Here is a 72,089-nt window from a genome sequence, read left to right as displayed (position 1 = left end):
AATGGAGCTCATTTTCCCATAAAGTTGCCTCAGGCTTATTTTTCCATCAACAAACCTCTTAGAAGCCGAGGCGAGTTGTGACGAATGAATGCAGAAGTTATTTGGAAGATTTTCTGCAAGAGGTCTTAAATATCTTCACACTTACATTACAACACAACAGTGTGACTCTGTCATCTGACAATCATTATGCTGTCACTGCTGGCTTCGGAAAACGCTTATTCCGGAGGAATTTTCTGAAGAAGTCATCAGTTTATGCTCAAAAATACTTTACATGAGGTAGCCTCTCTCCATGATTACTACATAGAAATGAATATTAATCTTTGTTGAGACACTTTTAAGTTAGTTAGGTTAAAATTTGAAAGATAAAACAAGAGCCTGAGGAGATGCTTTAAAGTGTCATTCAAGATTTATGAGTGTCTTAAATTATAGCTACTCTGACAGACACAGGTAATAGACATGTAAAGGGAGGGTGTGTGTCATGACATCATCTCATTAAACATCCTTGTACCCATTTAATAGTGCTGCACATGTGAGTTTCCATGTTTAATGCAGCCATAATGCGTACTTCTTCTTCTCTATAAATTCTGAACTGTCACCGTTGACCTGCATGATGAGACTGATTGGGAAATTACATTTCGACACTGCAGTCTCCTCTTATGGCGGTGCATGAGTGGCATAAGTTTCTGGTATAACATAAAAAGCAGATCTGATGTGGAAAATGAAACCCTGGAAAGCAGCTGCAGGGGGAGATGTTGATTGCATCCGTGTCTGGATGCATAAAATATACTCATCCGGGACATCGCTGCTATCTGGAGCCAGTAAATGTATACAAAGTATAAATTACCCTCTTCTGCTGCTGCTGCTGCTGCCAGAGCCACAGCGTCCCGAGGAGAGGTTTAGTCCTCCGAGTTACATTAATGTGACGGTTTATACATTTATCATGGAGGCATATATGATGAGATTTAAAAGAGGATCGTAAACAGTTTACTTTGATTGTTTTAGCCAAATGTTGTGGCTAAAATGACCAAAACAATAATCTGTTTTATTTTTGTATTTGCTCAACACCAGAGCCCTGTATGTAAAGTAAGTTATTTATTGATCCGAATGTATTTATAATAGTCGTTCATTTTGTTGGATCAGACCACCCTGTTTGAACAGCAGCTACTCTCCCTTTTCTATTTACCTCCATTTTTTATTTTGTTGCATATTCACATGGCTGGAACATCTCCTTAAATTCAGGTTCAATGCTCATATTTTTATTTCATCTAATTGAATGCAAATTAATTAATTTAAAAAAAAAATGTAGGCACATATTGGTGGGCGTGCAAATTGAAAAAAATACAGCAATAATAATAATAATAATAATAATACGATTTTCAAAGTAAGAAAACATTTTATATACAATATTTTCAGTGCAAAATTATTATTAACAAATTAGCATATACAAAAACAAATACATGGCCACTGCCGTGATGTTCTGAGATTTCATTTATAACGTGAAACGAGTGGTTCATAACCTAAAAATAAAATTCACAACCGCATATTTACCTCGGAGGAGGAAAAGTTCATGCACACAGAAGCTCTTGAGAAGAAAACGACAGTAAGGAGACACCGGACGAGGCCCTAAGTCCTTCTTTTACATTTAAATGGCTTGTGGTTTTAAAACTATTGCCTTAAAGGACATGACAAAAAAAGAGAGAAAGTCTAATAAAATTCATGGCTTAATTTGGGCCGTGCTCGCAGAGTCTGAGCTAAATAATGTGTTAAAATGAACAAACAAAGCTGTCTCTTTGCTCCACTTGTTCCCAGGATTTAAACCGACCTGGTTTTGGTTGCAGCTGCTGCAGTCTGGGACAGAGCTGACACCGCCTCTCCAGATGTGTCGGAACATCACTGTCGTTCTTCTGCCGGACAATAACGATAAAAACTCGTCCTTCTGAATGTTCGTCAGCCGAACCGAAGCCGGACTTCATATTAACACCTGTGAGGCCGCTGTGTCTGTGCACGCGGGCGCCGCCTCCGCGCTGCTCGCCGGCGCGCTCCCGCTCGCCGGCGCGCTCCCGCTCATGATCACGCTGGTCTTATTGTGCTCGGAAATGTCCAAATGTCCGTCAGCGTTCTCCTCCTCCTCCGCCTCGTCGGATTCACACTCGCTCCTGCCCTCGCTCTCACCCTCGGACTCGGTGGCCTCTTTGGCCTCCCTGCTGCCGGGCTCAGACACGCTCTTGTCCGCCTTCTCGTCCTTCTCCTTGTCCTTCTGGGCCTGGGCCTCTTTGGAGTGTCTCCACTTCATGCGTCTGTTCTGGAACCACACCTTCACCTGGAAACACAAGTGCAACAAGCGTTAGATTACTCTGTGTTATGCACAAGAGCAATTCAACAACATACAGCTGCATCAGTTTTACAGTTCCTGTATTTATTTTCCACAAATATTCCTGAAAGTTCCAGATACGTTTGAGCATCTTATGGATTTATTATAGAAAATGTGATTATGGAATTTGTAAGGTCACATTTTTGGAATATGAATATTTGTTTGAACCTTAATGATTAAAAATAAGTCATCCACTTGAAGGCTATATTTTATTGAAGTCCCACTACTTTTACAAAGGGAGACTCATCCAATGTGTAAATATGTTGCAAAAGTGTATTAGGACGACAAGAAATGTGTCGGTAACCAGATATAAAAATCTTTTTAAATATGATATCATTTGAGACAAAGAATGTGTTTCGATTCTCACTCGTGGCGTTCATGCCGACTGGCTGCTCGGTGACATTAACTAGCTCTGACATTTGCAGGTTAACTCCAGTAAGATGAAATGTAAACACAAATAAGTGGTGAGTTGTTGCTTAAGATATGGTGAGATTTGGCACACAGTGGGAAGCTTCTCAGCCAATCAGGTTGCACCATATGATGCTGCCCCTCTGTTAAAGGCCTACATCATCCTCTGGGCCTCTTGTTTATTTATTTCACATTCAAAGTATTTATCCTGCATGAGTCAATAAATCGATGCGAGGAACAAACATGCAGGTTGCAAAAAAATTGAGCTGCTTGTGTTTGCTTAATTAAACTCATAAATGTAGACGCACATTTCATTTCATGTCCTCAGAGCAGCAACAGCTGAGGACACTGAGATTATGTGGGGCAGACACCAGTAGGGTGGAGATGGCAGCATTTAGAGCTTTTAGTTCATTTAGGGAATTAAAAAAAGTTATTCAATATGATCACATTTAAAAAATAGTGAGAAAAGAAATTGTAACCCCCCTTTTTATTGTCTGGGCAGGGGGGAAGAAGGAAAAGAGGCTTATAACCTCAGCTGCTGTTGTTTTTTTTAATCTTGGCTACGTCCCTGTGACTTTACAGTCTCATTCTTTATTTTGGATATCCATAAATTGTTTCCTTAGAAACAACTTCTCTTGCTGTAACTATATTTAAAGAAAACACACACTACAGACAGTAAATAATATTGCTGAATAAAATGACTTGCTGTACATATCTTTAACATAGAGCAATTCTAAGCGAGTTCATGAGTAAAATTAAACAATCATAATAATCTCAGTCAATTCGAACATCCACACTGCACAAAAATGAAAGAAAATCTCTTCTCATCATTCATTCTGCTGGACTGTCTTCAAGCTATTAAAACCTTTTTTTTTTTTATGCATGTCGGGAAATAAAAGTAAGACATAAACACAGGCCGGTTCACCTCACGTCCATCTGAGTGAACACTGCGTCTTACCTGAGCGTCTGTCAGCCCCAGCATGGCAGCCAGCTGCTTTCTGTCTGGCTTGGTGACGTACTTCTGTATTTCAAATCTCTTCTCGAGTCCTTTTCTCTGCAGGTTTGAGAACACTGCCCTGGACCACGACCTTTTCCTCTTGTACGTCTGGGGCATTGTGTCTTTTGTGAGGACGGCGTATGGACCTAAAAGAGAGACGAGGAAGACACAAGGTTAAAGAAAATAATCACAATAAATAATCACTGCAGGTGCGTCACACCTCAAACAAGACATCAGACAGGCCATTTCCCCGCCTGCTACAAGTCCTACATGTGAAGTCTACCTGGGAAGGTGTCCTGAAACTGATGCTGGCCTGATTGTCTGCTGCTGCTGCAGCTGCCTAGTGAACTCATCATGGAGGACGCGTCGCTCATCCCGGGGTCTATGGAGGAGAAGTACTGGCTGGCCGGAGGCTGAACGGGGACGTGGATGCCTGACTGACGGTTCGAGCTAATGATGGATGTGAGATCTGTTACAGAGCGAGAGATGATGGGCTTCAGTCAGCAAAGGGTTATCGCAGTGAGTGACACACAGGCAACCTGAAGACTATACTGACTCGGCTCTTTGGGGGGACAAAGATGGTCTCAAGTTTAGACTATTTTGAATTGGTTTCCTTGGTGAAGTACTTCTGAACAAACTCCCAGCTGCGTTGCTGCTGTTTGAAGCTGATCCTGACCTCTGACCTCTAGGGGGCAAGAGAGGAGAGGATTTCCCCACAGGGCTCCTTAATAGGAGTCTATTTGCGCTCTAACTGCTCTGTGAACAAGTCTGCCAGTGTTATAAACTGGAGCAGGTACTGGCTGCACATGTGTACAATTATTAGCTGCTTCTTTGCTGCTTTCACTTTCTAAACTTTGATTATTTCGTTTTCTTGATGTGATCGTAAATATTCTAAGGACATAAAACACATCCCTAGTTATTACTCTCTTTGTGTTTAATATGACAGGAAGTTTCTATATAAACAACACATCTTTTTTTGGAAATGTTAATGTAATAAAATCTCTCTGCTCACCTCTTAGCGACGACTTTTCTTTGCATTTTGGATCAAAGTCTGTTGACAATATCCGATCGATTCCAAATTTGAGGTCTTTGCTCGAAGGCGGCGGCGCTTGATGGGAGTTAAACACCGTCCTGGAGACTGAGGTCAGCTGTAGTCCGTGTCTGTGGTACGGAGACGCCGGACTCAATCTGGCACCGTACACCGACGGCTCCGGCGCGACGGGAGAGGGGCGCAGCGGAGAGCTGCCGGAGTGGCCCTGCTGAGCGCGGTGATGGTGGTGTCCCATGTGCACCATGAGGGCCGACGATCCCGGGATGTTTTCCGCATCTCCAGCCTGCAAAATGTCTGCGATGCAAAACGAAGGCTTCTTCATTGTATCCACAGCGAAGCCCCCCGCGCAGTACGCGGACCAGAGGCTGAAATTCGATGCATAAAACGGGTTGAGCCCGGCCGTAAACATCCCGGAGCCTCTAACGCGTCGTATTGTTTCTCAGAAGAAGGTATGGAGGGACAGGCATGTACAGCAGCACGGGGAAAGTTTTAGGAGGAGAGATGATCGTCCTCTTTGTGCAAGTGCCAAAATCGCTCTCCCAACTCTGAAAACCGAACCCTGAACTTCCACGCTGAAGTTCCTCCGCTGACACTGATTGGTCGCTTTCTGGGCCAATGGATGTTTTGCATTTGCTCACATCACGCCCTTGCAAATGAAAATGGTGTGTAACACACACACACACACACACACACACACACACACACACACACACATGGCCAGGGGACACTTCGAGCAATTTTGATCCCGGGATGATGGATTGATCACTTAAAGAGAAGCTCCTCCTCACCCATATCACCGCACACAAAAACAGCCATTACACACACGAACTCTCATGTTCATTTGAACTCTTCTTATTGGAAATGAATGAGGGCTTAACTATACACACAGTGGATAACACATATATGAAAGACAGCCTTTGATCCGTCGGCTTTAAACACAAAAAAACGTATAATAAAAGAGAATAAAATTGGAAAAATGCCACGCAGTAACCTAAATAAATCTTATAATAGATATTCAATAATAAACTGTACATGTCCTTTGAGGCCGGGCCCAGGAGAGGCTCTATTAGCTCCAACTCATCCTGTTTTTGATGGGCTGTTATTCGTGTTAAATGAGCGGATGTGCCTGCTAGATTTGCCGCCCGAAATAGAACCTGTTTTAGTATTTTAGGATACAGCAGAAATCCTTATTTCTTCCGGAGCGCAGGGGGGGAAACTTTATAATGACTGTTAGAACTTCCCTTTTTCAATATTTGTGCAACTTTATCTCAACCTGCAAGTTGCACGGTGACGCAAATCCGTCCTCATGCTCATAATAAACAGAGGAAATCTATTCGCCTCGAAAACGAAAACACAATTAACTTCAGAGGCGATACTTCATCCGCAAGGCCCCTCAAGATTCACACGTTGGGTCTGGGCCAATACGATTTTATAATCAACGACTTAAATAGCCCTTATAAAAAAGAAATCCTGCAACGTGGCCTCGATGGCCTCGTTGACCTAAAACGACACATCGTTTTAATAATAACATCAGCGTTGATAATATTGTTTACGAGAGTGAGTTCATATACTTCTATATTTTTTTAAACTGTCAATTAAAATGAACTCTCCCTGTCTCTCTTCCCCTTCGCCCTGTCGTGCCTCGTCTGGGTCTCCTCCTCCTTCCTCAAACCCTCCGATCGCATGTTTTCTCTCGCATGTGTAGAAACAATGGCTTCTGAAGCGCCCCGCGTTCATTTCGTCTTGATTCATGCCGGGCGGAAGGGCCGATGACCCTGGCTGCCTGCTATCATGATGTTTTCGAGTGACACTTTTCCGGGTTAAAATTAGAAATGACATTTAACATTTGCCCTCCATCATGCAGTCAAAACAATCCAGGGAAGAGGATGTAGCAGCAGCGCAGCACGCCTCGAGTTATTTCAGGTGCTGATGAGCTTTTCAGTGGGAAGCGTCGAAGCAAACCGGCCTCAGATCAGCCTTTACGCACTGACTGCACTACACTGACTGAGACGCAGGGAGAGGATGGAAACCGTTCCGTTAATATTAGTCTAATAAAGATTTTAAAGAGACTGCTGCTTTGAGAAGGTCATTTCTGCTTTGACATCATGATGAGAAATAGTGCAAATTCATATGAAATGCGTGCCATGTGGCACTGAGAAGAAAATATCGAGAATTTATAGACGTAAAAAGAGCACAAGTGTTGCAATTTCCTCAATCTCTCTTTAGCACACCGTTTTGTGCCTCTGCATTTAAAATTCCTCTCCACCCAGAGCTGGATTTTGAATACGGGTTCTTAGAGTGAGTGGGTGTTAAACACATGCAAGTATAAAACCTAAACTTGCTTCTGGCTTCATATTATTACAACCATTTCAAAAGTCCAGGTTTGAAAATTGAATATTCTAAAAATTACACATTTGATCCACAAACCACCCGTAAAAACGGAAATAGGACTTTTTCTGCCAGAGCCCTGCTGGATACTATTATTCCCCTTTATTTCCCCCCTTCCCGAGCCGGTCCTCCGTGGAGCTGTATAAATGATGGCAGGTGAGATTACAGCCAGTGCCAGCGATGTCTGTCTCTGGATGAGGGACCGTATAAGAGACTTGAATCTGTATTAAACAAAAGAAAAGTCACAGTTGATGACAGTCTAAAAAAAAATAGGATTCTCTTTTTTTGAAGTAGTTTGGACAGAATATCTCTCTGGCCTACTGTGTTAGTCATCTCAGGATTTTATGACTCCAAGAGGTTCTTCAGTAGAATTTTTGAGATTTTTTTTTTTTACGCTATACTTAATACTTTTATATCAGATTTACAATTATTCTTCAGCTAGTCAACTTTGTTTGCAGATAAAGAGTTCACATTAAAGAAATGTGTGATAATATTATAAATTACAGCACGTTGTTAACACATGGCTTCCAAACTTTTTTGGCACCTCATACAAAAAGTCCTTGTCTAAACTTCTCATGTGCTTCTATTTAAAAATCTATTTTAGGCCTAAAAAAGATACAAGTTTTTTTTTATTTTTTATTTTTTTTAATTAAAAAAAAAATATATATATTTTAAAAGATAAAAAGATTTGAATTAATAAACAAAAATTAATATCACAAAAGTTGTATTATTATTATTTTTATTCCAGATCCCTCAGGTCATTATGTTGTGACCCTTTGGAGGGCCTCAACCCCTCCAGACTGAGAACCCCTCAACTGAACTGTTTATAAAATTCTTGAACCTTCAACCAGTATTGCAACTTCACTCCTCCAATATCACCATATATGATAATAATGTCAGGGAAAGGTTGTGTTTTTTTGGAGTGAGTTTACTTAAAGTTTGATACTAATGCATATTTGAATGCAGGACTTTTAAACAGTTTTACATTGTTCTACTGGTACTTTTTCTTCCATCACTGCTACAATCTCTAAAAATATAGAGTTTACTACAGAATGGGGCAAGAAATATGATGATTATTTTCCATTAATGACTAACAGCTCCCTCCCTATTAAAATAAATGATTAAATGCCTTTGTGAAATAAAACTCGAATGGATGCTCAGTAATTGACTCAGAGGAGGCAGCAGCTCTACTTTAAGTCCATACACTCGGCGGTGAAGCCAATCAAAGCCTAAACAAACCACATGAAAACAAAATGTCAAAGCGTTTATGAGTCACTGTGGATGAAAACAAAGCCGTGCAATTGTGCACCGCTCGCTACCTGGAGTTTAAAGCATCTGACGGAGCCTATTGTTGTCGCCTGATTGCGCGCTGTGTGTTTTTCAGGAAGTCTTATCAGGCTGAGGAAAACTGAATGAGCACCTCGGACTGTAGCTCTGCTGGATCACATGCTGCTGGACAGAATTAAACGATTTCCATTATTACGCCGAGAATTATTGCTCCCCTCTTGTAAGACTCCAGCTCAGGCCAAGATTACTATTTCTGGCAATGTTTGCCTCAGGAAGGAACTTTCGCAGATTTAATGGGACCTGGGCCATTGTACACAGCCTTCTGTATGGCACGGTGCCATCATTTCCACAGAGAGAAAAAAAGAACTGAGGGATATGTCTAAAGTCAATTCAAAACAAGACTGTCCCGTTTATGTGACCCTGAACACAACCAGCATATTTCAGACGATGAACCCTCTCCGAGGTTGAGATGAACTAGAATCATTTTTAATTTGTAAGCATGTAAAAGGTCGAATGTCAAGGTCTGACAGCGACTGCCCGTTTCTGTGATCTTCTGTGATGTTTATAATGATACATGACTGGCTGTATGTTCTTAGAAATAAAATTTTAAATAAAATTACACAAATCTTTCATGACATTAAACGGTATTCTGGACAACAGTGGAACAAGTATTTACATCCTTTACTCCAGGAAGAGTAGCAGTACCACTATGTGTTCAGAGGTACTCATTATGCAGCATTAGATCATTTATTATCTTAACATATTTATGCATTAATCATTTATAAGTTGAATTTTGTTGTTGCGAAGGTTGAGCTCATTGTACTGTATTGGCCTATAGGCAAAATTTAAGTTATAAAAATCCACCATATTTTATACTAACTTTAAAGTAAGATGTATGTTGGATAACAAAGCAGAATAAGTAACTTAAGATAAGAATGTTGTACAGTATAAAGCTGCATAAAGGTAATAAATAGGTACTTAAATTATGCCTAAATACATCTTAAGTTAATGTACTTATAGTACATTTCTACGTGTGATTCTGGATGAGCTGTTTGTGATCACAAATATTCAAATGAATCATGAAAGTTACAATAAATTATGTAAAAGTCTCTTCTGTATGTTGTCAAAATGCACACCCAGTAACATATTCAATAAGTTCAATGGTTTGGGGTCGGCCTCAGCATCTGGTGTCTTTTTTCAGGACATTAAATGTTAAATAAATATCACTTTTTTATCAACCGGTGATGAGGGATCGAGGTTAAACATATAGTGATAATTCCCAGAGATATCATGTGAAACATTATTGAGCATGTGAAGGCTTTAAATGTACGAGCAGCTCCCCCCAGTGACTAAACGCTCTCTCTTGTTCTGATTTCAACAAATGTAGTTTTTATCTTGAGCAGAGCTGCAATAAGTGGTTGTTGCAGTTATAATATGAACTATACATTTGGCTCAGTGGTATTTCTGCTTACACATTAGTATATGATCTCAGTTCTTATTGAAATATGGAGACAGAAAATACGACCTCCATAATTCATAAAGCTGAAATAAAAAACTGACATGAACTTAGAATTCAAGGATTTCGATATTCACACGCTGCAGTTGGTCACATCTCTGCTTTAGGCTACAAAATTATTATTATTATTATTATTTATTTTTTAATTTTTTTAAACTATTGATTTGCCAGCTCAGAGGTCAATGATTGCATTTCTTGACTTGGTGCTCCTCTGTGCCTACTGACAATAACTCAACTTCAAAACATGGTCAAATATGACAGGAACCTTTTGAAGTTGAATGCACTGTATCCAAATGTGAGATTGACTGAGGAAAATGAATCCCATTAATGCTTCCTTTTGTGGTAGCAGGGTTTCACTCTTTGCTCTGTACATTCAGATCTGAAACATTAAGAGGTCACTAGCTCAACATTGGAGTGGTAGACTAATCCCACTCAGTACAGCCTGCCCTTTGCTGTAAACAACCTGAGGAGCTGCTTTAATGGAAGCTTTTAAATATGATGGTGACGCGGTGCTGTTGAGCAAAGCCATCTGTTTACATTGAAGCAGATTAAAGTCGCCTCTTGTTGGAGGATCAGGCCTCTCTGCAGCTCCAGTGTGCAAACGGACACAGTTAAATCAATACGCGCTCTTTAAGCAGAGAATGACTGTCTGAGCTGAATACTGCAGGGGAGACTGATAGAAACACAACAGGTCATAATAACAAACCATTAGGCCCACTGCTGCTGCTGCGATGCCACGAGGAGCATAAACCATTAGAGACGCAACATCGCGTATTTCAGCCCGAAATAGGAGGCAGCGTCTAAATTACACTTGACGCCGCTTTTATCACAATAATGGAGGAGATTCCAGCCATCACAGGCCGAGAAAATGAAGGTGATAATACAATTATCTTTAAAAAAAAAAAAAAAAAAAAAAAAAAGCTATCTGGAAAAATCGCTTTCACTTGATAAAAAAGGCAGTTTGGTTTAGTTTAATTGGGGGGGGGGGGGGGGGGTGCCAAAATAGACACACTAACGATCATTTGTGAGCTCGCAGATTTAATACGACGTCGTGCAGCGATGTTTGTGCGGCTGCACTGACGCAGAGCAGCTCCGCGTCACGTCGGTTTAACACCGGTGGAAACATCATTCATCAGACAAACTCCAAACAGCCACAAAGGCTGATTCAAGTTTGTTGGAGTGTTTCAACAGATTACATTTGGAGATTTATTTTTTATAATTATTCTATGTAGGCTACATAGTCGTATAAATAGAGTGAGAGGGTAATTAGAATAAATGAATTAAAATTGAACAAAATTAGAGGAGTCTGTCTACATCTATGGTTTTGTTTTTGCGTTGGGTTTGGGATCAGTTTGTCTCAGGGGAGGACACACTGATCGCATCAGGACAAGCTTGTCCAGAAAACTGCTACTGGGAAAGTTTTTTTTCCACGCTGTCCCATGAGCGTCTTCTGGAGCTGCTGCTGCTCAGGGGTTTTTGTGTGCTTTTTATTTTTAAATGTCGGAAGTTGTAGTTCCTAATCCAGCTGTCTATAGATGAGCTGTAAACACGTCTCCCCTCAAAATAGATTTGCTGCTTTGTGAAACTGGCAAAACAATTTTTTGTTGCAAAACAATTTAGTTTTTAATAAGAATAAAAAAAAAAACCAACGTCTTAACTTTTGAAACAAAATGCTCGTCAAAAGAAAAAAATATCTCCTATAAACTCAATAAAACGTGAAGATAAGTTTCATTGCAGCCGGTTTATTATCGAGGGTTGCTGATGGTGTGCATCACGATTATTCTTTTTAAGCTCGTGACTGTTTATAATCTATTTTAAAGGAGTTCTTTTCTTTTCTGACCCAAGTGTTACTGCATCGCAGACAACAGTGTTATGTCATGTTTATTTTCTCAGTGCACTGACAAAGGAAGCGGCTCATAACCAAAACCAGCCAAACGAGAAAAGTGGCCTCCGATTTGTAGCAAAACGCTGCCATCTAGCGGCCGAGCCTGAGGCAACGCTGGTCTGCAGTGTGTGTGTGTGTGTTTGAGCACATCTTTCTATTTTTATGTAGATCAAATTTTGATTTAAAAAAAACAAAAACAAAAACAAAACAAAAACCTGCCGTGAGGACATTTCTGCGCTGTGAGGACATCCAGGCCGGTCTTCCCAACTTTTAAGGGGAATTTGAGAGTTAAAACTTGGTTTCAGGGTTTGAATAGGTTTAGGTTGGGGTTAGGAACTTGTGATGTTTAAAGTTAGAATTAAATTCAGGGTAATCAAAAACAAAAATCTGCCATTACAATGATTCTTCAAAACACTATGTTCATACGGTTAATTAACATGAATCCATAAGTGAGTGGTCACATTTCCCTTCAACGTGTTCCATGAAGCCGGACCGGGTCGTGTACAGATCTCCGGGGACTCCCGGGTTTAACCTTCGACCTCCATTAAAGAGTAAAAATGGTCTTTAGGGGGGTATTCGGCTTGACTCAGGAAGTGAAAGCAGGTGTCAGCTGCTGGTGTTGGTGACATTCAACCCTTTTACTGACACTTTTCTTAACTTCATTGTCAGACAAAGTTGTGATGAAAAAGTAACAAAAGTCTAAATTTTCCCTAAACAAAAGCCAAGGTGTCTTTTAAAATGATATAAAACACAGAAGAACAGTAAATCTTCCCATTTTAGTAGTTGCGATTAGAGAATATCTGACATTTTCAGTCTCTTTATCTTTGCATTTCATTTGATCAAATCTATTAAATTTAGTTTTTTGCCCATGAATGAGTATAAATGCCTTTACAACATTTAACAGTTGTGATTTAATGAGGGTTCCCTTTTTCTAACTGTACATTACAGCCGATTCCCTGAATAACCAAACAGAGAAGCAGAATTTACAATTGGAAAACCACTTGGTGTGGAGCTCTGACCTCTTGATATACAGTGGGTACGGAAAGTATTCAGACCCCTTTACATTTTTCACTCTTTGCAGCCATTTGCTAAAATCAAAAAAGTTCATTTTATTTCTCATTAATGTACACTCAGCACCCCATCTTGACAGAAAAAAACAGAAATGTAGAAATTTGTGCAAATTTATTAAAAAAGAAAAACTGAAATATCACATGGTCATAAGTATTCAGACCCTTTGCTGTGACACTCATATTTAACTCACATGCTGTCCATTTCTTCTGATCCTCCTTGAGATGGTTCTACTCCTTCATTGGAGTCCAGCTGTGTTTAATTAAACTGATTGGACTTGATTAGGAAAGGCACACACCTGTCTATATAAGACCTTACAGCTCACAGTGCATGTCAGAGCAAATGAGAATCATGAGGTCGAAGGAACTGTCCAAGGAGCTCAGAGACAGAATTGTGGCAAGGCACAGATCTGGCCGAGGTTACAAAATAATTTCTGCAGCACTCAAGGTTCCTAAGAGCACAGTGGCCTCCATAATCCTTAAATGGAAGAAGTTTGGGACGACCAGAACTCTTCCTAGACCTGGCCGTCCAGCCAAACTGAGCAATCGTGGGAGAAGAGCCTTGGTGAGAGAGGTAAAGAAGAACCCAAAGATCACTGTGGCTGAGCTCCAGAGATGCAGTAGGGAGATGGGAGAAAGTTCCACAAAGTCAACTATCACTGCAGCCCTCCACCAGTCGGGGCTTTATGGCAGAGTGGCCCGACGGAAGCCTCTCCTCAGTGCAAGACATATGAAAGCCCGCATAGAGTTTGCCAAAAAACACATGAAGGACTCCCAGACTATGAGAAATAAGATTCTCTGGTCTGATGAGACCAAGATTGAACTTGTTGGCGTTAATTCTCAGCGGTATGTGTGGAGAAAACCAGGCACTGCTCATCACCTGCCCAATACAATCCCAACAGTGAAACATGGTGGTGGCAGCATCATGCTATGGGGGTGTTTTTCAGCTGCAGGGACAGGACGACTGGTTGCAATTGAAGGAAAGATGAATGCGGCCAAGTACAGAGATATCCTGGAAGAAAACCTCTTCCAGAGTGCTCTGGACCTCAGACTGGGCCGAAGGTTCACCTTCCAACAAGACAATGACCCGAAGCACACAGCTAAAATAACAAAGGAGTGGCTTCAGAACAACTCTGTGACCATTCTTGACTGGCCCAGCCAGAGCCCTGACCTAAACCCAATTGAGCATCTCTGGAGAGACCTGAAAATGGCTGTCCACCAACGTTCACCATCCAACCTGACGGAACTGGAGAGGATCTGCAAGGAAGAATGGCAGAGGATCCCCAAATCCAGGTGTGAAAAGCTTGTTGCATCATTCCCAAGAAGACTCGTGGCTGTACGAGCTCAAAAGGGTGCTTCTACTCAATACTGAGCAAAGGGTCTGAATACTTATGACCATGTGATATTTCAGGTTTTCTTTAATAAATTTGCACAAATTTCTACATTTCTGTTTTTTTCTGTCAACATGGGGTGCTGAGTGTACATTAATGAGAAATAAAATGAACTTTTTTTGATTTTAGCAAATGGCTGCAATAAAACAAAGAGTGAAAAATTTAAAGGGGTCTGAATACTTTCCGTACCCACTGTATATCCATCTGTACAAATAAAACTGCAGGTCAGAGATCAAATACACAGACATTTCAAACAAACAAATTCAGAAAACAACTAGACTGAGATTAAGAGATTGGCTCTGCAGTTGGATTACACAGGAAATGTTGAACCAACACTCTGTAGTGCCGGCACAAGGCAACAAATTCAGTACATATGAAAACATTTTGGCACAATCAATCAAACTGCACAGTCAGCAATGTTTTCAAAAATAAAATCTATTCAGATGAAAAAAAACTTAAAATAAAACTTGCAGAAAGGACCACTTAATAATTCTGATAATTGTCAGAAACAATGTAATAATCGGTCCATCTATTTAGGAGAAACCTAAAACTCATGTTAAGTCTTTTTTTTTTATATCTGTGCTTTAGTGATTTTGCACTAAATAATATAAACAAGTCAGCAAAAACAAACACATGAAAGAGGGTTGTTGGAAGTAAACGCTTATACCGACTATAAAAAAAAACCATCTTTAAATCAAAGGAATCCCTTAAAAATCCATATTGTCATATAAAAGCTTCTCCAGGCTGCTCTCTTCACCATCTGCTATTTTGATCAAATAGTTCCACTTTTTAAAAAAATTTTTTTTAGATAAAATCTTCTTAGAGCTTAAGAAGATTGATAACAACCTCATGTCTGTACAGTAAATATATAGTTGGAACCAACAGGTTTCCTTAGATTAGCATAAAGACCTGCTGGTTATGTGGTGGAGTTTCCCAGCTTGGCAGACTTTGTTGCATTTGGACAGATCCACAGTGGCTGTTTCCTCCCGTCTCAGGTCTTTGTGCTCAGCTAAGCGTCTCCAGCTTCATATTAGGTCTACTTGCAGTGTATGACAGTCACATCAATCATCTAACGCTCAGCAAAAAAGCAAATGGCACTTTTACATTTTTTTTTTAAACTTCTGCTTAAAACATCCATATTTGATCATTTCTTTGTTTAATTTCCAGTATTGATATCCCTACTTTTGTGGTTTTAAGTACCAAAAATCACCTGAATATTGTTTTATCGCTCCTCTCTAGCTCTACCGAGTACGGGCTATTTTGTGTCTGTTTCTTTAAGGAGCATTGATATGAGGGACCCGCTCTTCTGATTGGCTGACTCTTTTCTGAGTGACACACACCCAGGCCAACCACAGGTTTTCTTCAAGTGTTGTAGCTTGCTATCTTTACAACAGAATTACTGCTGTGTTTTAATCCACATAAAAGGTTGGACAGTGGGCCATGCTGAAGGTGGACATATGACACGAGTGTGCGTTTGTGACATCACAAACTTACAGAAGTCCAAACGGTAGAGTGCCTTTCTCCGTGGACTGAGCGTTTTAACATCTTCACTGTATTTATAAAGCATGTAGACCTGCTTTATAATAATAATTAAAAAAAAGAAACAAATGAAAATTTAAATTTGTACCATACGGGACCTTTAAAAGCCTCTTCAAAAGCACCACCTATTACAGCATTGCGGGACGTCAGTTAAAATCTAAAATGTGAAAATGTTTCAAAAGTGACAGGCACATCACTGACAGCATTCATCAGAGGTGCAGTGTCTTTGACAGACAGTCCATCCCACCGGGATGCTGTCTGAGCCGAGTGCGCCGACATGTTTTAGGAGTCTTCACCAGCCTGCACCTGGCCGTCACTCAGCAGTCTCTCTCTTTCTCCCGGGCTGTTCTCCTCTACGTTCACCAGCCCGGCGCAGCACGGTATCCTGGCCAGCAGGGGGCGGTGCAGTCCGTTGTAGATCGCCGTGCCCAGCAGCAGAACCAGGAAGCCCAGAACCTGCAGGCCGTGAAACTTCTCCCAATCCAACGCCAGGCTGACCACCCAGATGACCAGCGTACGCAGGCTGTCCAGCACCATGCGGGTGGTGGCGCTGATCTCCTTGGTGACGCTGATCCCGGCGAAGTTGAAGAAGGCGATGCTGACCGTGTTGCCCAGCAGAGCCAGCAGGATGAGAGGCTCGTGTCCGATCTGACAGAAGGCATCCAGCGCGTCCTCCAGGACCTGCCGAGGGTTGTTGCTGAAGTTGCCAACATTGATGAAGTACATGGGGATGAGCAGCAGTGAAAGGACAAAGAAACCAAAGAAACCTGGAAAGAAAAAAATGAATTGAATCTGACGGCAGTTCCCAATGGGTTCAGGATGTGACATAACCGCTGGCCCGATGGGCTGGGGTCACTAAAAGTTCACGCAGGGCAACATGATTAGCAGTGATGACCAATAAGAGGCTGCCATGTGAGCCCGTTTGCAAGATATGTGATGAAATGCATTGCGATTCGCTGAAATCCATGAAGGGAAAATTAACGCATCATGAGATGTGCTCATTGCATCTTATAGGTACTCAAAGATTGTGATTAGATGTTAGCTGGGAACACCCTATGTGCTGTTACTCAGGTGTTTAGCAAACTCTACTTTAGTGCCTCTTTTCGCCCTTTTATGGGTTTGGTGGGATACAAATCTATCCTCAGGATTCATCTCCAGTACCAGAGTTTTGGTGTTCGGTTTACAAGAATGTAACGGCACGTTGCTGCAGATAAAGAAAAAAACAAACTGCTGTACCTTCAGTTCCGACAGCCCGAAGAGGATGGACGTCATGTTTGTAGACAAACTTTTCCTCCAGGACCATCTGCACGGCGACAATGATCTGTGCCGTGATGATCAGGAGATCTCCTGCAGGACAAAAGAGATTAGTGGCGGTTCGTTTACTGCCAATAAAACACGGTATTTTTGAAGGAATGGAGAACCAACCGGATTTCCCTATTATACTGTTTTTCTCGTCACTTTTCCTGTATCACTACAGATTAACTACAGAGGACATTGCCACACAATACAAAAAACATCTTACCAGTGATGACGTCACTGAGTTTGTGCGAGTCGTCTCTGTGTCCGCTGACAAAGTCGGCGAGGCCCACTATCACCAGGCCCAGGATGGTGATAAAAATACCGATCCACTGATTCGCTGCCAGGCGACGCCCAAGAAAAGCCACAGAGAGAAGACCAGTGAAGATGATGACAGCTCCACGAAGCATCTGGAAGCTGGAGGCGCTCGTCATGTTGAGCGCTGGAAAAAGAAAAAGAAAGTTTTAAAGCGAACTGATAGTGGAGTTTAACGGATGCGGGTGAATCACCGACATTGACAAAAATACATTTTGTAGATTCATGATCTAGAAATTCAGGCTTTTCTTTACATGATACTTCAAACACCTAATTCGTAAGAGTCCAATGAAGCTCAAAGTAACACTGATGAAAACAACCTCTGACGAAATAAATGACCTCTTCTCCAATGACTAAATTGCATATGGCATTTTACAGTGAAGACAAACAACAACATCAACAGAGGAGCATTTCAAATCAGCTGGTGGTCCATATTTCCTTCTTCATTTATGAAGTAAAGCTTTTGGTCACTTACCAACATACATGATGGAGGTGGCCGTCATGTCACACATGGCCGGGGCGAAGAAGAGGAGAGGGTTAAAGCTCTGGGCGGCGTTCATCTTGGGTTGTGGTCTGCGTTTGTCGTGGCAAAGCAGGATGTAGAAGGCTGCGAGACAGCTGAACTCACCCAGAAACATCCCCACTGCCTGGATGGGGAGGGAAGGAGGGAGGGAGGGAGGGAAGGAAGGAAGGAAGGAAGGAGGGAAGGAGGGAGGGATGGAAGGAAGGAGGGATGGAAGGAGGGAAGGAGGGAGGGATGGAAGGAAGGAGGGAGGGAAGGAGGGAGGGAAAGAGGGAGGGAAGGAAGGAAGGAGGGAGGGAAGGAGGGAGGGAGGGAGGGAGGGAAGGAGAGAGGGAGGGAGGGAAGGAGGGAGGGAAGGAGGGAGGGAAGGAGAGAGGGAAGGAGAGAGGGAAGGAGGGAGGGAAGGAGAGAGGGAAGGAGGGAGGGAAGGAGGGAGGGAAGGAGAGAGGGAAGGAGGGAGGGAAGGAGGGAGGGAGGGAGGGAAGGGTCACATTTTAGGTATAACCAAGAAATTAATGTAGTTTAATAGTCAGTTGGATTTTTTAACTCTTTGTGCTGCTGAGGAAAAATAAAGTGCTTAACAATGACGTCACTTGAAACGTCTTACTGTACCTGTACGAATGGGTGTGCAAACTGATGTTTAGGGTCGTCATGGCAACCCGGTGCGTAGAACATGTCAGCCCATCTGTTTGACAAAAAGACAATTTTACAACTTAATTATGGATATAGGTGTTTTCTTACTTACTTCAGTGTAAGAAATATAACAAAGTGTGCAACAAACCCTGATTTTGAAATCTTTTACATTGTGAGCATTAAAAGTTTGAGCAGCAACTGCCTGAAATATAACTTGTAAATGATTTATACGTCTCCCTTTAAATGCAGTACATCCGTTTAACATAAAACGCTGAGCAGTGCAGTAAAACACGACAGAGTCCGACTGAATGATTCAATGACGTTGCTTTTCACTGGTGATAGATCTGCATAAAACTTTGACTTTTAGAGCCAGACAGTGACAGAAAGCATGACTGACATGTGAGCGTCCCGGACGCCTGCTTTAATCTGCAAGACAGGCATGTGGTCTTTAAAAAGATGCTGACACAACACTTCTCTGAAATGTTTCCTACTGAGTCTGAGCTCATCATTACACAACTAGAGTGGGACAATTGAGTGATTCAACTCTTCTGCTATCATCTAAATTATTGCCCGTGTGCTTTGGATTAAAAATTGCCACATGATACATATTGTATGAAAGAAAAGAAGAAACAGCATCACAACTATCAGCCGACAGGCGGTAACGGATCTGAACTGTATGACTTCAGAAAGCAGTGAGGCCGCACTGTGACCGGGAAGGTTTCAGGTGACTGTTGTGAAACGTAACCTGTTAGTATCCGTGTTCCTCTTTGACCAACGTGACACAGCACGTTTTGTCTGACTCATTATCACAACTCGACCCGATTCGTAGCAGATTCGAGTTTCGTTCGGCCGACAAACACCACAAAAGGACAGATGAGTGCGTGTCAGGCAGCGGGATGCTGACAGCACAGATTAATGGAGAAGTTAAACACGCTGAGTTTCTCGTTTCACTCAAATGGCACATTTTCCTATCGTGAGGAGGACTTGACTCAAATTAATATTATGAACCATTTCCTGCTTCTCAGATGTGAAGATTTGCTGATCTGTTTAATTTATTGTAAACTGATTATCTTTGGGTTTTGGACAAAACATCAAAGTGTCCCATTGTGGTTTAAAAATATGTAAAACGCACTGAAATCCTAATCTGAGTTTCAAATTAAAACAATGTTTTGTTGCAGCTCTAAACAACATTCTCAGGATAACCTGTAAAATAATCTCGGCCATTACTTAACCTCAGACAGAAATGTCCTCCCAGAAGATTTAATCACCAGATAGCTCATGATAAGGACACCACTCAGCTGCAGGACACCACTCAGCTGCAGGACACCTGGATGAGTCAGACCTGGCCTTTGCTAGATCTCCTACTTGCATGAATCTGCAGCTGCTTCCTGACTGCAGACTTATCTGGGTCAGAAACATTGAAATGTCTGTCCTCACACAGCTCAGCTTCCTAAAACCCGGAAAAGTCCAGCTTGATATCATTATATTATCTGTGTGCACAGCCAACAAACGGTTACCTCACTACTTAGCTGCTAACATTAGCGGCTAGCAGATACAGTAGCAACAGCTTCAGGTTACCTTTATTTACACATGTGAGCTGGTAATAAAAGCGTTAATCAATTTATTAATCAATTAATCAATTAATGTAAATGACTACGTTCCAATAAATGCACGTAAACTTTGTTTGTGTGAACTACCTGCAGCGCTGCTGGATGATCCCTTTAACTACGAACACAACAGGAGCCATCGTGAATGAACTTACTTGGCCGACAGCGTGTTCAAGGAGCCGGTGGTGAGCATCAGTCCCGCGAGGAACAGCTGGTATTTGGTCCACGCCATGCTGAAGGGGGACAAACACCTGGACACCTGGACACGACGACCAGCTGTGTTCAGCTGACCAGCTGCTCCTGCTGTTTATTCATGCCTTTGAACACCACGTGACGACAGTCAGCTGACCGCTGCGCCAACTACATGCTGCCTTCACGTCCGGTCGGATATGACGGAACAAAGGAGAAACTGAGTGAAACCCATTTGTTTAGACAATAGAAGATCAAATTAAATACTTTAACGATTAAGTAGGGGGGTTTATGAACATGTTATATATTATATATTATGTATGAAGATGTCCGTTGCAGGAACCAAACACAGGTCAAAGCATTATTTTGCGTCAATACTGGGTTTCCACACAATATCATTCAAATGTTACATTTATTATTCATAACTAAAGATTCGTTTTTTAAAAGTCTGTATAAACAAGTGTAACATCAGGAAATACAAGACCATCAACTTGGTCTTGTATTATTATCAGCTTAAAAACTACAATTATACAATAAGGTTCTCCAAAAATCTTACTGCTATAAAAACTGTTCCTTTATTAAAAACTTTAGTGTTTAGACGTGTTTTTATGTTCCATTTGCTATTTTCTTGTATTGAACTGTGTCCCCTGGATAAATTGTACCGTTTTATAAAATGCACAGTCTTTAATAAAGTTGATTAATAATGGTGTTAAACTACTACAATCCTACTACTATAATTGGATATATTAGCTATATAAATATTGCCAAACATTTAAGTGACAGTATTGTGAAATTTGCAGATGATACCACAACATGAACATCCTGGATGCTTCAATCACAGAGAACTGAGAAGGTCCGGTTAGACAGGACAAGAGGACGATTTCATATTCCAGGTTTTACTTGTGATATGATGCATGATTGATGATCTGATGTCTCGAGTGGACAAACGTCCTTGTTTTGAATGACCTTCCATTTTGTAATGTTTGCTGGTGTTCATCGTCATCAGGGCTGAGACGGACAGCAAGTTGGTACATCTGTACTTTTAATGTATATGTGCAATAAATACAAGCTGAAATGGACTTGAGAGGGGTTCACGTTGTCTTTCTTCATATTATTGACTTTTAATCTTAAATAAAACAGTTGTACTTTTTGGCGTTCCTGTCCATTATTTTGAAATCCACCGGAAGTACGTTTTACAACGCGAAACCTTTTTTTGAACATCATGCCTAAAAAAAAAGCTGAAATCCCTGTCAACAAGTTGTGATATCGCCAACCGGAGTAGATTGGTGAGCAGTCGGTGCATCTCCGGAGAAGTCCGGTGAGAAGACCGGTGAGAAGTCCGGTGAGAAGACCGGTGGGAAGTCCGGTGAGAAGACCGGTGAGAAGACCGGTGAGAAGTCCGGTGAGAAGACCGGTGGGAAGTCCGGTGAGAAGACCGGTGAGAAGACCGGTGAGAAGTCCGGTGAGAAGACCGGTGAGAAGACCGGTGAGAAGTCCGGTGAGAAGTCCGGTGAGAAGACCGGTGAGAAGTCCGGTGAGAAGTCCGGTGAGAAGACCAGTGAGAAGTCCGGTGAGAAGACCGGTGGGAAGTCCGGTGAGAAGACCGGTGAGAAGACCGGTGAGAAGTCCGGTGAGAAGACCGGTGAGAAGACCGGTGAGAAGTCCGGTGAGAAGACCGGTGAGAAGTCCGGTGAGAAGTCCGGTGGGAAGTCCGGTGAGAAGACCGGTGGGAAGTCCGGTGAGAAGACCGGTGAGAAGACCGGTGAGAAGTCCGGTGAGAAGACCGGTGAGAAGTCCGGTGAGAAGTCCGGTGAGAAGACCGGTGAGAAGTCCGGTGAGAAGACCGGTGGGAAGTCCGGTGAGAAGACCGGTGAGAAGACCGGTGAGAAGACCGGTGAGAAGTCCGGTGAGAAGACCGGTGAGAAGTCCGGTGAGAAGACCGGTGAGAAGTCCGGTGAGAAGACCGGTGAGAAGACCGAAACGTTTCGGATTTACAGTTTGTTGTCAGCATGAAAATAAAGTTGGGAGTGCTAGCTCAACATACCTGTTTCGTACTTCCGGCGGTCGGCGGCGTCTCCAGGTGTCCAGGTGTCCTGGTGTCCAGGTGTCCAGGTGTCCAGGTGTCCTGGTGTCCAGATGTCCAGGTGTCATTGTGTCCAGGTGTCCTGGTGTCCTGGTGTCCAGGTGTCCAGGTGTCCTGGTGTCCAGGTGTCATTGTGTCCTGGTGGGGGTGAAGGGGGGGGTAGAGGGTGAAGGGGGGGTGGAGGGGGGATAGAGGGTGGAGGGGGTGAAGGGGGGTAGAGGGTGGAGAGGGTGAAGGGGGGGTAGAGGGTGGAGGGGGGGTAGAGGGGTGAAGGGGGGTAGAGGGTGGAGGGGGGGTAGAGGGGTGAAGGGGGGTAGAGGGTGGAGGGGGTGGTAGAGGGTGAAGGGGGGTGGTAAACAGGGACCAGTCTCATTAGATGCAGGATGTCGCCTGAGGAGAAGAAAACAGTATGGTCCTCCTTTAAGTGTGAGGCCTCCTCATACAGGACCTCCTCATACAGGACCTCCTCATACAGGACCTCCTCATACAGGCAGGACCTCCTCATACAGGACCTCCTCATACAGGACCTCCTCATACAGCAGGACCTCCTCATACAGGACCTCCTCATACAGCAGGACCTCCTCATACAGCAGGACCTCCTCATACAGGACCTCCTCATACAGGACCTCCTCATACAGCAGGACCTCCTCATACAGGACCTCCTCATACAGCAGGACCTCCTCATACAGCAGGACCTCCTCATACAGGACCTCCTCATACAGCAGGACCTCCTCATACAGCAGGACCTCCTCATACAGGACCTCCTCATACAGGACCTCCTCATACAGGACCTCCTCATACAGGACCTCCTCATACAGCAGGACCTCAGTCAGTGTCGATGCAAACTCATCCGCTCACCAGATTTGAGTGAATTTCGACAATAATTGGAGACTTGCGCTTCGTTCCTATTTTAAATGTCAACTGTTAAAGTTCGTCCTCTGAGTTTGATCTGTTTTGCTGTTACTTCCTACACTGGACGCTTAAATCAAAGTTTTTATGTCCGTAGAAATACAATTTAGGGTTTTACAAGGAGACTTTAAATGCAGCGTGACAGGCACCGAGGACAAACAGCAGGTGGCGACAAAGACCAGATCGACCATCTGAAAGTGGGACCACAGTAAATTCCCCCCTCTGTGGCCTCACGGTGCATAAAATTAGAACATGCATTCCACTTTCCATGAGGACGTTGTCCCTTATTAGGTCAATCTGTGGCTTTTTGAAACCTATAAATAAAGATTTCCAGTTAAATTAGGAATTTGGGGTTGAAATTCACCTCAAGGTGCCACATCAGCTAAATGCTACCAGAAGTACTTGGGAAAAAAGATGTTAAAATGAATTTTTGGGGGATTCCTGGACTGCAGCTATCTTTAATCCTCTTTAGACACCGCAAAGCGAGAGAAAATTAAGGTTTCACACAAAGAGTTTTCTTTGCTGCAGAGATATTTTCAGCTCTTCTCCTGGTTTCACTCCTCTGGTGTTACAGGGTGCTAAACAGGATTCTTGGTGACTTCCCAGACAGCTGATGAGAACAAGGAGTCATCAGCTCAGTGACTCCGTATGAAGTGTCTCTTCTCTCCTCTCTGTGCAGACAGCAGTGAAACCTCCCGGCTCCGAGAAAGAAAGGAAGCAGCTTATCTGCGGCCACTGAAATGTCCCGTGGCAGAGTCAGCTGAGCAAACCGAGGCTGGTCACCAATCGTTTGAAAGCTTCATGGGAGAGCTGTACGCCCCTCTGCGCTGTCAGTTCAAACCCAAGTGATGCGCTGAATTATTCATGATCACTGCTCACCTGTGCATTCTGAACATAGATGTTACTGGTGACTCTGCTGTTGTATAACAAGACGGCTCTGCAGATACTGGACTGTTTATTTCAACAGATCACCTGCTGTCAAATGTAATAAGTAAATACTGAGGCTGGAAATCTCTCCTGCAAGCTGATTATTTTTAATTACTCTTGACTGATCGAAAATTTACAATCTTCCCCTTATTGTAAAAATGTTGTGTTTCATGACAAAAAGATAAATATCACAGAATAACTTTTTTTTTCTTGCAATACAAAAATGTTTAAGATAATTTTAAAATTCAAGCAATTCATCCAAAGACACATTTGTTTTAGCAACATCTCTTTATTGTGTTGTTATTGACCGATGCACGCCAGCACAATATATGGGGAACACCTACATTTGGCACAAATATTCACTTTCCCTCAGTGATGAATTATTAGATCTTTTCCATTCTAGTGAATGTGATATCTGAGGAACCCCGTGAAGGATCTTTACATGAGGCATAAACATTCATTTGGACTCAAGGATGAAGTGAGTAGATTTATGTGATCAAAGGTCAGAGGTCGAGATGAATATGACCTCACATCTGTCAGTCCTATTCTTGTGAATGTGATATTTCAGGAACACCTCGAGGGAATTTCTTACACATTTAGTTGGACTCAAGGACGAACTGATGAGAATTTGGTGGTCAGAGGAAACTGTGACCACGCAACACACACTGGTGTAATTATTACAACATTTCACACCAACATCTATTAGGATGAAATTATTATTATTCTTTTCTGTCCATTACTCAACACCATAACTCAGGAGAAGAAGGGGAGACCATATTACACATTTATGACAGATACTGAATTAGTGACATTACCCCGGGCTTTCCATCTAGAAATAATGATGATTGTATAGATCTTCCTTGCTGTCAAGATTGAAGTTGTGTGTGAACAATTCACATTTTAGAATTTATACCTTCTTTGTAGCAACATGTGTATGAATTTAGAGAGATATGTATGTAAACTATAACTTGAGTGGCAAGTGGAGGCCTCCAACCGCTCGGCGGTAACTAGTTCTGTTTGTCCTGGTGGGCATATTCTGAGCCTGATAGTGAAGGTTCCTGATAACCTCCAGCTTGTGCTTCAGTGGGCGCTGAGAATCAAAGAGTAAATATTGATTTGTGTATGTGTGTTTTCTATATGCTTCGATGTTGAGGCTTCTGTCATCTCGATGTGCATCTCACAGTCCAGGAAGGCCAGACTATTTCCTTTGACATCCTCCCGGGTGAATTTGATGTTGCTGTCTACTGCATTGATCTGTGAAAAGTTTCACTTCCTGTGTTTTGATTTTGACTTTGTGTCCTCCACATAACTAAAACAGTGGCTGTGACAGTTCCAGTGAAGGAGATTATGACCCTGCTCTCTACTTATTCCATATAGAGATTAACCTTCAAGGACCTCAAGCAAGTCCAGTTGCCTTTGGGTCATTTTCAGTTGTTTCGACTGTAGGCAGACATTCAAAACATCATTTTTTACACATTTGGTTGAAAAACTAGCCTCTTTCCCATTGAAAAAAAAACTACCTTGCATTTATATCACTTCAAGACTAACACAGCATACATGTACATACATTTATTTGGCGTGAATCCAACGTGCTTACGTAATGTAATTATTCACTTCTCCCCTATGGAACCGGTGACCACTGAATATCCTCATGCATTTGCTTTTCAACAAATTAGCCAAAGGTCACCGGACAGCTGGAGACATATTGATTAAGAGCAAATAAGTTAATTAACCGTTTGGATTAGGAGGATCAGTGGTTGTGTAATGTTATTCGATAGTAGCAATACAATTTAATGCCGAAAGCAACAGAATTGATCTATTTGTTCGACAGGATTATTATTATTATTTTTTTTAACCCTATCAATCTATCTCTTGACCTCTTGAATTCTTGGTTATTTTTTTTATTTTTTTACATTTCCGCCAGGAAAAAAAAAAAAAGACAAGTTTAAACTGACAGCTGCAAAACTGTAAGGCCACTTGGGCTTTATGGACAAGAGACACTTGGGAGGATTTTGAAAAACAATAGATTTCTTTATCACTATGCCAAAGATTTGAAAAACCCCAGCAAAAAGAACCTGTATATAAATAATAGAGAGTAAATAATAGCCTCATATTGGCCGCCTTTTTTTAGCTGTGTTGCTGGCATCAAATTCAAAATGATCATATATTTTTCATAAAACAGTAACATTTCTAGTTTTAACATTTGATATGTTTTCTTTGGTCTATTTTTAATTACAGGCTTATGTGATTTGCAAATCATTCCATTCTGTTTATATTTATATTTTACACAGCGTCCCAACTTTTTTGGAAACAGGGTTTTATTTAACTTTATTATCGCAGTGTTTTATCACAATACATATCAAATTGGCAAGTATCGTGATAGTGTCGAAGCAGGAGATAAGTATTTCATCGCAGCCCTGTTGTTGACGTAATGTCTTCATGCTGTATTGAATCATACGTATTCTCCATTAATCTATCAAATAATACAACTGGGGAAATAAAATGATACTGAGAAATCCCCTTTGCCATATTTTTCTCGAGGAAATGAGACCAAACTTCAAACCTCCCTTCACATGCTGTGTGGTTGGTGGAGTAGATGAATGCCGCCTCTCCCGGAATTTATTTACAGCCTTCAAACAAAGCTACCACACAAGCCTGTGGGTACTCTCCTTTCTGTGCAGCTGAGTATGTGCAGGATGTAATGCCATGGATGACTCTTCTTGACTTTTGAAGAACAGCCAGCAATCACCGAATCATTAAAAACAAGAATAACTGCTATTTCCAACACAGACCAACATAGTCCCAGAAGGTCTTTCACTGCCAGGACCTCGTATGTTCATGTAGAATTGGAAAAAAAACTTCAGCTGGAGACCATCACAACTAATGTGTTGTTGTTGCAGAGATAAACACCGTGATAGTGCGGCTTAGATCATGAAAAGGTTATTGTGTGACACTGTGTAAAGGTCAGTCCTCTTCAACTCTTTCACTGATCAAAACATGTAAATGAGGCAAAATGATGTCACTATGGACTGATCTGCAGGTTGGTTTTGTAATTGCCATTACTAAGCAGTGAAGCCCTGACGTACGTCCACAGCTGTGTCAGATGAGCTAACCCCTATTCAACATACTCCAAATATGTTGAAATATAAATTTGCACGTTATTTTTAACAGTACAGCTCCTTTAAACGAAAAGCAGACGTTGTTATAGTTTTTTTTCATATTACTATGACCATTTCAAAACTACTGCCTCAGATGGCTTTAGGTCACGTGCCAAACAGAACATACTCAGTAATCATCGATGATGCTGCCTTCTGACCTGTGGGGTCCCCCAAGGCTCTATCTTTGGCCTCTTGTTCTCTATTTACATGCATCAAATAGGACATCTACCCTCAAACACAATAGTCATTAATACTGTTATGACACCCGTGCAGCATCTATGTCCCACTAATAACAATGACAGTAAAACAGAAAAATAGTAGGGCTAATTGTATATTATATTTTTTGTAACTGTTGGAATAATTTCAGCTGTATATTTAGCTGTATTTTCTTCCTCCTAAGGTATATGATTTTTAAAAATCATATCATAGTTTAAATTTTCATAGCTTAAGTTGTAGTGTACCATACATAAAAACAAAATGTCTATGCTCTTGCTGTAGCTGCAATTTGGCCTGTCCTGTTAAAAGACTGGCTCCATATTCCTGGCATTGTTTATACATCAATTTACTGGCCTGAAATTTATTGCATGAGCTTTTAGATTCAGAATAGAATAAACAACAGGTACCACGAACTCAGCAGACACAAACAAAGACTTCCAGGCAGAGCCATTCCTTTAAATATCATTCTTTCCATTTTGGAAATCTTAAATGTAAGTGAAAGGTCAAATATTATAAGACACCATTTGAGTTAATTCAGGAATGAAGGTCAAATTAGGATTGCAAATGTGTAGCACGAATATATAGAGAAAACCTTTTTAGAAAGTTTATATTCAAATAATTGAGACATTATCCACCTGCGACAGAGCAGGCCTCGCTGCAAGGCATGAGGTCAGAAAGCCGTCCTTATTTGGCCACAGTAACACGGGACAGATTCTCTTTGTGTTAGGGGGAGATCACCATAATTTATTCAACAGTAAATCTCCCTCAGCGGAAACCCTGGTGGAGTCCAAACACCAGGACTGGTTCAATTTTTAGTAGTGTTTTATGGAAAAGCAATGACAGGTAACAACATCTTAAATTTATTCCAACGACACCAAACCCTGAACCGAAAGGGCATATCAATCAAGAAAATGAATTAAAAGTCATAAAATCTTGCTTAATTGGGTGTTTTTCCATCTGTGATACAACTGCAGGCCGTGACATTTTACCCCCTACACCATCTTTACTGTTTACTTTGCGAAATGTTGATAAAATGCTTTGATATGTGGTACATTTGAAACTATGACAACATATCTGACGAAGACACGCTAAGACCTGTGACCCTCTGTCTTCCCTGTCCACTCATCTTCTCTCTAACTAATATCTACTGTATCAGCAACGCACTAGGACAGTTGTCGTGATTATGCCTCAGCCGCTGAGGGCTGTCACTGGTTATGCAACCGGTCTCCAGTGGTGCTCAGTGTGCGAGTAGCTGTAACCAGTGGTCTCATGAAATGTTGGACCTGAAGAGGCCTCTGAGCCAACGTAGCTTCAGAGAAATGATCAAGCATCTCATCCCCTTGAGAAGTTTCCAAATATGAGGTTGATATGTAACGTATTCACGAGACTGAAAGGAAAATCCACCTGCTGGTTGCTACCTGGGGATTGCACTTGTGTAATTCCCCTTTTTTTTTTGCATCGAGTACCTTTTACATTAATGTGAAGTCAGAAGTGAGGTATTATTCTGCATTAATCATATACAGAAACAACTTTTTAAGACTGGCAGAACATAAAGGGATCAAAAAAGGGGACAACATTGAAATTCTTTATTTTTTGCAGCTTTAATTCAGCTATTCTTTATACTGCTCATTAAGAAAGAGAACAAAATAGTTACATCAAAATAATCATGTTATTTTCTGCAATCAGTTCTGCACACTTTCAGGCCATCTGTGATTTGGACTCAGAGTCCAAATATTAAGGGGGGGGGGGGGTGGAGGTGTGTGTGTGTGTGTGTGTGTGTGTGTGTAGGGGGGGGGGGGTTAAAAGGTAAAAGGCCTTTCTTCAGGTCACAGTCATTTCTGCACGTCCCTAATTTAGTTTGCTTGTTTGTGTATAGTATATTTTATGGATTTTGCCCATTTTCAGTTGTTATTGCAAATTTAATTAAATTACTTATTGTAGTTGTTAGAAGCCATCGAGGGGCTGCTTTTGAGAAACTGTAGTGACGTGTCAATTTGTTACTATTATTTTGTATTATCGAACTCAACACTTGCTGATCTTCAGCCTTGTCCACAAACTATTCCACAAAAGCACAAAACAAGACATAAAAGTCTGGGGCATAGTCGCTCTGTCAAACTCTCACATTGTTCTAATTAGAGATCACATTTAAGTGCCACATGTCTTGTTTGTTGGTTAAGTTTGATTCTCTGAATTTTAGTTCAATATACTTACAAAAAGTGCTCCGTATTTAGAAAGGGGATGCTGCATAGTTATTATGAAAAGGTTAGCACCTGTGAACTAAAACTTGAATCATTGTGAAAGATCTTGAGACATTATATGGTTCCTTAATGGAGCCTTTAAATTATCAGGGTTTGGTTAGTGTTGTTGTTCTTTTTCTTTTACGACGGTGGAGGGTATGATTATGAAGAGTACGTCATCATCCTCTGTCCAGAATGAATTGTCACATTTGGTGTTGCTGATCCTACACAAGCTGTGTGTATGGATTTCACAATTACTTCAGCTCGTATCTGGGCTGATTATCTAACCGTCGAGGAGCTCTGCGACACGGCCGGGGTGTGCCACGTACAGAGGGCCTGGCAAATTTTCCTCCAGATCTTCTTGGAGGACATCTAATCACAAGTGACACAGGAGCAGCACTGCAAATCTGATGTTAATCCATGCTGAAGTCAGAAACATTTCCAAGGCTCTCAGCAGTTCTTTCAAGATAAAAGGGCACAACTGAAATTGTGCCATGAAGGCTGTGATGTGATACCTATTTCAGACATTTACACACACCTTAGGCTACGAGTCGGGAGATAAAAATAAAGGATTACAAACATCCAACTACTGTAGCCTTGAAATGTGCCAGAGAGCCGAGCTCAGGGCAGTCTGTTTGCGTGCCGGCTCTCCCTGACGCCCTGGCATGTGTGACTCTACTTGGCATTGAATGCCAGGTTTTATTGTCCCTGTAGAAAATGCGTACATATTTTACATATTTTATGTTGTTTAAGTCTCTGACCTGCACAATGTCTCTGTCCTCACCAGCATCTATCCTTTACTTCAAAACTGTGCACATTACAATTGTGATGACGTGGTGAGGATATTAAAAACACATACACAATGAATGAATGATTTTTATTTTTTTTAGGCTGTCAAAGCAGAGTTGAAGTTCGAAGGTTGATGTATGACAGAGACTCCCTGCAGCTCTGTCTGCTGTTGTAAAAGGGTGTTGCTGTTTCAGTTTTGAACTCAGTTCATCATGACAATAGAGAATGAAAACAAAGGAATATGCAAGAAAAACATCAAATATACAAAGACTGGATGTAAAATTAAGGTGAATTTTTCTTTTTTTTGTTAACAATATTCGAGAAAATAAGCAACCAGACACTATTTGATCCTAGAGAGCCACTTTTATTCTTCCTGCAACCTCAATCCTGAATGGAGACACTGAATGATTGGCTTCAGCTGTAGGTTTTAGTTTGGTTAAACTGAACGTCAGGCCTTCTCCTCTCCTTTCCTCTGAGTCTGTGTTGAATCTGTAGCTGCATGTTTTTTGATGTTTCGTGGCTGTAAATCTCTCGTTTGATCGTCCCTCTGCAGTGCTGCTCTATCAAATCAGCCCAGCAAACCTCCTCATTAGTCACGTACAACCTCCGACCTCACAGACCCTCTGATGATCCAACACCAGATACTTTAATCAGCAGAAGTCTCACATGGGACTCCACATGTAGGCCTGCGTTTTCCCTCTTTTGATTCGGCTTGTCTCTGCTGTGTTTGTCCTGTTGAGGCAAAGGATGTCTTACTTGGCCACCATGACAGCAGCAGTGCGTTTTACAGAACGAGAAACAACACAGTTTAGTATAAATAAAAGATTACTGAACAAGGAGAGAAGAGAGCAGGCGGCAAAGCGGAAGTGGGAACAAAACAGCAGCACAACAGGTCAACTGGTTGTTTCCTGGTTAGTTCACGACTTTGTCGGATAGCTCCACTGAAACTGTAAGAGACAACTAATAGATAATCAGTGAGTTGTATTTCTGCTACACTTACAAATGAAAGTAAGGCCCTACTGCTCTTGTTGTTGTCAGAAAATAATATGTTCATTAAAATCTTTTTTATTTTATATTTTTTAAATTTTTAAATTTTTAAATTTGCATTGCTGGTAATTTATATCATTGACATTATTTAAAGAAGCAAGAACAGGAACAATTAATTTTCATTAAATTAACAATAAACAACATTTAGTAATTAACAAGAAAAAAAACAGCAAAATTTTGAAGAAAGTATCACAACATAATATTATTTTTAAAGCGGAAATGTGCTTTTTTGGGGGCTTTTTTCAGTCTTGTGACACAGACAGGAAAAGACTGTATTAGAAGGTAAAGTGACTAATGCCAACAAGCCTTTTCAGGCTAACATGTAGGATTAAGCAGGGGCAGGTGTGCCTCAGGAGGTTAGAGGTCCTCTTTCCTCCTGAGGCACACCTGCCCCTTCTCAGGGTTCGTGGATTGAAGACAAGCTGTAAAAGTGCTTTATCTGCTATGGTGAAAAACAATGATGGAAGTGCAGCACATTTACCATGATCAGTTCCTACGGTGTGTTAGATTCATAATGAATTTAGAAATGAATATAAACCATGACAGAGGCGTGGCTCGAGGGTTTGGTCCAGAATATCTCAACAATTTGACAAATGGATTGGTACAAAATTTGTTTCTGACATTGATGGTTCCCAGAGGTTGAATCTTCTCCTTTAAAGTTATTATTTTTAAGCAGAGGATGAATTTTAATTGCTGAAGTGATCCCTTCACATCTAACTAATTCAACCTGAGTTGTTGCTAATTACAAACATTTCAGCACACAAACATGTTAAACTAAGCTGGTGAACATCGTACAAACACATCTGCTTCATCCACATTGGCATGTTTTCATTGACATTATGGCTATATTAGTGAATGTTAACATTTTGCTGTTTTGTGTCACTCCTACTTTTATATCTTATTATTTGTTTTAAAGGAAAGAAAATCACAATTTCATATCGCTTGAATAAAACTGAAAAATATGTAGTGAAATGAAAAAGCAGCCATTTTCTGAAGTAAAACTCATCACCTGAATTTTACATTAAAAAAAATCTGATAGGTTAAGCAACTATCATCTTGTTTTTACTGGCACCTGTTTGTAATGCATTACTACTACCAGAAGGTGGCGGTAATGCACCGAAAAGCTGTTTGCCATCCGCCATCAAAGGGCACAAAGAGAAGAGCACATTGCTATCAGGCTTTAAAATTTGTATTATAGTTGAATAGTTCAAATAGGGAATAGGCTTGATGTTGGTCACAGCCTGGAGATCATCGTTCACCGAGCTTGATGTTTTCATTCGTAGTTGTAGTGAAATCAGTAACGTCTGATTGTGCGCACTTTGGCTCGTGTTCCTGCTTGTTCTCATCTCAGCTGACACTACCAACTGATCAGAAGAACATCCCAGCAAGTGCCAACAGCTCGTTTGGCCACAAAGCTCGGCTCATGTCTGAAGCAATGCAAGCAGAATGATTACAGAGAAGATGGAGGGTTGGGGAGGGGGGGGGGGTGACTGTACCACAGTCAGCGGCAGCAGAGCCAGAGGTCACAGTTATGTAACACCACTAATGTCAGACCTTCACATGAGATGAGACCCTCCCCAGCATCCCTGTTACTAGATGCCATTTTCCCTCTCCATCAGTTAAAATAATCACACTACTGCCGATCTGAAACGTGGCAGCCAGCTGCTTCAAACCAGCATGTCCAGTCGATTCAGGTGTAAAATGAAGATAGAATGGGGCCAATGTGTTCTGACTTCAGTGGAAAGGTTTTATATTGTTTGAAAGGGTGCCATTAAAATCTATCTATCAATTTTGTTGTGCATTTGTGACACAGAAACTTATTTTTAGCACATGTAAATTTTGTGGGTTCCTCACCGTATTTCACAGACAACATCTGAAAATCAGAGTTGAATATGAGAGATGCAGCGAAAGCGAGGAATTCAAAGTCGTCTACTTATTATAACCTGCCATTGTCATAAGCATCCCATCAATTCATCTGCTGGCAGACACAGAAAAAAAATCCAGGTGTTAGTGGAAAAAAAAGAAAATGCTGTCAATCTGTTCAACATACATCTTTTATAGCCTGGTTATCTTCACAATGACAACATCAGTTAACTATCTGAGCTGCTGTCAGCAACCAAGAAAATAGAAATATTAAACAGCTTTGGTAATTAATCTTCAGTTGTAACATTATGTTACGTAACGTCTGCAAGGTAAACGTGAAGCTACACCAATCATTCAGGTAGCTTAGCTTAGTATAAAGAAGGAAATAACCATAGAATATGTAAAAAAACAAAAAACAGCCTGGATCTTTCCAAAGGTATAACAAAACCTGCCTTAAAGCTCACTAATTAACACAACGAATGTCCTTGTTTAGTCAGTAACACTACAAGGAATTGATTAAGCACAGGAAATAACTAAATGCAATAAAATCACAACTTTTGTATCCTTTGGTTTGTGGAATGATTCAACAATCAGTGTCCAACATGTGCATTAGTGAGCTTCCTCATTAAACGTGTCTGAAGTTTTCAACCACAGTTTATTGCCTTCCTCAACAAATGGAGTCATGGAGACGTTTTCGTTGTTAGCACGAGACTACAGACTACACATTCTATCAGTTGTGACCTTTTGTTGTGTATTTTTCTGTCAATCAGCTGTGTCAAAGCTCAATAATGGATCTTCAACCTCAAATAAATATATATAAATGTAAAGACATTAGTGCATTAGTCCTACACATGCCAGGAACAAGGAAATTGTTCAAACTTTGAGGTCAGCCGTTATATTTTATTAAAACATGATCTACAAATGTAGACTCCTTTGAGTATGTGTAGGCCTTCTATACTTTTCTAGTTTTAATCTGGTTCATGTGATCTCTCATGAATGCAGCTATGTTTGTGTGAGACAGAAAAGGATAGTAAGAAAAAAGTACAACAAAGAAAATAAAACATTAAAAAAGAGACAAAGGCAAGACATTTCTCGCCAGCAGGAAAGGATATATATATATATATACATAAATATACATAAATATATATATATATATATATATATATATATATATATTTATGTATATACATCAAAAAAGAAACAGTGGCATTCCAATTTCAAAGATGAGGATTGGTAAACAGGTCAAGTTGAATTTATTTCTTTGCGAGTGGAAACAATTGGTTTGACATTTAAGAGTTTCTTTGCTGTCAATCTAAAGAAAGCCAGTAAAGTGGTTGTGTTTTAAAAGATCAAATACCACATGCTGACTGACAAGAACAAACTGGACGGAAAAGTGATTGCAATTTGGTCATTTTGACGTGTCAGTTGGTAATACACAACATCTTGCTGCTTTCTACACAAGAGATGGTTTTCAGCACATAAAAAGACATTTCCTCTCAGTGTGATTAACAGCAGAGAGTGGAACAGGCCATTAATGGCATTCTCTGCTTATGAGATAAAGGTCCTGGCAGACCGGCGTATTTTCAGTTTCCTGTGAAAAATGAGTTAGCTTTATGCAATGCAGTGAGACAGACATGTGAGAGGAACTGAATACTTGACATTCAGAGGTGGAGGCTTTGAAAAGATTAAAAAACCCATCACCCACTAAACAACCCCGTCACCCTCTTCACTTTCATTTATTCCTGTGAACATGCTCTGCTACTCCTGAAAGGAACTCATTCAGAGATTATTCTGTGGAGTAATGACAGTTTATTCCACAAGTTGCCAAACTCAAGACACAATAGAGTAAGAGGTAAAGCATGAGGGAAAGGAAGGAGGAGGTGAAATTGTGGAATTGCGTGTTTACAAATGTTGCGCAAGAGAATAACAGGAATTGACACATTTTCAGACACAAATACCTCAAATGTTTGGAAAAATGGCCTTAATTTATGAGAAGTGTTCATCCTCTGCCAACCCCTTTCAGCCCCCTCGTTAACTGAGAAACACTTAATGCTTCTCTCAAAATCAATGCCTTCATTTGACAGCATACTGATTACTCAGTGTCACAAAGATGTTTTGACTACATGAGTCTGAAAATTACCCTTTCCAGCTAATTTCTTGCAGGTAGAAATCTAAAAAAAAAAAAGAAAAAAAAAGTTCTCTACATTAATTTGGCCTGAGGTGACCTTGCATAATACAGTGGTGTGAAAAAGTGTTTCCTGATTTCCAATTTTTTTGCATGTTTGTCACACTTAAATGTTTCAGATCATCAAACAAATTTAAATATCAGTCAAAGATAACACAAGTAAACACAAAATGCAGTTTTTAAATGAAGGTTTTTATTATTAAGGGAGAAAAACAATCCAAACCACACATGGCCCTGTGTGAAAAAGTGTTTCCCCCTCCTGTTAAAACATAACTTAACTGTGGTTTATCACCTGAGTTCAATTTCTCGAGCCACACCCAGGCCTGATTACTGACACACCTGTTCTCAATCAAGAAATCACTTCAATAGGACCTGCCTGACAAAGTGAAGTAGACCAGAAGATCCTCAGAAGATAGACATCATGCCGAGATCCAAAGAAATTCAGGAACAAATGAGAAAGAAAGTAATTGAGATCTATCAGCCTGGAAAAGGTTCTAAAGCCATTTCTAAAGCTTTGGGACTCCAGAGAACCACAGTGAGAACCATTATCCACAAATGGAGAAAACATGGAACAGCGGTGAACCTTCCCAGGAGCGGCCGGCCGACCAAAATTACCCCGAGAGAGCAGCGACGACTCATCCGAGGTCACAAAAGACCCCACGACAACATCCAAAGAACTGCAGGCCTCACTTGCCTCAGTTCAGGTCAGTGTTCATGACTCACCGTAAGAAAGAGACTCGGCAGAAATGGCTGCATGGCAGAGTTCCAAGACCAAAACCACCGCTGAGCAAAAACAACATTAAGGCTCGTCTTGTTTTTTCCAGAAAACATCTTGATGATCCCCGAGACTTTTGGGAAAATACTTTGTGGACTGACGAGACAAAAGTTGAACTTTTTGGAAGGTGTGTGTCCCGTTACATCTGGTGTAAAAGTAACACCGCATTTCAGAAGAAGAACCTCATACCAACAGTAAAATATGGTGGTGGTAGTGTGATGGTCTGGGGCTGTTTTACTGCTTCAGGACCTGGAAGACTTGCTGTGATAAATGGAACCATGAATTCTACCGTCTACCAAAACATCCTGAAGGAGAACGTCCGGCCGTCTGTTCGTGACCTCAAGCTGAAGCCAACTTGGGTTCTGCAGCAGGACAATGATCCAAAACACACCAGCAAGTCCACCTCTGAATGGATGAAGAGAAACAAAATGAAGACTTTGGAGTGGCCTCGTCAAAGTCCTGACCTGAATCCTGTTGAGATGCTGTGGCATGACCTTAAAAAGGAGGTTGGTGCTGGAAAACCCTCCAATGTGTCTGAATTACAACAACTCTGTAAAGATGAGTTGGCCAACATTCATCCACAGCTGGAAAAGACTCATTGCAAGTTATCACAAACGCTTGATTGCAGTTGTTGCTGCTGAGGGTGGTCCAACCAGTTATTAGGTTTAGGGGGAAACACTTTCACACAGGGCCATGTGGGTTTGGATTGTTTTTCTCCCTTAATAATAAAAACCTTCATTTAAAAACTGCATTTTGTGTTTACTTGTGTTATCTTTGAATAATATTTAAATTTGTTTGATGATCTGAAACATTTAAGTGACAAACATGCAAAAAAATAAGAAATCAGGAAGGAGGCAAACACTTTTTCACACTACTGTATTTTCCCACAAACATTATAAGCTACTTCCAAGAATCTGTATTTCATCTGAGGTGAGGAGCAGTTTTATGTAACAGAACAGGCAGTGTGTCAGTAATGTTCCCTGGTGTTCAAAACACAGCAGAAATTGTTTAATGTAAGCATCACTTCAGATTGAATTTTTCCTCAGTTCATTTTGTAATGTTCAGCCATCCAAGCATGAAGAACTGCCGCCTGTCAGATGCCATTTGTGTCCTTAAACTCATCGATCCATGGATCCTTTCTGTCATTTTCAATAGTCTGTTCTGATTGTATTCTTACATGTTTTTAAACAGGAAAGTGAATGACATTGCTTCACTTCACTAAACAGTAAGATTGAAAGCATCAGTGATTAAATAAACGGAGAAAAACATGCCTGTGATCATCGTAGCCACCACTGAGGACAAAATGTTCTCAGTATTGTTTCAGGAAATGCTGGGGAGAAGCAGGAATTTACACAAATATTTTACAGTACATTGAGAGATTTTTAAAGCCTGTGTCTAATGTGACTTTTTTTTTTGTTTACCTACATGACAGAAGAAAAAGATGGGCCCAAACCACGTGGCATTGTGGGAGAGGAGTACAGCACTTCCATAAGGTCAGTCAAACTCATCAGTGTTCAGATGAGTCCTGCTTCCTCTCTTGTTTGCAACTGAAGTATTCATTACAGCCGTACAACGTGATGGTAATTAAATCCCATAAAACTGACAACAGAACATTTTAACAGTGTCGTGACAATAGACAGTATATATTTTAAGTTTATCATGTTATTATAGAGATACAACATTAATCAATTAAACTTTTTTATAATTTTATCATCACTGAAAATATAGGATTGAAATCTTTTGTTTATAAAAGGAAACCTTTTTATTTTACAGTTTCCAGGGCTTCCATTTACTTATATTCATGTTACAAACTGTGCTTATAAACAATAACAAATACACAACACCACATTAATAAAAATAAAAATAAAAGACTGCCAGCAATTCATCATTAATTTCACATTCAGAAACAACAGTTGGTCACATCACTTGTGTCTTAAAGAAAAATCCTGCAACCCAAAAGATTGCTGCTCCCCCTTGGTTCGGTGTGTTTGTATGTTGTCGCATAAATTTAGAGTTACAGGTGATGTGAATATATAGATGAAGTTTAGGGGAACATTGTATAGCTGCAGAACTGGCACAGGTCGGGACTTATAGAGTGTGAAAGGTAACGAACGATGCACAGATCTAAGCTGATCATCTCGGCACTTTCTCCTTGGAAGTGGAGCGGAAGAGTTTATGGTTTGCAGCTAGAAAGGTGCCACTGTGACAGTTACATAATAAATATCATAGCAGGGTTGAATAAACTGAGTCACCTCATCTTAACTTTGGTTGCGTAATGTGTCATTGAGGCCTGCCTGAAAAGTTAGCTGTGATGAAAGCAGTGGTGACACAGAAGTGCAAATTCAGGGATTTGTTGCAACAATATCAGTTCACATGGCAGATGTGTGCTTTACATAACAGGATTCATTTGTCTCAAATGTTTAAGCTTAATTTGCACAGCATGTTTTATTGATCAGGATGCAATAATTGGTGCACGGACACGGACGCATAAAACCAACATCGTATGAAAAGAGGAAATAGAAACAAAAGCTGAGAAAAATGTCTGACAGAAGCAAATAAACTACAAAACTGGTCGGAAAAAATTCTAAGATTAGTAAAATGATGGTTTCTTTTATGTAAACGGGGAAAAATATGACTATATAAGTTCCTCTCATACTTACTGCAGTTTTTTGTGTTGATAAGATGCATATTTGGATAAAGATTCATTCCAATCTGTAGCTATGAAAACAAAATAGTTTTGGGCTTTGTTGTTATGTATTATTTGTTGGGAATTTACCAGAGAAATAATTCTTAGTGGTGTGAATATCAGTATTGGGATTGTTGACGGCATTTATTTATTATTTATTCCCCAAAAGTACAAAGGATGAAGACTGTTCACTTCACCTGCAATCTATACCACCCTAAACGCTGAATATATGACGCATCCTCATACCGGAACAACACAATAGGTTGATTTCCACTGACTCTTGAAATAACATAAATGTATATGAGCATTTTAAGTGCCCCCTAAACATAAAAATAGGTAATTTGACCTTTGAAGAGTGCCAGTGACAAGCGTAATGGGCTTTTGTTGTCATGGTTTGGTTTCAGCACCAAATTTATATTTGGTTAGGTTTAGGAAAAGATCTTGGTTTGGCTTAAAATAACTTTGTTTTTTGCATAAGTTACGTCACGTGGCTTAAGTTAAAACAAATTATGTGTTCAACGTTGACTTTTCAAGGAGTTTTGTGCTTAATCCATCCAACTATACTGACCTGATTACTGCCATTGCTCCTGTCATATTTACAATGAATAAATGTAAATGTTGGTGGTTTCAACCTCTTTCAACAATTCACCAGTGTTGCTGTTTTCAGGACGGGCTGGAACACGCATAGAGTATGACCAGCACCCGTGACTCTGTACAACACAGTGTTGCTCGACTGAATTCAAGCTTAATTCAAGCTTTTCTGTGCGTTATTTTCAAGCATGTGCAGACAAATAAAATGTGCTCTTATGAAGCCTCAATAAGTGTACTTTCTGGTAACACAGAACACCTTGTTTGTGGTGGTAAAATCCTATTAACACCATTAAGTGTAGATCTTGAGTGATTATAGCCACGTTGTAGCAGCATATTATTCTAATGGCTGAAATGTTTTAATACTCATGAAAAGTGGAATGTTTTTTTGTGTTTTTGCACGTTTCAGTCCAAATTAATAAAATATTCAAGTTTTTTCTCTATGTCTCTGAAACAAGACGGGAGAGCAATTAAATAAAACATAATTAACCCCCTCAGCGGGAGGCTGTTTTTGAAGTTTCTCTAAAAATATTCCCAAATAGAGTCAGTGAGGCCAAAATGAACAACTTTTGGCTCCATTGATGAGAGACACTCATTATTACTGACCATAAGTCTCCTCACCTTTATCACCAGACCTGAGTGAAAATTGGACAATTTTTACATCCCCCGGATCAAAACTATAAGTAAGAAAGTAACTAACAGCCTCATAACAAAGAGTCAGTAACAATGATGTTGGCTGTAACAAATGTCTTTTTTTCAAAAATATATTAAACCATTCCTCCCACCATCCAGAAACATGCACCTCAGGTTAATTGGTGGTTCTACAAATGTCCCTGAGGTCTGAACGGTCTTTGTTTCCGTCTGTCTCTACGTGTCCCTGTGATGGACTGGTGACCTGTCCAGGTGAACCCCGCCTTCACCCTAAGTGAGCTGGGATAGGCTCCGCCCCCCCTTGACCCTGTTCAGGATAAAGCGGGTGGAGATGATGGATGGATATTAAACCATGAATTGTTAACATCCATGCTCACCTGCTAGCAGATGTTTCTTACACAGCCATTGTTCATGCATTTCTTTTCATTGTGCTGCCGGTGGTAGAAATCTCCACAGGGTACATTTAAACGCATACAGAAAAAAAAAAAAAAAAAATGCATTTTTACTTATATTACTTCAAATTGCTTATCATCGTCTGACTTTCTGGTAGTTGTCTGCAGGCCTTGCTTGATTTCTTGACAAACCAAATTACTCAACAACAACAACAGTGCTCTTAAGCCTAATATCAAATAACAAGGGAGCACATTTGAATTAATACATATTTCACCAAAGACAGCAGACTACATTTAATACACCAGCCAACACTTAAATAAAGAAAAGTATTCTTTGAAATTAAATAATATTTTATTATGATTAAACAAAAAACATGTAAATGTATATTCACACATATAGCTGTTCATCACTCATCGGTTCATGAGAGGTTCTGAACAACGTTAACAGGCATATTGCAGTTAATGAGAACATTCCAGTAGAAAACTAAAAAGGATGAAAATGTGACAGAAATCAGACAATGTAAAGTAAACCTACAAAAATTAAATAAAAAAAAGGATGAAGATTAGATAAGAAAACTCCTCCAGAGGACTAGAACAACAACAAAAAATGAACACTGCATAAAGACTTCAGTTGGCTGAGTCAAGTGTGTATAGATGGGGCTGAAGCAAAAGACCCCGATAAGTGCATGAGGTGCAAAACTCTGAGGCCATTAAATTAGTGACGTGCACTGCTATTATTGTCAATCATCAACAACACAGAGTATTGAGTCAAACACCTGCGACTAGTAACACAAGAGAGAAGTAATTAGGGCGTATCATTTACATAAAACATAATGCGATTTCATTAAAAAAATATAACTGTGCACTGAGTTCCAGTGTCTGAAAGCATCAACGACAGTCCTCTAAGGTGCAGCAGTGAATAAGATATGCCTTTCTACAATACACAAGTGAGCTTACATGCTCTAATTCAAACTATCAGAATATAGTTGTGCTGTATGAAAACATATGAGGGCAACGTGTACATAAAATAGTTTGAGCCACAGGAAGAAACCATGAAAAAGAAATTCATAGTGAGGTCTGAGAGGGGCGGCAGGGAGGCCTAGTGGTCAACGACACTGTCACAGGTTTGATTCCCATAGCAGCATCCAAAATGTCCCATTCTTCAGCAAGACAATTAAACCAAACCTGCTCAATCATTCTCAGTCAAAACTGTCATTTAAGCGCCTGTAATGTGAATTTATTCATGGAAGGAAACAACATAAAACAGATCAAAAAGTTTGGCTTGAACCTGAACTGTAGTTACAGACACACAGAAGAAGACACTGAGATTATTTTTCTTTTTGGAAAACTTTGACTGAAAAAATAGGCTTTCCCTCAATAACACCTTTGAGTGAAGTTTCCAAATATATACACCTTTTAATTACACTGAAGTGAGTAGAATACTTACAACCAGAGATTCCTTTTGGAAAAAGTGGATATAAGTTTATTCAATAAAATATTTCTTAGCAGGGTATTATGTACAATTATTACACCCCAGTCCTTCTTAAAAACATTTCTCACAGTGTATTCTGTCCCTTTTCATATTAGAACATGAAAGTCTGTCTTATGAACCGAGAAAATACTGAGTTCAATATTAAGATATTCAGTGTCCAGATGTGCGGAGAGATGCACATATTTTTTTCCTCCCGTCTTCCAACAGCAACAGCTTCAGAGTTTATGTAACAAATGCTTCTCAAACAACCATTAGCATTATTTCTCAGTGACATCAGTAATGATGTTAGTGTTAAATGGCTTGTGCTGAGCTAATGGAAGTTAAAGACATGGCTGGAGTCTGGAAGCTGCAGCGTGAGCCTCCTCAGTACCAGAAAGAAAGAAACGTCAGGAGGACCAGAGTCGTGTTCCCTTGATGTCCACAGCTCATCTCGCACCGCGGTAGGAGGGCCCTCCCTCACTTCATGCTACTCACAAGTGGAATCTAAAAAGGTTTCTAGATGGAGCTTCTGCGTTTATTGAGTCTCCTGTAGGCGCTGATGCTGTGCAGGCCGGTGGACACCGAGCTGATGCCCGAGTGGCGCTGCAGACTGCACACGCAGCCGTTAGAATGGAGAGGGTTGGAAAAGGCCTCTCCCTGTTCCATGTAGGTGTCCGAGGTGGAGAGGTCCCGCGGGATGATCATGGGGATGGAGTATTGCAGCTTCTCCCTGCTCTTGTACCACAGACAGGAACACATGGACTGGAAATGGAGTACCTCGGCGTAAACGTTACGCAGGCCGCGGCCCGCTGCCCCTCCCCCGCTCCCTCCGACCGCGCTGCCTCCGCCGCACCCGGACGCAGAGGAAGGCGAGGCCGGGTCGACAGAGCAGTTGATGTGTCCGCCTGCCTGACCATTGTGCGCGAGTAGAGCCCTCTGCTCGGCATCCCTCTTCTCGTCCTCGGCGTTCATGGTCATGAAGCGCAGCACTGCTAGGTTGAGGAAGGCTCCGATCACAGCCAGACCCGTCAGGATGTAGATGAAGCTGAAGGCCACGTACTCCGGCTTGGTCTGCAGAGCGTGCTCACTCTGCAGCGCCACGTAGTCCCCAAAGCCGATGGTGGTGAGTGTGATGAAGCAGTAGTAGTAGGCATGAAAGAAGCTCCATCTCTCAAAGTGGGAGAAGGCCAGCGCCCCCACACATAGTGTGCTCATGCAGGATATGAAACCGATGCTGACCATGTTGACCATGGAGACCTCAGTGTGCCTCATGCCAAGGCACTTCTTCAGGCGGTGGAGCAGGAACCTGACAAAGGTGTTGATGCGCTCACCGACGCTCTGGAACATGACCAAGGTGAGAGGGATGCCCAGGAGGGCGTAGAGCATGCAGAACACCTTCCCTGCATCTGTGCTGGGGGCTGCATGGCCATATCCTGAGGGAAAGAGGGAGAAGGAAGCCGGGTTACTGGGGCAGAACTAATTAACTCTACAGTGCAGGTGACATGGGGTCTGAGAAGAGAAGGCTGGAGGCTGCAAAGATAGTCAAACCTGGACTAGACAGATATAAATGATTTGTATTCTCTGAGCAGCTCCTCTGATAGATTCAAAGACTCTTCATTTCACAGCGGCAGAATGCAATTGGAGATGAGAATGCACAGCAGTGTGGCGAGAATGGTCAAGTATTGATGTCGCGTATGGGAGAGAGAGCTTGAATAATTCATTGACAATTGGTCTATGCGGAGTGGCTTCAGCTAATGAGTGCATTTGCACACAATTAGGCCTCAACATTTTTCCAGATCAAATAAACAGGACACCAAAGGGTAGGTTATAAATACAGGTCTTTATTTGTTTATAAAATCACTTTTTGTCCCGCAGTCCTTTTTAATCCATGAATTACAACACCCCTACAGCAAAGCAGGAAAAGTCGGCAGTGCGGTTGGTGTGTGCTCCCCTGAGTCTTTTGAACAGCTTAGCCCGGAAAAAGAATCAAAATTTCCCATAAATAAATAAGCAGATGACGTCAGAGTTCTGAACAGAAATTTTCCATTCATTTATCCCCCATAAAACAGAAAATAGCTGATAAACCACTTACTGTCCCAACGTATTGTCAGTGACATGTGTTTACTGAAATGGGCTCTTGGAGAGTACCAGCAAGTGCTCACCACCAGCCACTTTCAGATATGGCCTGACTCATAGAGAGATTCTGTTTGTACTCGCAGTGTAGCGCTCATGAAATTCATGATGGATTTTCAGGGTTGAGTGTCAACCTTTTGTCTTCTAACGTCATCTTCTCACTCCTGTTGCCCAGCAGGGTACGAGGCCCTCAAACGCAACATCATTACAGTTTGATATACGTTCCCTGCGTGTGGACCTGTTGCCCAGTGGACTTGAGAAGATGACGTCCCTGATAACAATAGGATCGACACATGGGATAGTTTGAATGTAATTACTCCAAGGGTTGATTTAATTCTGTAGGCTCTGGTTTTATTGTCACGCTGATCCGTGCCGTTGAGCCATCTGTCTGTCTGGTGCCAAATCTGTTTAAAGCTTCCCAAGTTGTGCCGCCGAAACGAGAGCCATTACAGCTGATGTATGTCTCTGAGGAAAACCTGACCTGATCACCGAGCACAGAGACGTGTTGCTTCTTTGTAGCTTGGCCTATTTTTAATCTCATCAATATAGAGAAATTGATCTCCTTTTCTAAGGACAGAGAAACGACTGATGAGACTGATTCTCTGTGGCCAATTGAAAGATAATGTTTTGGGTTAAAATTATGACTTGACGTGTAGTGTGTTAAAGTTCCTACTTCCTTAATGTAATGCAACCATCATTATCATGGCATCAGTAAACAAGCTTTTAAAAAACTGTTCTGACTAGTGGTTGGAAACAGGAAGCAACCACCAGTCTACTGCACCCAGCATTATGCAATCTTCGTCATCATAGCAACGGTAAATAGATCTTTTAAAAACACTCCCAATGCGTGGTTTGTTACAGGAAGTGAACAGCGGTCTCCCTCACACAAGTCGGATGTTGTATCAAACCTTCCATCGAACCTGCATACTCGTAAAATGGAAAAAGTCACATGATACGGACATCACCTGAACTGCAGACTATCTCGACCTGCTTTTTTTTCTTGCAGGCAACGCTAATCAGAAATGCAGAAGTCTATATGGTAAATATATCTCCCCCCATTTCAGCTCAGGTCTGTGAATATTAATGTTGTTCTTTTTATGAACAAATCAAAACTTTATGATGAAAACGTCAGCATTATTACCTCATTTGAGAAGGTGCAATTTAAACATTATTTATTGTACTTCCCTTAAGCACTGCATCAGAAGTTCAACCCTAAAATGTGTTTGCTTCAACTTTGAACAAGCATTTGCTTCTAACTAAACATTGTGCAGACTTAAAGTGCAGAAGAATTAATGAGAAAAGTTAAGCCTATTAATTAAGCTATTAGTCATACAAGTCTGAATAAGTTTGTAGGGGCAAAACCCCTCATTGTGTTTAATTCCAACAAATAGAACTTTTTTAAATTGGTCAAAAAGACGGTGTATTATTTTTTTTTCATTTAAAGCTGCATAGTTTGGCTTTAAGAAGTTGGTGACATATGTTGACACCATTTTAACTTACAGGTTAAAATGGTAGAAACACGTATTAACCATTCAGCGTGGAGCGAGCAGGACGGTGTGTTCAGGTGAGCACAGAGGCCGAGCTCCGGCCTGTCAGGAGATGTCAGCAGCAGGGAGCGGCTTATCGAGACGTGGGGACGACCGCGGTGACAACGGCGCTCGTCAACAGCAGACGCAGGAGCCGGAGGCGACAAGGCCAGCAGTCCTAGCACCATGTGAGAGAGGGGAAAAGGCCCGCACGACAAGCTCATCCCTCCATCCAGAGCCTCCCCCGCACTTCCAACGGTGACAAAGTTATCATGAGACAGGATGTCTCCACGGCTTGTCCTGGCATGCAGGGAAAGCCACCAGGGCCATTTGCTCTGTTTATACGGATTACAGTCACTGACGGAGGAAAGGCGCAGCCTCACCCCTCTGGAAGGTGTAAAAAAAAACAACCAAAGGACCAAAGAGGTTTGACTGACATCCAAAGATCCCTGTGAGCCTTTTGTCTGCTAATATGCAACATGTTTAAATTCACATATTTCATGGAAAGCTGTGGAAAAACAGAGAGAGGAGACATCTGGAAAATTACAGGCTATTAGGTTTTTCCTAAGGAATCACTAATTCCCTCTAAAATTAGTCCAGATTCTCAGTTTGTGTAAAGACTGTTGTGAGATAGGAAACCGGTATCAAAGACTTTTGCCGCAACCCGAGGCTGATTGTCTCATAACCCAATTTCTGTAATTAACATGTGAAAGAAAAAAGGGAAATTGCATAACATTGAAAGGCGATAAGAGCCTTTAGAAGACTTATTAGGCAAAACTAACAAGCGGAGAGGCTTATGAATGTCAGCAGAACACAGGTGCACCATAAGTTCTCATTCACTCCTCGCCGCCGCTTCTCGTTACCAAATCAGAATTTACAGACAACCATTTACGCTAATGCCTCTAGCAACCCACTAGTGCTAATTTAAATGCTTCAAAACAAATTTTTCATTTTACAGAGGGGAGAAATATCCCCTTATGATAGCTTTGCTGTTCTGAAATACTGCCAACATTTTGTAATTTGAAGATTTAATTTCTTTCTGACTTCAATCCTGGCCTGTAACACATTTCTACCCTCTAATTCATTTCACAATTTTTAATCCTCCCGTATTCACTTTAGCAGATGGGTGCACAGCTTTACTCAGTGCTGTGCCATATTAACCCTCAATCAGATTTCCCAAATTAAATGTCTGATATCTTCAAACACTGCTCATCTGCAGCAACGCAAATATGAAACTGACTCTGGCTGTCAATTCACTTTTTAGTGCTGTGGTAGCCAGTTTGTCTCCAAAGATGACAGCTCAGTATGTACAGTCTCTTCCCCTGGGTGTCTGCCTGTAAAACACAACATCATCCACATTACCCAGTGCATCTCAAGTCTTTATTACACTGATTAATTAGGCAGGGATAAGAAAAGGGGCTTTGAAAAGACATCAAAGAATAAAATGTCGCTCTTTGGGCTCCCGTCATCTGTCACTCAATTAAATTTACATTGATTACCAGGCACAATTTGTTCTCACCAACAAGACGAGGACCACAACCTATTCATCCAGCACAGCAGCTCACCTAATAGGAAAGGAGGTGGTGCGTTTATCAGGCGTGAACATATCAATAATTAGTTAAAAGAACAAAAGGAGAGGCTGCATGCGACTCAAAGAATAAAGAATTCAGTCAAAAGTTGAAAACATGCAAAGTAGAAGACCACAAGGGGACAATATGTTTCTAACAAGATGGAAGGTCTCACAGCGGACCTCAGGATCCAGACTATGTAACAGAAATGCTGGTGGCAGCGCTGCTCTCTCTGGGGTTGACTGATAATGTCCTCAGACATCTCCCCACCCTGGGGACCAGGCAGTGCCATGCACTATAATACCCTCATCAGTGTGTGGGCAGCACCGTTTCACTCAAGACTGAGGCAAAGGTGAAAACAGTTGCCTGCTGGATTTAGTTTTCTTTGCACTATTGCACAAATAAGAAGCTTAAATATGGTTAATCACTTTAATCAGAATTCAGTGTTTGCTGGGACACAAAAGAAAAACAAGGATTTGTCTTTTAGAGGCTCTGACAGAGCTTTCTACTGCTGCAAAATATTTGCATGGTCTCTTTATTCATTCTCATGAATATTAATGTTTAAGTTAATAAGTACGTCAAATATTTAACACAGTTAATTTGTTGTGCTTTGTAAAAACAACTTGCCTTTCTGGATAGCACAAACACACATTTTCTGTTTGTTCTACCAGTGCTACAATGTTCAAGTAATTAAGTACAAATTTAAAGTACATGTATGTTACTTGAGTATTTCCATTTTATTCCACCATGACATATCTGCTTTCACCACTGGTTTCTATAAAAAAAAATACACACATTTCACAGCAATAATACACTAAGAAATAAGACAATCATCAAAGAAAAGAAACTAGTATATTGTAAAATGCACCACTCAACATCTTTCATAAACTCACTTGTAATTTGCAACCTTATTCTGCTGTTCCCCAAGATATGTGGGGCATATTAGCATCTTAGCTTATTGTTTTAGTTTTATAGCTGCAGCTTTACTGTTTTGGTTCAGTTGCATCTCCAAAAATCTAAGTATTGAGCACAAATAACTGAGAATTAGCAAAACTACTGCTTAAAGACAACAACTCGGGTTGTTGGGGATGACATTAAGTTAATAGATCGCCAAACCAAAGCCTAACAATATTGCAGAACACACATTTTGAAAGCAGTTTTGTTTGTCTTTTGTGTATCAACACCTGGAATACTGTAAATAACATGTCAAGAGCTTAGGTAGCTACTGGAAGTTAACCGTAAGGGCAATAGTTTAATATCCAGCTCCACCTCCCCACATTTGAAAGAGACCTGGAGCAAAAAACTGCATTGAAAATTTTAAAACATTTCTGAAATTAAAATAAAAGGGAAACCTTTGGAAGTGAATACAAAAAGCAGCTTATTATGAAGCCGAGTAACTAATTGTAATGATTTATAGCTCCATTGAGAGGACATGACTGTCAGTATGTACTACTGTAGTGGTCTGTAAACAAATTCCATCTGCAAAGCTGGACTGTGCTGAGAGGTGTTGAACACAATCACAATATTCAGCCGTATATGGCTGGCCTACTTCTTCAACATACAGGTGGCCTGACGAGGCATCCCAGAGGGACGTCACTCTTTTCTGCGTTTACGCCATCCCTAAAATGCTGCGCAAATCAAGGAATGTTCTGTACAAGCGTGCAAATAAACACAGATTGTGTCATCCTCTTTGGTACAGGCAGTCTTTGAGCAGCAGCCCACTCTGCTTCCCAGCATGCCTTCGCCACCGCTCGCTTTCATCTCCAGCTGCGTCTGACCAAAGATATCATTACACGACCCAACAAACTGCAACTCTTGGCCACTTCTAAGCATCACGCATTTCCATGGATCCCACCTGAAGATGTTACATCAAAAGACAACTGTGATCTTGTATTTCCCAAGAATCATGTCCCATCTCAATCTAAAATAATGGATATGCCGTCCCCCATCAATTCTCAGTCATAGACACCTCAAACTCCAGACGACCCCAGGATTGTTTACTCAGGCTCTCAAACACAGCTCTGGTCCTCCCACTTCCCTCCATTACTCCCACCAGCTTTTGACCTACAAAAGGCCTCGCTGACAGCTGCTATGTAGCCCAAAGTCTGCCTTTTATGTTCTATTGGAAGAAATATTGATATTTAAAGTCATTGTGTGCTCATGCAGCTGGAAAAACAATGCACAAATGTTTATTTCATGGAGTAACAGATTATAAAGATTTATTTTCTATAATTTTAATGACTCAATATAACTTTGGCAACCTGAAAAAAGGCTCATTGACACATGAGATCTTTAACATTTTAAAAAAAGAAGGTAAAACTCACTTCTAAGCTCCACACAGTTTTGCCAAGAAAATGTGATGCAGTGGTGTTTAGCCTTTAGCAGGTGGCAATAAATATTTTTGGAGGAGATGATTATAATTGCAGCGTCTGGGGTCTCTTTTGTCCCTCCCAGTATATGCAGTCGGTACAAATAAGAACTTATAGTAAGTGCTGTTTGACACAATGGAAATACTGTTAGCCTCTTGTTATTTACGCCCCCCGACAGCATCACAGCACAACTAAAGTGGAACTATTTTTTCTCTTTTATGCAACTTTGCTATTCAGCCATGAGCAGCCCTTCATTACAAATAGTTCTTGATGGGAAACTTAAGGTCCAACAAATGAACACTGCTATTGGTAACAAAGATTTTAGATTCTCATTCACCATGTAAAGGCCAAAAAGCATGTGATGGATGGAGACTGTCAGCGTTTGTTTCTTTTAACCACAATCATTCTCAAACCAAATGGTTATCTGAACCCAAACTATCATCTTTTCCTGAACCGAATCCAATCAATTTGAGTTAAAACCTTAACTCAGCTATTTGATACATTCACCATGTTCATAGTGTGCGCAAATCGACTTTTCTTGGTGGGGGGTGGTGGGAGAGAAAAAAATCTTACCAAACCTTAACTTCAGCTGTTGCAGATCAGCACATATTTCTACTTTTGCAAATGAGGATTAAAACATTTTTGAAAGGCACTGATAAATAATGCTGTCCTGCCAAAATGGGCAGAAATCAGAGAAAACAATTGCTCTGATTGACAGTTATATTGCTGGGTTTCCAATCAGATCGAGTCAGATCCCTTGCTTGCTCCCCCCCAGCTCGCTTAAATATGGTCACTACTGGCTCCAAACCACTCGGGACTAGCAAGACGGCGCCGGCCATATTCCGAACTCGGGGCTTCATAACGGCCGTTCACAAACCAGTGGGTGACATCACTGTTGGTTTACGCTTGGTGACAATGCAGGCGAGACAAGTACACACAGAACTCACTGCTATCAATGTGTGTGTGTGTGTGTGTGTGTGTGTGTGTGTGTGTGTGTGTGTGTGTGAATAGAAGGTAACGTGCTATGCACCAAATGAAAATACATACAATTTTTACTGGTAGTACCTTTAGACATGGACATTGGACATTTTAGTATGACATTTATCAGATTTTTTTTTACGTTGATCAGGTAATCTGTAAGGATGTACTTTGTTATATTTAATAATCATGTCCGATTTGTCAACTTCTCGATTCTGCTGTTGCTGCCAGCGGGATTGTAAACTAGTAAGAATAATCAACTCTCTAATCAAACTTTGATTATATGCACCGACAGTGAACAACAAGCCCGTCCAGCCAGTATTAGAGAGAGAAACACAGGGAGAGAGAAAATGGTTGATGCAGGATGTATTCATCACAAGCAATCTTGATGTAATGCCAGAGGAGACAGCACATTGGGTTCACTTTAACTCGGTTACCCCTTTGTGGGCTCCAAACTGGGCCAGGGAGCATGTGCTCTCTTGCAGAACACAGCTGAGACCCGAACACTAAAACATCACAAACCTTCAGACAAAAGCAACCAGGCGTTAGATCTGAGAGCTGTGACTCGGCTGCCAGTGCCCTGAATTTACCTGTCTTGTAGTAAAACCCTCTTATCATGGCCCAGTACACCCACAACATTCACAGACTATCTGCTGAAGCCCTTAATCCACAATCAAAGCAGCAATCTGTGCCTGTGTGTGTCCAACCATCCTACTCTTATGTTTTTCTTTCACTGCGGAAAAAAAACAACCCCAAACCCTATCGCCGTCTGTTTCCAAACGTACTCCTTAGGTTCCTTTTTAGGGGATATGAGAGGAAACCTTGGCAGGCCACCGTTTTCCATGAGGTCAGTAAGCAAGGCATTCCAAGCAGAGTGAGATCTCTGGGAGGCTCAGCTAATTAAATAAATCACGTGATTTATGTACCTGATACACAGTTGATATGGACTTGTTATAAAACTTACAACACAGCTGGACTAAAAAGGCGTTCACACACACTGATACTGTACACAAGGCGGGAGGAGGAAGAGGAGGAGGAGGAAATGACAGAAGAGGACAGCAGGGATGAAATATGAAGGGAAATAAAACAAGATTAAAGGTTTAGAAATACAACTGAAGAAACACAGATTCTAAACTACATAACTCCCGCTTGGATGCACTGTAATGATGTTAAAAAAGATCCGTCAAAAAAGCAGAGCCACATTTAAAGCTTTAAAACTTAATTTAGATGGTAGGAAGTCTTTAATTTGTAGTCATTGCTAATGCAGGAACTCCGAGTTAGGATTTCTTTCTCGGCTTTTAGAAGGTCAACTCAAATAACAGACGTATCTGTTTCAAGAGCTCCATTTGGGCTATCTGCTTTAAAAGTGTGCTTGCGTGGGCAGGAGGAGCGAAAAGGTGAGGAGAATCAGAGAACATGTTGTCTAATATAATACAGACATTTGAAATAGTTTCTTTTTGGGAATAAATGCAAATTCTTTACGGTCAACAGCTGGCAGGAGTGCAAAACATGCCTTGCCCACCAATGCCAAGAATTATGACGCATGAATTCAAAACAAGCAGAGAAGTACAGAAAAACGACGGGATTGCTCAACTAATGGGCTCAATTATATGACTGCTGTATTCATAATGAACCTAGTTGGGTAATTCCCAGAATGTTAACCCCGGAGGTACATGGATAAAATGTGGAGTGACTCAATTAATTTGCTAAAATAGAGATTGCTATTTGGAAACATATTGAGAGCTATGCCTGAACATTACATATTACAATTTAAGTGTGTGAATTTATTAGTAACAGAGCAGAGATAGCTAGTGGCTAAATGGTCAAAAGGTCAGCTAACAGTAGATAAATGACGGAATTGTTTATCTGTTTCGACAAATAAGTTAGAAGACAGCGAAACGGACCGTTTATCTGAAATAGTCAGCTGATAGCGAATGCGGTCAAAAGCTAGCTAAATGCACATACAATTTAAATAGCTTGCTAAAACTAGTAGATGATTGTTGAAAAAAAAAGTGACAAACAATAGTTGGATTAAAGTAATGGATAATGTGCTGAAATAGCTCAAATTAAAAGGTTAATGGGTAAAAAACAAAAACATCCTGCACCTCAAAATAGTAGTTGAACAAATGCATGTTTGAACTGTGAAGGCTATCAGACCAAAACTGTGGGGAAGCACAGGCCTGCAGTTCTCATAATTAGTCTCAGGTGTCACTGCTGGTGACGGTGGCGAGGATGACGAGGGTAATTTTCAGTGGAATATATAAAGAGCAGAGACACACTTACATCTAGGCTAGGAACGGGGCCAAGTGTGAAGCAGCAGATGATTGCTAAAATTCACACACTATTAATTGCCTTTGATCCCTTTTATGCTCCAAACAGTGTTTTGTGTTTCTCGCATGGTACAGAGGAAACGTGCCAGAGAACATAACCAACATTATATGGTTGTTAAACATGACACACTGGAGGGGGCATCTCTGGTCCAGCATGTGGGAAATTGCATTAGAAAATAGTGTTATTAAGAACAAAACATACAGTATGTGACAAGCCTGTTTTAATTACATGAGGCCATTTCACATTTAGTTTGGGATTTCTGGTCACTTGGACAGCAGTAATGTTTTATTCAGTTGAACACTCTTTATAAAAATAGCTGCTGCTCATCTTGCTATGTTGTTCCTCTGTTTCTTTCCCCTCACTCTCACATCTACTTTCTTTGCAGTTGTGACTTTTTCCACTCTCCTCTCTCTTTCTGACCCCTCAGCCGTTAATTCAAAGAGTCGTATGTGCTCTGTGTCTGCAGCCTGTACCTGCCTCTGTCACCTGAATCCAGGGATGTATGCGTGCACGCTCTGCCCCCCGTTCAACTCCTTCAGCTGCTCTCACGGAGCAGATGCTGTCCTAAACTGACATGTGGTGGAGGAGGGAGGGAGGGAGGGAGGGCAGAGTCTGGCACACAGCACACAAAGATCAGTTTACCCAGCAAAAGAAAAACAATATGGAAAAAAACCTGGATTAAATGAGAGGACAGAGGAACACAGTCCCACTGATAAGCATCTGTGCCTGGTTACACAAAGAATTTTAATTTAGAAATATAATCTGTGTGTACATGTCAGGATACTGTATATCCTTCTGTTGTTGTTGTTGTTTTTTATCCAAACTACTCAGTAATATTTTTAGCAAAGAAATACATGTTTGGGTTGAAGACGAAAGTTTGACCCGTAATTGGTTCATGTAACAAGAAGCTGCAGCACGATGCCAAAGACATTTCAGAGTGTATTTAGAAACACTGTCACACGTATCTTTTCCTCCACAATTCCTTACAATTAAAAGACAGCAAAAATGTTTATACAAATTTATACTTGATCAGATTTGACAAGATGGTGAGACCTCTTCTCTGGGCTTTGCTGTCATTGGCTGCTCATGTTTTAGACTTGGAAAAAAACGGGAACGTAAAAGCCTCAAGCTTCTGTTTTACACCTGCAGTCTCCCCCTTTTTACCTGTGAGAGTAATTACAAAAACACTATTGATGCGTGCTTACATCATCGGATCTACCGCAGCCTACTCCATCGCCACGGCTGGAACACGGCAGAAGGATAGTTTTGAGCGTCAGCACCACCGCGGATCTCACCATCGTCATCTCACTTTCCAAATTTGATCCATTCAGTCCAATAACACTTGGAAAGTCTGGAATAGCCTCGTGAATGAATTTGTTTCTATTTCCATACAAATTAGCGTTAGACTGAACCTAAAGGTTACTGGTTCAGCCGGCCAAAGTCCCTGGTGAGATTCATCCAGTCAGCATGGGAATACCACAGCAGATATTTGGAGACTCTATATATCTGAGAAGACAGAGAGATTTATCTGATTGTGATAGGCTTATTCAGCATTATGTGAACGCGTTTGGCATGGGCTTGAATGTAATAGACGTTCAGTTACATGTAAAAGTAGGTCTCTATAACCTTAAGTAATACATTTGTAAATCACCATTAAATGCTCATGATGACATTAGAGCAGGGGTGTCAAACTCATTTTAGTGAAGGGGCCACATACGGCCCACTTTGATCTCAAGTGGGCCAGACCAGTAAAATCATAGCATAATAACGCAGACATAACAACAATATTTCTCTCTGTTTAAATCATTGGTGAAGGTTTTTGGATGATAAACCCTGTTTTAAGGTCTTTCTACAATAAACTGGAAACATAAAGACCAAAAACTCAGACATCAGCCCACTGTTTATCTGCCCCGGCTCTCCTCTGCAGATTCCCTCGCAGCGAGCTGCTGCCTCCGGAGCAGACGTCGCATTTACGCTGTTTTTGAAGCAATTACTGGATCGATTAAAAAAATTACAAAACGTTTGTACTCGTAAACCTCCATATTCTCAGAGAAATGCAATTTATGTCTTTCTGTAATTTTCACACTTCGCAAAGTCATCCGGCGGGCCGAGCTGGACCCCCTGGCGGGCCGGATCCAGCCCGCGGGCCGTATGTTTGACACCCCTGCATTAGAGATAACAGATGTTTTGGCTGGAAACTCAGCTTATATGTGGGGATTTACATTGTGGTGAATTACCAGATGTAGCTAGAAACTTGGCTAACTAGCTAAGACAAGTCTCTTTACAAAAGGGATGTTGCAACTCATCGATAGCTGATCTCTTGTTTAAGAACATGTAGAAACTTTCACTCCACACACGCAAGTCCTGGATCAATTGAGACAATTTTATCTTCGAAGCTACATGTTTGACTGGGTTCGAACAGCGTTATGTAAAATGCTAGAGAAAAGGAGGCTCATCTAAATTGTCAGAAATTTGTGGGTGTCCTTCTTTTGTCCTTTGATAATCTGAACAGTTTGAGACATTTTTAAAAAGGAATTTGAAGATATTTACAAACACAAGCCCATGTGAGAGAATGTGTGGGTGCTTTACAACACATCAGCCCTCTGACAAAGACAGGAGTGTGTGTGGAAAGACAGGAGTGTGTGTGGAAAGACAGGAGTGTGTGTGGCCCTCTGACAACGACAGGAGTGTGTGTGGCCCTCTGACAACGACAGGAGTGTGTGTGGCCCTCTGACAACGGCTCTTTACTGGAGACACAAGTGCCCATCAACATCCCGACTGAGCTGTCTGACTGGGCTCATTGCAACATTGTGAAGGTATCATATGTCATGTCATGTGATGCAAGAGACTAATGCTGGCACCTGGCTTAATGACTAGAGGCAATTAAATCAAGTAATGGATCTCATTAGGGTGTTATATGAACCCCAAACTGCATGACCTGCTGCCCCCGATCCTCCTCAGCACTGAAAAGATGTTTTGTTGTTTTATCTTTTGATTATTTTTCCGTCATAAAACCGACAGATGAATCTGAACAAAATAGCAAAGAACAAAGGCTATTTGGCTTAATGCTGTTTCATAAGAGAGTCGTGCTGTCATTCACAGCATGCATTCATGCCTCGATTGAGATGGCTGGAAAAGCTGCGCAGCTAAACAATAAAAATAATGGGGGCACAAACGTCTTTAATAGCAACACGTTTTCTTTTCCAGTGCAGTTTGTCAGATTTTCTGTGCTTCCTCTGCATTTTGTTAAACTTTTTAAATGATGTGATACAATAACATAGAGGCACATTCACTGCCAGTTTCACAGTTTTTTGGGCACCTTTAAGCTCACAGTTTCAGTTAGTGTTCATCCCTGTTGAAGCGACCTTGAATCCCTGGCTGCTATTTATTCCGCCTCTCAGCCAACATGCACACAACACATGCAATACATGTGGACACATTCCTCATCAAATCATTTCGAGTGGAATAACTTTGTGAAAACTATGACAAAATGACCATCCAGTTTTGGCTGTCTGGTCTCCGTGTCACCTTGGTGAGGTAACCATTGCCTCGGGGTGCCCATATGGCTGCAGCAGACAGACAGGGAGCTCCACCTCCGCTCAATCTGCAGGTTCACCTTACAAGACCTGGATCACACAATATCTGCAAATCCATCCGTCGCATTTATTCTAACCTACTTGGAGAACTGGACTAATGACATTTACAGCTTTAGCATAATCAGGATTTTAGGATATTTAACTTTTCCATTTACGTCTGAGGCAACAAAGTGCTCGTTATCATTATCGATCTTTAGTTTCGGGGAAATATTTGTTAAGAAGCTACTTTTGTTTTAAAGGACGTCTTGACTTTCTGCCATTAATTCGTTTTTCTGATGCAGAAAACTCAGTCACCACAGTTTTTGTTAAAGCCTGATATTCATATTCAGTCATACTGCCCCAGTGATATACAAGGTTACATTATGGGAAAATTTGCCTTATATCAATTTAACAAAGTAAAAGATAGTGCTGAAACTCATCTTGCTGCACCCACAGCAGCTGTTTGTGAGACAGTCCTTCCAATGAAATAAAAGTTGTCTGTGCAAACATCTTATTACGACCTGTAGTTATGATTCATTGTGAAAAGTTCCTTGAGTAGCTGTATTAGTTAAAAAAGGAGCAACCTCGGAAATAAGGAAATGTAGGTATACATCCACAAAGTCTGTGCAAGGAGGAGGTCGGGGTGGGTGGATGGGTTGACAAAACCTTGGACTTGACAGGAGGAAGCCGGTACCAGTTTCCCATTTCAAACTAAAGGTCAACATTTCTTTTAACCACGACCCAAACCACACGTTTATTATTGTAAACATTATGACGACTGTTCTGTACACCTAAACATAACCGAGACATTTTTGTGCCTTAACCTATCCAAATAGTTTTTACATATGTGTGAATTGTACTCAGCGTTTAGGGACAAACGACCTGTCTGACTGTTCAGGTTGGAGAATGTTTAAATTGGGGGACTTGTGATTATTATTGCTTTGTATCTTGAATGCTGAATTTCTGTTGTCCATGCAGCAGTTTTGAATGCAAGATAAATCGGCCATGGTAGCTTTTCAGAACAGTAAAATGTGTCCTCAAAATTGAATGTTAATGGATCAATGTTCACATCGGCCTTGACTGAAATTCATTCACAGGTCTGTTTATGGTGACAATGCTCATTTAGTTTCTGTCTTATTGGGCAAAAAAGTACAGTCATATCCAATGCTGGCATATTTTCAGGGATTGTAATATAGTAATATAACAAACACGAGAAAACCTATCTCACTACTTGCTATAAATAATACAGTGTTGTTGTTGGTGTTATTATCACAGCCTGCTTTCAATATATCTTTGACCAATCAGATTGCCTCATTTCCCACAGGCGTAAATTGGCACAAACACTTGTTTTCCACCACCACACATCAGCATGTGGAGGAGGAGCAGACACAACATCACCAGTGACAGCTGTGATATTCAGATGATTTCTGAGAAAATAGGTTAGTAGCTTGTCGTTGTAGCCCAAGGTTCTCACAAGAGCCTTTTTTTTGGATGGATATTAAATGTGTAGTCATAAGCTTGTGCTCCGATCGCAGCCCTCAGGGGTAAACACGTTTCACCTATCACTGTTATTGTTATTATCATTACACCCCAGTGTGTGACAGTCCACCTCATCCAGGTTGGCTTGTTCAGAGATTAAACAGATGCTGGAAACAAATTGGAAAACAAATTCCCCTTGGAGACAGTATATGAACCGGGAGAGCTGCAGCCGCTTGGCGCTGTTGGACCGAATCATTCCATTGCTCGGAGCCAGTTGGAGTAGCGTAAAGCTAAAAAACACCCGGGTTACCAAAGCATCCAGCACAATCCCCCATGTCTGGATATAGAGAAGGTCGGAGCCGTCAGGAGCCAGTGAGTTGTGAGAAACTCACTTCAGGCTATTATGATAAGGATGAGGACGAAAGCCCTCTTTCCCTCTGTGAATTATTAACTTCTTACCTCTCACTTCAGTGTTTAGATGCTTCGTACACTGTTGAGTAGCCTACTACACATGATGTGGAGAGATGCCACATGTATGCACAGAGGCAGAACAGCGACGGCTGCTGAGGCTCCACCAGCTCTGGGTGCTGGAGGAGACAGCTCAGTGCTTTGGGCAGATAATCAGCACTCAGCTGGTCGGCATACCCCACCTCCCGCGCCCCCCCACCCCCTCTAACACCACCACCAATTTTTCAGGGAAGTGTGTGTGAGCGCTGCGTTTTATGACAATGTGTGTGCTCCTCGGGTAGAATTTCTCTCATGTGATCGTGTGACTAGCGTTTTATGGCAGTAAAGGCTTTTAGGGCTCACAATGGAGTCTACAAAAGACTTTAACTGTAACTTTGTGTTCTGGAGATATATTGGTTTTTTAATATGCAAGGATAAATATTACTTCACATTATATTAATTTGATTTCTTGATTAAATTGACTTTAGTGCAATGAGCTGTTTTGTGTGCGTTGCGCTATTTATACATGTATATACTAGATCTCATTGCTCTCTGTTCAGAAACTCTTATGTTTATTAATCAGGGTAAATAGTGCAAACACAGCACACACATACCGGTGAGCCCATAATGAGCTTCTTGGTAAAAATGTCCCATCAGAATTAATTTCTCGAAGAAATAAATGCAGATAATTTGCAGCTGAGGGTTGTCTATAATATTCTGTCTCTTAAGGATCGTTGCCGAAAAGTGTCGAGAGGCTTTTGTCGCTGCCATCTCCCACATTTCTGCACAATTTGCTAAACACAATATACTGTAAGTCGTTTCAGGCAGTTCATACAAATTGGCTTGCATGGATTTTTGAGATAAATGCTCTCGTAGCCTATTGGCTGCAGCAGCCTGGACAACAGGGGCATTATTGTTTCATAAAGGCTAAATGTTGGGAGGCCATATTGTTGAATTCATGTGTTTGATTATTGACCTGTGCTGCCACATCTGACTGACAACGATAGTTGAATCAGAGCCTCGAAGTCCTCCATGTAGACCTCATATTTGAAGACATACTGTATTTGTCCTGTTGTGCTGTGTTAGAAAAATTACTCAGAGGCTTGGTTCAAAATCAAACATATCGGACATTTATTCTTGCAAGAAGGAGCAAATACATGCACCCTCAAAGAGAGGTGTCCAGCAGTCCTCCCCCCAGCAGTCCTCCCCCCAGCAGCCCTCCCCCCAGCAGTCCTCCCCCCAGCAGTCCTCCCCCCAGCAGTGCTCCCCCCAGCAGTCCTCCCCCCAGCAGCCCTCCCCCCAGCAGCCCTCCCCCCAGCAGTCCTCCCCCCAGCAGCCCTCCCCCCAGCAGTGCTCCCTGTCACTCCTCCGTAGGGCAGCTTTTATACAGTTGACAAACAGTTGACAGTCACCCCCAATTCCTTTGTATCTGCTTTCGTATGGTAATACAGAGTTGGTTGTAGGTCACAAGATAAGGACACCGGGGAGTCGTCAATTAGATGCGGAAGGTAAAACAAAAAGGAATCACTTGCAAATAAGAGAGAAAACAAAAGAGACTTTTCGGAGCCACAATGCAAACAAGAGGAAGAGACAAATATTTTCTTTCCATCATGCTGGAAAGGAATTCAGAAGCTCAAAGTCTCCCATTACGAGTGTAAGAAACAAAAGGAAGAACTCGTCATCATAATGTGCCTGTGAATGTGCAATGAATGTCTTTGTAATGCCATGTATGCAGCAGTGTCTTCTGTTTTGTCAGTTCACTGTAAGTTAATGGTCAACGCAAATCTATAGTTACAATCATGTCAAATCATCTTCAGCAAGTCCTTAAATTAAACAATGAAACGCATGCTGCTTTTTCACTGTATGGGACAGCTCGAGTGGACTCAACTCTACTCGGTTTTGTTGGCAGCTACTTTTCTGACAGTACCTCCTCAGTGTAGCTGGTCGTCATAGACATGAAACTATTGTGACATCTTCAATGATACACACACTCTCTGGATACTTTCGTAGCCTTTTTACCAGCATCGTTCCAGGAGTCACATCCCGACTGTCTGCACAAGTTTCCAATACCTTTCCTTTTCAGGTCACAAGAGGAGAAACACAGTGACACAGCTTTATTCAAGAGACAGGACCGGGATGGTTTTAACATGCAGTCAGTCTACTCTGCACAGAGGCTCACATTACATGTCTTATTTTTCTTTTTGCCTCAGTCAATTGGCTCTAATTGCCTCTGATCAAGGATCAAGGTTTTAATGAAAGTTTAGTCTGAGATTGCTGCTTTTCACATTCCTACACAGAAATATACACTGTGAAAACAATCATTCCAGCTTGCAGTATTACCCATTATTAACGGATAAATCTTCTTATTGTGAACAAAGCACATTAATATTCCAAAACCAACAATGAATCCATCAAACTAACAAAGACTGGCTGAGTATCCAAAGATGTGCCACAGAGCTTCTTAGCTGTCCAAACACAATTTCAAACTCCTCAGTGGACCACAGCGTTGCACTGGCTGACATTTTACTTCATGAACACACTCTGTTCTTTCATATGCAATATGGGCTCATGAGGCCACCAAATATGTATTGATTTGCTGCAGTAGAACAAATGTGCCATTTTGTCATGTTTGAGTCACGTTCGTTGAATGCTACAGTGCACAAATGTTTTAGTTACTTCACCTTTTTTATTTAATAAAAAAAAAAATAGAAAAGATCAAACTGCAACTAAGAGATGAATGTTATGCAGGAGAAAATAAGCCTAATGTCCAGACAAATGTAGCAGATCATGTGATTCATTTGAAAAAATATTATCAACTTCTCAGATTAACTAAAATAATGTTGCTATTTTTGTAATCAAACTAATTTAGTCATATTCTCCAAAACAAAAATACCAAATACACCAATAAACATTTAGTTATAAGCTTTAAGACAAAAGTAGGAAGTAAGGGTAACACACTGGGTTTTGAATAAAAAGCATAAGTCTACGAATACTTTATCTAAATATTAACTGAAACAGTTTATTTCCTTTACACAGCTACAGTGTCGATGGAGTTTTAACACATATTTCGTGTCTGAAGCGTAGGGACACATCTCAGTTAATCTCAAATTTCCACTGGAAGGATTATGACATTAATCGAGCGGCTCTGGCCCGCCCTCACTAAAAGCTCTGGGTTGTGAAAGAGGCCCATAATTTAATATTGCAGGACATGAGATTACAGGCATTCTTCCATTCAGAGAAAAAAAAATAGAGAAGAGAGTTCCCATTTCTGATCAAATAAACCTCAAAGTAGTCAGTTTGCCACGGTACAGCCGAGGCTTTCCATGTTGTGTCCTGTGTTGTAGAGAATCGGTAGGAAACTTCAAGTCACAGAGATTTAAATCTCACTACTGTACTATTTTATTTGGTTTAGCTCCAGTCAGCTCCCGCTGGATGATGAAGATTAACAAATACAACGTCATGTTATGTTTAGTGAGTCAGGCAGGCACTCAACTTTCCATCGAGGCAGCGGAGCGCTAAGCAGGCGCACAATAGGTAAACATTCGCTGGTCATGTGAACGAAGCAGCAGCAGCAATGAGAGTCGCTTCTATCAACTTTCTCAGACGTTGCTCCCTCAGATCCAGAACAGCGACAGGCTCTCTCAGCCAACAATAACTGCTGATGTTTCAACATCTCTCTCTGTAGACTCAGTTTATTTCTACAGCTCAGTGTAAAGGTTTGATTCTGGGTCACCGGTGTTAAAAATATGAGCTTTATTGTGTTAAAGATACATTACTGTATCTTCAATTAAACAGACTAAGTGATGGAAGAGCTGAACATATACAGAAGATCCATTAGAGCCCTTTGACATTAGGATTTGGATTTGTTTGCTTTGTGTCAGATTATTTACACTGTTGAGTTATGGACTGAAGTTTTTACCGTCCTCTGTGGCACTACACTATTTACTCTCTTCAATAACTTCAATACAATAACTATGGTTGGATTGCTTAATGCCTCTTCATTGCTTTTTGCGATGCCACGTCTTTCAATCGAATTCACTATGATGCAGCATATTGTACGCAAATGTCAGCAAGTGAGAAGAGACTGCTACAAGACACAGATAATGATTCTTACATCATGTTAGTTAACTCGACCAAAGATCCCAAAACAGATAAAGTAAGTGTAAACTGGCAACTGTCTCCTAAAGAATTGGGACAGCGGGTTGTGTGTGTGTGTGTGTGTGTGTGTGTGTGTGTGTGTGTGTGTGTGTGTGTGTGTGTGTGTGGAGGGGAGGGGGGGGGGGTTGGCAAAAACATTTGTGCTCCACAACATTATGCTAATTTTACACAACCTGAGAATGTTTTTGCCTCGCTTGAAGTGCTCACAGCTCAAAGATGTACCAGGCGTGAAGAGTTGAGATTTGACTTCATATCATTTTAAACGTTTGGGAACACTGTCCGAAACAGCAGCAATGACTTCTGAAGAGCTGCCACCTACACAGATGCTTTTATCTGAGGATATTTCTCCTACTTTTGTGTTGATACCTCATTAAATAACCTTTCCTCTGCCCTGACCTCTGTGTCCTCTCCAGCTACACACTTATAGCTGTCATTTTTCCTCTTTTTTTTTTTTTTTTTTTTTTGAGTTTGTGATTTTTCTGAAACCTCAGTGACACAGAGCTGGGCGATTCAAACAAAGAGAGCTTAGTCATCTCCTCAGCTCTTCAGTGAAAGCCCTGTGGCAGCACTGGCTCAAAGATGCTGAGTCCAATGCTCTTTCTTAATTAAAACATTGCTAACATGCACGTATATGTCGTATGCGGTGTGACCTGGGACCTTTGGGACCTTGACACTTGTGTAATTCACAGAAATACATTGACATCAGTTGTAGAAAGAGTATTGTGCCTTTTCCTTCCTATGTCACATTACATCTCAGTGTGTGTCCATGGTGGGTTTGGATGGCAGAGCCTCCCTGCAGAGTGCAACACTGGGTTATGCGGGGTAAGTCACTGTTTTGGGGCGTTTTCTATGCAAGCAGCAGGAAGAGTTACAGTTACCTTATCTCCCAAATCACTCAAAACTCGCAGCCACTCCACAGCAGGCCCAGGATCAATTCACCACCAATTCAATTAAACTGTAAGCCGAAACTGCTCTGCTTAATTAGAACCGGTTTTGTCTCCTTTGATTGAAGGTGTGCTCTGAAGAAGTTTTACTATTTTTTTAACAAGTTCACAAAACGAGGTTTGAGAAATGACACTCAAAGACTAAAGCCAATGTTCAAGACATACATTTTATACATATCTGTAAATGTTAGTACTTAACAAAGTTTATCTGTTTGTTCTATAATCACACTCGACTTTTCATGGTTGTTTCTGCTCACAGTATGTAACGTTAAGGAAAGATTGTGGTCTTGGTTAAATATTAAAAAACTGTTACCTGAAGCCTGAAAAGGATGAATTTACTTTGTCAACATTCAATCGAAACAAAACTCCTTCTCTAACATCAACAAACTGCTTTTATTACCTAAATCAAACAAGGCGCTTGACTCCAGATTGCAATCCAGAATCTCTGGTGTTTTCTGGAGTACTGCATGTTACACACGAAATGCGTTTGCATTAAAACTTTAAATTTGTGCTTAAAAATAAATATGAATGAAAATGAATGTTGCACAAACATTTCGACACTTTACTGAAGTAGAAAAGTTGTTGTATCGACAAAAACAAAATGTTACAAACTGCAATGGAAACAGACTCAATAAAAACTGACGGACCTGGAGCATGTAGCTTAAAGGCCAGTTCATGGTTTTCATGTTGAACATTTTTTCCCGTCCGGGGTGCAGTGTCATCTTGCTGTCAATGGGTTGCCATCATGTTTGTCAGTGCACATGTGTGGAATGTGTCTCTGTATCGCTGGTTTTAGTTTTGAAAGAAGTGTGCATGTATGCTTTTATTATTTTAAATCTGCAGTTGTCTGTGGATGCAGATGCAAAAACCATGTATTAGCCAATTCACTGAAATGACACTGTGGCAGAAGAAAACATCAGATCTGTGTGGAGTGATGAGGAGACTATAACCTTCCTCAACTGAATGTACGACACTAACATTTACTCCACATTCCCATCCTGTTTTCCACACAGCTTTTGTTTGGTTGAGGTTTATGTAATGTTGTTTTGCCTTCTTCTTCTGAAGTGGTTTATTGGCACCCAGCTGGAAAATTAACACCACAAGCTGTTTATCTTGATGCACTCAACTCCGAACATTTGCACAAAGTAGATGGAAATGCACATTATGTGCATTTTATTTTATTTTTTGTTGATTTTCTGGATATTCTGTTAAAATCGACCTTAATTATTGCATATCAAACACCAAATAAACACACAGACATGACATTTCATCACATCTTTGGAAAAATAAATTAACATAATTTCTAGGAGACAACACTGAACTGAAGAGCATTGTTGTTTTCTACAGTATTTGTATAGAGAAGTAAAAATGTTTTTAGATGTTTATTGCCAAAAACTAAAAAACATAGTTATTCTTTTATCATCCTAAAACAAAAAGCACTTTTACCATTTAGAAAAACTCAATAAATGGCTCTTGATCCTCTCACTGCTAATGTCAGTGTTGCACCACATACGTTGATGGACTTTGAATTGTCGCAAGACTTATTGTAGATGTATATTTACTAGTGTTGTCACTTTGTTTTTGATCTTTTCAGTCTCCCGTGCTCTCCTCTGAGAAGAGCTGAAGTATCCGTCTCCATCTGTCTGGTGATGATGGGGGGCCTATGAGGAATAGCTGGTAAAAGTTATATTCTTGCGCACTCAACCACTTACTGCGCTAACCTCTTAAGCTCACTGAATAATAATGATGATCATACTAATGTAAGTAATTACCATTAATAATTCAGGATGTGCCCTCACATGTAATTACGCAACAGTTGAAAATGGATTCAAGCCTGCTGCCGAATCAAAGTCGGTGTCAGCGATGAAAATAGAAAAATTATCAGGTGTTTTTTTTCACTGTCAGTCCACATATAGAAACATGAGATAGACTGACTCATAGAGGAGCTTCATGCCGGCTCTTTTTCAGGAGCAGCCTGCATTATATTCATCCACTAATGTGGTTACAGACTTGGTGGCTGACCAGGACATCAACAACTGGTGGACTGGTGGTGACAGAGCAACTAAACCAGAGCTAGAAGGCCTTCAGCTCCATTCGAGACACTTTTTATTGGGATGGAGGAGCGTTTTCTGCAAACAAACCAGCGGATTCTCCTCACCAGTCGGTGGCTTCAACCCTGCCTGGGTGTTATCTCTGGATTATAGCGACTCATATAGATTGAATGTCTCAGACACATCTGTATTCTGTTTCTCTCCTTGACAGATCACAGATTCATAGACTTCAGACGATGAGCTACTCCATCAAAACAATGAGCTCACATCTGCTGAATCAACAAGAGGCAGACGGCCAAATGATCTTTGTACAACAGCTATTTAACAAGAGGTGATTCACAAATATAAAAATTACAAAAACATGTTTTTTTAGGGAGTGTTATGCTAACTGCAACCATATGTTGAGTTTAAAGACTTCAATTAGTTCTGCTTCAGGTTCAGTCTCTGACTCAGATTAGAAATTATTCAGATAGACAAAATGCATTTCTTTTGCAAGAGTAGTTTTCTGCAAATTTTAATAACTGGATATGCTGAAAGGGTCCTCAGTATAAACCAAATCCAAATCTCTAAATGTGCCGGGTGTATCTCAAAGAATTATCCTTCTAAAACATTAAACTGTGGGCGACATGAAGCCGATAAATTATAAAATCAAATGTTTTTTACTTGAATTACTGTGATTATTGCAATAATGCTTTCACAGAAAATAAATAAAGTTCCATCAGCTTATATTTATATAAATTGTAACTTATAACCACAGAAGCAGTGATAAAACTGGTGCTAAACATTGTGTAACTTAAACAATCTGCAGCAGCAAGTCTCCTCAAAGTCCACAGGCAGCTTGTGTCAGCATCAGTCAAGTCGTGTCGAGTGTATTTATATATATTTTGAACTATAAATGTACTCATAGCCTCGAGGGGAGAACATGATTCAGTCAATCACCACCAGCACTGCTCAAAACTTTGTCACGCAGGTGAGTTTGCAGCACTATTTAAGGCTGCACATGCTTCTATTTATACGGCTGTCAGTTAGTTTGGTAACATGTAAAAGCCAAGTAGGTTAGAGAAGGTGATGGTGACCTGAATTTATTTCATATCAAACCACCAACAACAACAGTAGGAAGTACTTAACTGTGTGTATTTTGGAGCAGCGCTGATCGGAACTGTGTACATAAAAGTATTTTTACATTGACAGAGATACGACTGTTAAAATTTTAAATGTACTTTTTAAATGCTATGAGAACCGTGTGTGTGTGTGTGTGTGTGTGTGTGTGTGTGTGTGTGTGTGTGTGTGTGTGTGTGTGTGTGTGTAATTTGAGTGAACAGACCCTTTCATTTAGCTTGTGTAAACATACTGTGATATGATATTGCTTACACAAAGACGAGTGTACTTTTAGCCATCCTGTGTTAAAAAAACACAACCATCTGCCCATGAAGAACAACACGACTGCTTCACATGTTCCTGTCCTTGCATCAGATGTCAAACAGCCCATCAGATAACACACACGCAGAGGATTTGAGACATGTCTATAACTATGATGTTTTCATGTTGCGTATTTGTCCTTTACGTGGTCAAGACGACATTGAACTGCAGCGGGGGCGGTGCACACACTGACGTGGCAGGGGCAAGATGTTCACCCCCTGGAGGCAGGTGAGGGTAGAGGGAGGATGAGTGTGTCACAGAGACCCCCGAACCTCAGACTTTTATCACACCCCGTCCCCAAACGTGCGGAGGAGCTCCCCAGTTACCCGCCATCGTGAGAGCACTTTCTTGCTAAAAGCTCATTTATTTTCCACATGTGGTGTGTCTCACGTCACTCTAATCTTTTCCCCGCAGTTGGTGAATAAATGGACACCCTGCCCTCCGCCTCCCCTTTCCTCTGTGGAAAGTGATGACTGATTACTGATTGCAGCTTCTCCTCCCTTCTTCACTTATGTTAAATTATTAGTAAAGCATGCCAGGGCCAGATCTTGTCATGTGTTGGCTGTTCTCCACATGCAGCTGCGCCGTTTAGTAAAGCCGGAATTGAAGTATATATTTATTCATAGCTTTCCAGGATATGAATTGTTTAAAAAAAAAAAATCAACAGCCTGCGTGTTATATACGATATGGATTTCAAAATAGCCATGTTAGGACTGACTCATTTCCTCTTTTACTCTTGTTAAAGAGCTGCTTGAAGCTGCCTCTGGTCCTTGGGGGGTGTCCTGTGTTGGAGCTGAGTGTCTCGAAGCCTCATTTCTAAAATGACTTTAATTATAATTTCAAAGAATATGTCAGGAAATGAGAAGTTAACGTCTATTTTTATTCTTTTAGCTTTACAAATGAGGTGTTTCACCCTCGTATTATGGCTCAGAATTTGTTCGTTATTGTAAGTCATGGCTGCGTGATATTGTGTGTACACTACAGTATCTGCAGTGTTAATGTTGTGTGCCAGGAGTCCAGTGGAACAGCATGGCTCTGGTGTTGTCATGAATACTTAATGGCAGGCTAAAATGCCAATCACTGTGTTTGTAGCAGGCTCGAGGCTCACAATTACAGAATGCGGTTACAGACACCCGGGGTTGGGTTAGCGTGCAATTAGTTGCCTGCACATGATAGGGTTACAAGTCACAGGTCACTACTGACAACTGCCCGGTCACTAAATACAGGTAAGAAGCCTCAGATAGGAGTGGAAGATAAGGACGGCTTCTAAACAGATGAAAAGAAATGATAAAGGGAGATTGTGTCATTTAAAGGAGGAAATAACAAACTCTCCCTTCAACAAATGAAAATATGAATTTATAAGCAATTAAACAAACACCACAACCACAGTTAATGGCTTAAATTGAATACAGCTATTATTTGATTGAACATTTTACTTGCACATATTCAGACTGAAACTGTGTTCTTGGTATAATAATAAATGTTTTGGTCAATATTTTTGAATGGCCTTCACCACTCGGGGGTAAAAAGCAAACATAAAAGTGATGACTAATGTTATGAATCTAAAGCTTTCTGTGCTCCTGCTACACCGTATTTCAGCATGTCACTGTGTTTGTGAAGCAGCTGATATGAGGGACTCTTAAGGCAAATTCAATGTGGTTTTCTTTGTTAATTACCACTTGTGGCACACAGAGGCTGCTGTGAGCAGATGTTTCATAATGTTACTTATAATCTGCAGCAAAAAATGTTTGCAACTTTGATGAAAATGACATACAATCTTAACTTATAAATAAACAATAGCTTATTTACACATCCAGTAGTTACAGGACAACATTGTCAATTTGAGTTTGATAACCACCTGACAAGTATAAGTTGAATTATTCATTATTATCTTTGAGCTCTGCTTTTGGTCTCTACCAACCCCTGAGAGAAATATTTGGCTTTTCAGCTGCTAAATGACCCACTATCTTCATCAGCTTGCCACTAACAGTGTTTGTTTATTGTTTGTTGCTGAATAGCTCCTGTACATTAGCATTTATAGAGTTTTTTTTTTTGTTTTTTTTTATTGAAAACAACTACCTGCTGGAGCCAAAAACAACATGAGAGCGGTGAAAGTGATCACATGGTAAAGTTGAGCCTGGACAGCTGAGCATTGAGCTGAAGGGAGCTGCAGATTTTGGGTGATGATTCTCCGTTTGTACTGACAGATTGTTTTTTTACATTGCTATTTTTTACACAATAAGCTATTGATTATAGTTCTTTTAAATATGATAGTAGGGGTATAAATCTGGCATCAGACAAGACTTTTTTTTATCCATTCCTTTAAAACAAAATTCAGTGAATCCTTTTATTTTCGTTTCATTTTTCTGAAATTTAAAATATCAGAAGTTAAACTTGGACTTGTTGTTGCAAGCAGACTGTTATGCAAAGACTGAATTTGGGCTGATAGTAAATAACTAAAGCAAACAGGGTAATTTTTTAGGACATGTGCATTAAAGTGAGCAAAGAGCTGCCAGCCTTGTGGTGTTTTGGAGCAGGAATAATGAGAAAGAGCACAAGAGAGGAGGCAAATGAATGTCTCATAACTTATTAAGGTTTCATAAGTTTCCTTGAGCATCATTTCTTATAATAACCTTCAATTATAAACAGGAGAGTTTTATAGTTGGAGAGAAGCTTTTCTCTAAAAGGCCCTAGCTTGCTTGCTGCAAATCTGACTTTAAAGCAACCATATTCAATGAAAATGTCTCCTCACTGCTCGGCCTTAGGAAGCTACCACCAACACTAATGCTGACATGAAAGCCTCATGGCTGTATGTATGTGGTGTTCAATTCTGCCCTCAGGTAAGCTTATCACATTCATACTTCTAACCTCTTATATGATATAACCACTAGTTGGCGTTATATTAAGTTAAACAGGCCTTTAGGGTTAGCAGGTTTTTACTGTTATATGGGATGTTTTCTTCATGCTTAAAGGCAGGATCTTAATTGTAATGCAGTATTTTTTATATAACATTATTTCATCTTTTGTTCTATGTAGATATGAATAGGCTACTTTCTCTGCCACTGAATTTTCTTACAAGTGTATCATATGATACACCTGTTGCACATATGTTTATGACATTTTATAGTCTTATTTCCTCCCTCTGTGCTATCATTAATTATTGTAGCATATTGTGTTTAAGTACCTACAAGAAACCTTTTATGTCTCCAACTGCAGTGGACAGTAAGGACATTTACTCAGCCCCTGCAAAGAAATGTGGCACTTTACTTCACTGTTTTTACTTCACTACAATCCAGAGAGAATAATTAATAACTGTAGTTTTCACTCTATTTGACAGTTATTTCTTTGCTACTCAAAATTTTGCACACATAATGTAAACTTATACACGTAGAGCTTTGTTTTTGCAACAAAGCATTATATGAATTCGTTCATTCAACTTTTTCGCCGGAGTTCAATACGAATCCGAGTTTTCCACAGAGGGTGTCAGGGCTGCTCTCTTACCTATGGTCGTGATCACAGTGATGGCGAAGTAAAAGGAGCCGGCGAATTTCCACTGCACCCCGGCTTTGTGCGGCTTCAGCTGCAGCACCACCTTCTCCAGTGCGTCAAAGTCCTCCGTGGACAAGTTGAAAGTCCTGAGCAGGTCCACTTTCTTCAGGTGCAGCTCCATCCGCTCGGTCGTCTCCTGCTGAGACTCCAGCGCGTCGAAGATCGCCGCGCCGACGATTAGGTAGGTGAAGGTGCAGATGATGAGGGCGAGGGTCCGCACGTTTTGCCTCTTCATGGTGGTGCGGTGTGTGTTAGGGGGCCAGGCGGAGCGTCAGTGTGGGTCTGGAGGACGGGGAGCTCGGCTGGCTCATGGCTGTGCTGCTCTGACTGAGCAGAGCTCTCTGATTACTTTATGAGCTGAGGAGCTGTTCATTCAGCACCACCCTTCCCTCCCTCCCCCACAACAGGAATCCTCCCCCTTCATGCACCCACCCCCAATTCTCTCTCTCTCTCTCTCTCTCTCTCTCTCTCTCTCTCTCTCTCTCTCTCTCTCTCTCTGTTCCTGAGATTTTACTTTTCAACATTTTAAGGCATCTCAGAGTCTGTGGACTAAGTGTGAACTCTACATTATATATGAACAAAATGTTAACAACTTTTAACAAAGCAAAGATAGCCCCAGCGTTGGAAAATATTTTACTTTTACGCAGTAAAATCTTACCAAGACCTACACATTTCATACTCGTGTTTTACTTTTTGGTTTTTTTCAGGCCTCTTTCCACAAATCACTTATATTTTTGATTCAGTGTTCGAGTTGTAAAAGAAAAGTCCCAGTACTCCCTATATTTACATGTTGGTGTGTGTATTGAATGGTATCAGCAAATCATTACAAGGTTTCTGAAATTCTAAAGTGAATAAAAATATGCTTAGAAATATTGCTGATGTTCACAACATAGATTTATGTAATCCAAAACAACAAGTTTTAGAGTAACAAGACAAGGTCAAAATGTATATGGCTGGGCTGTGCGATATAAGAGGGCTTTTAATTTGAAATTTGAAAACAGGAAGTCATGGCATTTTCCCAAACAATGGTAACGCCAGCTGTTTTCTCACCTAAACTCAAAGAATTACGATGTTTTCTGAGTTAAAATAGACAATCTTCTCTGTCATAAATAAAATAATAAA

At 40.8% G+C, this 72,089-nt stretch overlaps 3 protein-coding genes across 4 annotated transcripts; all 3 read right to left on the bottom strand.

The window, feature by feature from the left end:
* Positions 1 to 1,107: 1,107 nt before the first annotated feature.
* Positions 1,108 to 5,356, bottom strand: hlx1 (H2.0-like homeo box 1 (Drosophila)). Of its 2 annotated transcripts, XM_069174066.1 has the most exons (4): positions 4,789 to 5,356; positions 4,060 to 4,245; positions 3,738 to 3,922; positions 1,108 to 2,320 (listed from the first exon to the last, which is right to left on the bottom strand). In XM_069174066.1, the coding sequence occupies exons 1-4, from the start codon at positions 5,234 to 5,236 to the stop codon at positions 1,970 to 1,972; spliced, it is 1,170 nt and encodes a 389-aa protein (XP_069030167.1). In that variant the 5' UTR covers positions 5,237 to 5,356; the 3' UTR covers positions 1,108 to 1,969. The 2 variants fall into 2 exon arrangements, with proteins under 2 accessions (XP_069030167.1, XP_069030177.1); XM_069174076.1 differs by lacking the exon at positions 4,060 to 4,245.
* Positions 5,357 to 12,790: 7,434 nt separating this feature from the next.
* slc35f6 (solute carrier family 35 member F6) lies at positions 12,791 to 20,590 on the bottom strand. The gene is made up of 6 exons (XM_069174052.1): positions 20,430 to 20,590; positions 18,647 to 18,719; positions 17,987 to 18,158; positions 17,423 to 17,638; positions 17,137 to 17,247; positions 12,791 to 16,667 (listed from the first exon to the last, which is right to left on the bottom strand). The coding sequence occupies exons 1-6, from the start codon at positions 20,504 to 20,506 to the stop codon at positions 16,183 to 16,185; spliced, it is 1,134 nt and encodes a 377-aa protein (XP_069030153.1). The 5' UTR covers positions 20,507 to 20,590; the 3' UTR covers positions 12,791 to 16,182.
* A 20,719-nt stretch (positions 20,591 to 41,309) lies between these two features.
* On the bottom strand, positions 41,310 to 71,268 carry kcnk3a (potassium channel, subfamily K, member 3a). Its single transcript, XM_069174040.1, has 2 exons — positions 70,920 to 71,268; positions 41,310 to 43,873 (listed from the first exon to the last, which is right to left on the bottom strand). The coding sequence occupies exons 1-2, from the start codon at positions 71,200 to 71,202 to the stop codon at positions 42,957 to 42,959; spliced, it is 1,200 nt and encodes a 399-aa protein (XP_069030141.1). The 5' UTR covers positions 71,203 to 71,268; the 3' UTR covers positions 41,310 to 42,956.
* Between the last annotated feature and the right edge of the window lie 821 nt (positions 71,269 to 72,089).

The sequence above is a fragment of the Embiotoca jacksoni genome, unplaced genomic scaffold (assembly GCF_022577435.1).
Source record: "Embiotoca jacksoni isolate LCO1_2020_lvr unplaced genomic scaffold, fEmbJac1.0.p SCAF_101, whole genome shotgun sequence".
NCBI lineage: Eukaryota > Metazoa > Chordata > Actinopteri > Embiotocidae > Embiotoca > Embiotoca jacksoni.
Note: the sequence above shows the minus strand (reverse complement) of the source record. Positions and strands in the feature narration are given on the sequence as shown.

Coding starts and splice junctions, on each gene's coding strand:
- slc35f6 (XM_069174052.1), bottom strand. CDS start 20,506: ATGGCGTGGACCAAATACCAGCTGTTCCTCGCGGGACTGATGCTCACC. Junction 18,720..20,429: donor TTGAACACGCTGTCGGCCAA/GTAAGTTCATTC, acceptor TTTGTCAAACAG/ATGGGCTGACATGTTCTACG. Junction 17,639..17,986: donor CACCTCCATCATGTATGTTG/GTAAGTGACCAA, acceptor TTCTTTTTCCAG/CGCTCAACATGACGAGCGCC.
- kcnk3a (XM_069174040.1), bottom strand. CDS start 71,202: ATGAAGAGGCAAAACGTGCGGACCCTCGCCCTCATCATCTGCACCTTC. Junction 43,874..70,919: donor CACTGTGATCACGACCATAG/GTAAGAGAGCAG, acceptor TCTTTCCCTCAG/GATATGGCCATGCAGCCCCC.
- hlx1 (XM_069174066.1), bottom strand. CDS start 5,236: ATGTTTACGGCCGGGCTCAACCCGTTTTATGCATCGAATTTCAGCCTC. Junction 4,246..4,788: donor AGAAAAGTCGTCGCTAAGAG/GTGAGCAGAGAG, acceptor GCTCTGTAACAG/ATCTCACATCCATCATTAGC. Junction 3,923..4,059: donor GTTTCAGGACACCTTCCCAG/GTAGACTTCACA, acceptor TCTCTCTTTTAG/GTCCATACGCCGTCCTCACA.